Genomic DNA, 72,089 nt, shown 5'->3' with positions numbered 1-72,089 from the left:
CAGTCACTGACGGTGCAGTTGAGCTTCATTTCACTCCATTAACCAGTTTACATTGTTCTTAGGGGAAAAAGGTCAAGATGTAATCTTCTCTGTTCGGTCTAAATTGGCTTGGTTTAATCTTACGGTCTGCTCTCCACAGTTAGAAGTTGAGGAACCACTGATTTCGCGTTCGGCCGGCTCCTCTTCTTCCATTGTCGTTCTCCACCAAATTCTGAAGTAATGCTTGGAACCTGGCATTATCCCCGTAATCCTTCGAATTGGCTAGTTAGCATTCTGATTCAGGCACTTCGAGTCTTACTAAAGCTTAATAATCTCTACCTAATCGAGAATTCAGTGACGCCTGTGCTAAGCTCGCGTTGCTAAGTCTCAAACGGAGCCTGAGCACGTCACACTGCCTCTGTCTTGCATCGTCCTCGTCATATTCATCTCCGTTCTTGTTATCCGATTGCTTATGGTCATTGTTCTTTTCATTTTCTTCCTCATCGTCATCGTCTACATCCTTGTCCTCTTGACATGCTGCTTGCACAATCAATTGGCGATCCGGGCGACTGACGCCTAAGCTAATTGAGTGTTTTAAGCAACATGCGGAGTTGGTTTCCATAACTAGCGATGGGTGGACAAGAACTTTGTTGACCGTTGTAAGAGGTCAAGGAGCTGGAGTCAATATTAAAATTACTCAATTAGGTGATTTTTTTTTTATATAGTAGAGTAACTCAGTTATTAAACTTAAGTAACCAAGATGTTAATTTCCTAATTAATTCGTGCGATTTTCATTATACTTGATAATTGATAATTTAGTAAAAGAAATGTTAACAGTTAATCATTTTTATGATTACACTCATAATTAAATTTTTTTAATAGATTTGACAATAAAAGGCCATAATAATTCTCGACTAATTAACTTATAATCACAGGAAATTATAATATATTTCTAATAATTACAGATTTTGATTATAATTAGATGCGAGTAAATTGTAAGTTACACATCAAATTTATAATTCAAAGAAACAATTTCAAGATACTAGGATTTAATTATTATATAAATAAAATTGATTAAAAAGATTCTCAAGTTTGATGATGTCATTCTTAGATTGTCTTGTGAATCAGATAAATCTTTTTCATGTTATTTCGAGTTTAGTTTATTTTCATGAGATCATTGTTTATCCCTTTCTATTTCAAATTTTTTTTTAATTATTTTGCAAATCAGAGGGGAATAGCTGAGAGGAGCCAAAATTAGGAACTTTTAATCCTAAGCGTTTGAGGAGCGCTCCTTTATTAATGAAAAAAAAAATTATTGAGAGGGTTAGCATATCATTTAAGTCCATTATTAATATTTTTTTTTCTAAGCATAAATAAATGTAATCCTCCATCTCTTTTTCATAAAATCTTCTAATTTGATTTTGCAATCAAATTATTTGTTTAGTAATACTTGCATAACGAAATCAAAAGAAAAAAAATTTCTGATAAAAAAATTTGAAGGATGTTTAAAAGGGAATAGGAAATCGGGTAGAATAGAGAAAAAGATAGTTTCTAAATCGAATCTATGACTAATTGACCAAGTCAATTGATTTTTGAAGAAATTAGAAAAGATATCCTTGGAAAAATCAGGGGAACAGCCGCAGAAACCATAGGATTTGCGATGACCGGTGGAATCGCACCGAAGGGAACTGACCTCCTCCTCCTTTGAGCCATAGGGATCTCATCAGCGCCTTGCTAGATGCAGTGATCCGCCACTTCTTCTCGTTTTTGCCCATCCGAGACGTCATCAAGACCAGCGTCCTCTCCAAGCGCTGGTGGTCCACTTGGACCACCACCGCCCACCTCGTCTTCGATATCTATAAGAAGCAGTATTGTTGACATTAAATTGCTTTAGCTCATACTAGGAAATCCTCATGAGTCTCACCAATACCGCTTCTTGGACCGAACTAGCTTGGATCTCTTGTTAATGAATCGATTCGTGCAAAATCACGAAGATAACGAGAACCTTCTGTGACACCCTAGAAATTTGACTTCCATTTAGTAGTAGAATTCGGTTATGGAAAGACTGTGAATTCCAGCTCGTTGCTCAGAATTGAATTTCTAAGGATTTAGTGCCGGAAATTGGAAAATTCCCGATTTGTCGATCGAATTAGTTTAAGGTTTGATCGTTTGGTCGTCGCGTTGTAGAAATGAGAATTCTAGCGCCCGAGCCTCGTTTTGACCGAATTGACCCGAGATTGGAGTAAATTACCCTCCGTTAGATTTTCAGATACTCGAATTATCCTTGGTTGCAAAATGATCAAATTACACTATGCCAATTATTTTGAAATGACAAATTTTCCCCTAGGTTTTCTTATGAATGCCAAGACAAGAAAATAAATGAGATGGGGCCCACTCTTATCTCTTTCTCTCTTAGTCAAAGGCGGCAGCCACCACCACCCCTCTTCTTCTTCTTCTCTCTTTCCCCCCTCTCTTCCTCTTCACGCTACTTTTCCCCCACAACCGACTCTGCCCTTCTTCTTCTTTTTCTTCTGTTTTCGTGCAAAAACCATCACGTTACAGCAACCCTCATCACCACCACTGCTTTACCACCTCGTCACCACCACCTCAGACCACCACACATCCACCGCCGCCCACCGTCAAGCTCAGAACAGCCGCGAGAAGCAGGAAGTCGCGCAGCAGCCCCTGTTCTGTCTGCTGTGTCCGCCGATGTTCTGTCTTCATGCGGCCACCTCAGCCGCTACCACCACTTCCAGCGACCACTACTCACTCCCCGACACCCCCTTAGAGCTCTACAATTAGCCCCACGAAGCTCCACCAGTGTCGGAGACCCAAACAGCCCCGACCAAACCTCCCCTGTCTCTGCCCCTGCGTCGCACCCCTGTTTCTGCTTGCTGCAGCTTCTATTTGCTGCTGCTTCGGTCTACTCCGACAACCACGAGCGACCAGCGACGTCCCCCGACACCTCCTCAGACCTCCACCAACCACCTCACGAAGTCTCGACGCCGTTGGAATCCCGGACAGCCCAAACCGTCCCCTGCCATGCTGCTATACAGTGCAGTTTTTAAAGTCTGACTTGGAGAAACAGAGCCCGTTCGCATAGCAAACGGACCTGAAACCACCCCAACTTTGTACACACCTTCCTCTACCTCTCTACGACGCTGCCATCTAAAGAAAACCCCCAGATCAGTCCCCGAAATTGAAACTGTACACAACGCCGTCCGGACTGCTCAATCTGCTCTGTTTTTGGAGAAACCGGACTGTTCTGCCCTTGCCGTCGATGCTCCGACCACCACCAACCACCATAGCCTGCCTCCGACCACCTCACACCTCCACCCTTGACCCCAGAATCATCCGTCGGCCATAGCCCGCTTGAAGAGCCACCACAGCACCGGATTGCCCTACCGTGCCCTGTTTCCAGCCCGTGTCCCCTGTTTTTGGGCCTGATCCGCGGGCCAATTGGCTGGGCCATGACCTCATCTGAACTGGGCCGTGTCCTGTGAAGTGGGCCGAGAACCTGGGCCGTGAGCCTGGCCTGTGGGCCAAGTTGGCCGAGAATTTTGGCCCGTGGCCTAGGAATTGGGCCAGTTTGTCCGAGAATTGGAGCTCGTGAACCAATTGAGTTCAAGTTCGTGTTCGAAGGATTTTCAAGGATCGTCGTCGCACTCGTTTCGAGTAGTTGACTGTGAGTTGACTTCTAATCCCTGGCTAAGTTGTTAATTGCATTTGGAATTAGTAGAATTGAATTTCTTATATGTTTAAGTAGATCAATTATGACCCTATTAGGCTAGACTTGGTTAGGATTAAATAGCCTTGCTTGGGAAGATTAGTTGATTGCAATGATTTGTGATTGGAATGTTAGATTCCTAGACACCTTTGTGAGGATGAAGTTGGTCCTCAAAGTGTCTATGTTTGCTGTTAAGTTGACTTATCTTGTGAATTGTTTGATAACCTCATCTATGTAGTCATGTGTCTTGACCGATCGAAGGTCGATCGAGTGATCGTTTGAGGGGTCATTGACTCTATCTGCTTAGCCGGACCTTTTAATTGGTATTATGCATTCATATGACCTTGAATGCCTCAAAATGCATTTTTAGCATGAAAATGGCAAGAGCTAAGTCTTTAAGTATAATTGTGTGAGCATCCGGCTAAATTCAAAGTTAAAAATGAGATGGTTGCTGGATGAGTTGATTAGTCATATGATGGAGCGATGATGCGCGGCCTATCAAGTTTGTAGCATGCCTACGACATGAACCTCACAACTCGTCGGTTGCTCGACTCCCTATGTTGTGTCATGGGTTGTTGGATGCCGGTCGTAGCTTGTGACGGACCGATACTCCATAATGGAATGCCTACTTGAGGTATTGTGTTACCACTTGTAGTTGCCGTCGTCGAGAGGTTATGGGATGATGCCTGGGTTACCAAATGACGACCATAGCATTGTGTTGCATGGATCGTACTAATAGATTCCGACATTGTGTTGTACGAATCTATTTGCCTTGATCACGCAAAATCATCGTTAATAACTGGACTTGTGTGGTGTCCAAGGTTTAATTGATGTTGAGCTGCATTATGAGTATTTGAAAATTGACTATTGCGTTGAATCGACATGATCATACACTGCATCCACTTTACATTATGCATGAGCTCTTGTCGGGTAAGTTGCTTGTAGTTGACATACATGTATTCCTTGGTCTGCGATTGATCAATAGAATCTTCTGGACGAATCAACGCGTTAGTCGGGCTTAGGCGTTGGCTCACTGAGATTTATCTCATCCCGTCGTGGTTAACCTTTTTCGGGTTCGAAATGATGGAGTTTAGGGTCCATTTTTTTGGAGTAGAGGCTGAAGGCCATGGTGATGTAGCTTCTTTTGGGAATAGAAGTGATGTTAACCCTGCCTAACCCCTTACCCTTTTGTTGATCCTAGAGAGCCGCCCCGAAGAATGGGGTTGTATATGACAGTAGCTCAGTAGGATCAATTACGGTCTACTTTTAATATGGTACCGACAATTATATTTTGGTATTTGACTGTTATGGATGTTCTTACTTGCTATCCCTGTCATATTTGTTTGAATGGGAGTGTATACATTTCCGCTTGCGTATTATGGTATCATAGGTCGGTAGCGTACTTGGGACGTTAACCTTTATGACCTGAGGCGATTTAGTAGGAATGCCGCGTACCCGAGAGTCGTGGTATGACACCTTCAGATTTCTAAATTCGCACTCGATAAAGTTAGTACAGTCCGCAGTAGATCTAAGTGTACATGCCCCCATAAACTTAGACTTAACTTGGGATGAATTGTTCTACGTTATATTACTGCGTGTTGGTAGATTCGTTAGCAAAAGCTAAGGAAATCGTGGCAATTTGACGAATCGCGGTTTATTCGGCTTTGTTTCTTACGTGGAGAAACTTCGCGCCCTGCATTTGCTTTCCTTGCGCGTAATAGGAGGGAATCATGCTGGGTTCAGACTTGACGACGTGTCTTCTTTGGTGGAAGCCGAGTTAGATTTTTCCGTTGAAAGTTGGGATCCTAATTCCAAGGGCCGCGACTTGTTGAGGCATCTTCTTGAGAAGCTGCGTGGAGTTCCTACCATCACCACCGGCGGTTGGTGTTTGCAGGTACAACCTCAATTTTTCTTACTATTTATAAGACCAGCTCGTGTTGAGTGGGGTCTGTGATTGGCGGCATTCTTGATTTCATCGAGGGGATTCGTTGTGATCTCATGTGTAATTAATCATTGGCTAATAGGATGATTCATAAGTTTGTCGTTACGAACTGGTGAACCTTGGAGCTTTTTTTCCCTCCGTTTACATTTCAAGTAAATGGATCTGGGATCTCACTGTAGCAATATTCAATATGGCGATAATATAAATGTCGTGAACAGTATACAAATTGGTAAACGTATTAAAATTGAAATTAGAACAGTGCAATCACGGAACCGAACATAAATGGAATTGCAATAATAATATTGAAAAGAAACGGTGTCGATACAAATAATACCGAGGCCTGTGTTTGACACGGTTTCCTTAAAACAGATTCGTCCCCTCTATTACGTGCTCGAGGTTTCGCGAACGTCCGTCTCCCAGGATACAACGGCTGGCAGCGAAGAAGCAAGCACGCACCTCAAGGCTATCGGCGAACCTGAACAAAGCGGAACCGAACACTATCGAAAACAATGCAAATGCTGAGAGTAGAAAGAGAGAGGATTTTCGGAAGAGCAAAAAATTTTGGATGGGAAGCCACCTACTTCTAGGGTCGGCGGGGGACGTTTCGGAAATTGAACTATAACGGCCAATTAAATCTGCCGTTATTATGTAACGACAAAATCAATTCAGCAGCCGTTATTGATTCCGTAACGGCAATGCCATTAATCTGCCGTTATAATATCGATTTCGGCAATTTGAGTTGGAAAAATAAATCGGAAGGCAAAATTGGGCTTTTCGCGAGGCCCACCTCTCGGTCTTGCATTCGTGTACGCAGGTCGTGCGCTCGCGCCCAAGTTTCAGCTCGTTGGGCCTAGGATTTGCACCCCTGCGCCTGTGCGCGAGGCATAGTACTTGTGTTGTGACAGTTACCACTCAAAAGGAGGGTAACTATCTATAAAGCACTCTAAAGCCTTCTTTCTTTTCAATGTGGGACTAGTGTTTTTCCACTTCCCACTTCCAACTCAAGGGTGTTCTTTGAGCATCAATTTCTCATTCATCCACCCTTCAATTTGTCCCATATTTCCAACACTCACTCAATTACGGACAATGAAAGCCACTAGGTATTGGTAACTGTTTTGGATGCTGCTCAACGCCACATTGTCAAACTCTTTACTTTCACAAGAAAAATGCACAAAGAGATTATCTGAAAGAGTTACTTTTTTTCAATTCATTCCTCCAGTTTATAGAGGAAATACAATTATTTGGATATATGACCGAAGGGCCATGGACGTAGTCATCTTAGGTTGACAGAACTGGGTCATGCTCTCTTGTCGCCTTAGGCCGCCATTCCATAATAAATGCTACTTGGGTATCCCCTGAATATTTTACAATGGCAGTAGAATGATTCACTTAGAAACTTCAGTCGATAAATAGGCTCGCTGTCTCGGGTGACCCACTACTTGAATTTTCAGATCTTTCAAAGATCCCAAGTTTTACCTGAGAAGCATATGTAAACAGTCTCGATTCTTAAATACATTCCCTTGTTCATTTTACCCGTGGTGTCCTCATTGGTCTTTTCCCAGCTGCGAGACGGGGTCAGATTTCATTCTAGATTTCATCAAGGGGATTCGTTTTGATCTCATGTCTAATTTAATCATTGGCTGATAGGATGATTCATAAGTTTGCTGTTACGAACTAGTGAACCTTGGAGCTTTCTCCCCTCCATTTACATTTCAAGTAAATGGATATGGGATCTCACTCAATTAGGGACAATGAAAGCCACTAGGTACTGCTAACTATTTTGGATGCTGCTCCACGCCACATTGTCAAAATCTTTATTTTCACCAAAAAAAAAAAAAAATCACAAAGAGATTATCTGAAAGAGTTACATTTTTTTTTTTCAATTCATTCCTCCAGTTTATAGTGGAAACACAACTATTTGGATATATGACGAAGGGCCATGGACCTAGTCATCTTAGGTTGACAGAACTGGGTCATGCTCTCTTGTCACCTTAGGCCGCCATTCCATAGTAAATGCTACTTGGCTATTCGCTGAATGTTTTACAATGGCAGTAGAACGATTCACTTGGAGACTTCAGTAGATAAAAAGGTTCGCTGCCTCAGGTGACCAACTACTTGAATTTTCAGACCTTTCAAAGATCACAAGTTCTACCTAGGAAGCATATGTAAACAGTCTCGATTCTTAAATACATTCCCCTGTTCATTGTTACCTGTGGTGTCCTCATCGGTCTTTTCCCGGCTGCGAGACGGGGTCAGAGGATATCGAATCTGGATGGACTGTAAATTTTTGTTATTCCTTATTCATGTTGAACGGGAAAAAGAAATGTCAATTAACATTTTCTATTTTTCTTGCTTAATGGCCTTAGGTTCTGTCCCTCTTGGAGATGGATGGAGTGCCATCTCCATTGTCAAAATGTCAGAATCTGATACTACATGCACCAGTTAATCAATGGGACCTTCCCGGGATAGTATACATGTTACGAAGTTCACAGTGCTTGGAAATATTAGTCATATACCTTACTTGCTTCCCTATGGTATGTTCCTTTGCTATGGTATTTTCTATTCGCTTCTTGTGCTGACTTCTCTTTGGCATTGATGTTTAAACAATGAGTTAAAACTTTAGAAGCACATAAAGAAGATCAATCTCTAGCTCTTATTTGTTCCAGCAATTGAAAATTGCCCAACCCTGTGAGTCTACCAGCGTTTGCGCAGGGCAGCATTAAGCTGTTTGGCGCATGTCTTAAAGTAACTGCAGTGTTGGACTGGAGGTTCGTTTGCTGCCATGTAGTGTTCGAATCTTGAACTAAGAGTTTAGCGATGAGCACCTAGAAAGAGAACATGTTTATATGTGGAGACGAGTTTGGGAGCTTATATTAATGTAAAACTAACTAGCATATGCAGAGGACTAATGGAAGTTGTTTGTTTGAAATTCTAGTGAGCCAATGAAGTTTTTTTCCCTCCTCCTGTGGTTCAGCTTCTAATGTGAAGTTTGTTTCTTGAATGGGGAATCTATGTGCAGTTTCAGCTTCGTCGAGAATCTGAAGAACGTTTCAACTTTGACGAAGAAGATTTCTTGTGCTCACGGAAGGGGAACTTCGAATGTTTGGCGAAACATCTCAAAAGAGTTGAGATCGTCAGCATTGAAGCCTATATTCGTGAGTCGAAACATCTGCTCACCCTAGTTAAGTTCCTTCTTGGGGATGCACTTGTGCTGGAGAAGTTGATTATCAAGGCTAAATTGCCGCCCACACCAGACGGACAAAAACGCCTTCAAGTGATCCAAAACGTGATCAGCTATCAAAGAGCTTCCAAATATGCTGAAATTGTCTTGGATTATTATTTCGAATAGGCGTCCTAAAAAAGGTACATGAAAATCCGGGTATCGAGTTGATCTCATGGCAAGGCATGTTGCCCCAGGCACAACACTGCTTATTCTTATTCGAACTATGACAGTTTTTAGGTTTCTTAACATGTAACCTAATTTAAACTTTCTTTCGAGCTTAGTTCATATGTATTTATGAACCTCTTAAGGAAAGAGGTTAATGGTAGTGCTTAGGATTATCGACAAATGAAAGGGGCGGTTTGGTTGCGACATTGCTCAGCTTTCTCTCTGTCCGAAATTTATGAATAAGCGAATAACATTTTCAGGTGCGTTCGATTTCAAAGACACAAACTCGGAGTACTTGCTTTGCTGCTCAGAAGAAGATAGACCTCGAATTTTAACATCGACCTTTTTTCATGGTTTAATTTGGTTCAAGTTGATTTTTTCTCGGCAAAGTAGTTTGCAATTGGAACGAAACATTATTTCATGGTTCAACTTTTGGAAAAGAGAAATAAACCGTGAAATCATCAGTCTTCTTTGTATCTCTGTTACGTGGCATTTCTTTCGTTAACAATCACGGGATACTAAAGAATGAAAAGAGTTATGAGTTCACGGTGGCGGCGATGCTGTTGTAATGAGTCGTGACTCGTGAGCTCGCTGAGGCGCATGGGGGACCATGGAGTTGGTCAAGTTCTCGGAGACGTGCTCTGGTTCTGATGGCAGGGCGAGAAGTTGGGCGAAAGATGATGACAATAATTTGATTTTGATTTTTGAGTCGTTTGCTCGACAAACTTAAATTTAGAAGCGCCCATATGAATTTTCCAGATTATTGTCTGCTTTTAAAGGACGGTGAGAATAAAGAAGAAATCACCAAAATGACATGACAAACTTGATTATTTTCCAGATTATTTGAGACTGATGCACCAAGGATGGGTTTGATTCAAGATTTCAAATGGATTTTGAGAAAATGCAAATACATTTTGCTTAAGGGGCTTTGGGAAAATGCTAATGACATTTGGTAAAAACTCCTTTGAAAAACAACTTTGGGCCTATCTAGTGTTTGGCAAAACAAATTTGCAAAGTAGCTTTCTACCACATTTATTTAAATAAATAAAATAAAAAAATAAAAATTTGCAAAAGGCCATGCAAAGATCCCCGCCGCCATGAAATGTAAATGGTGTTACATTACTTTGCAATTGTCAGTCTTTCCATCACCGACTGCTCCGAAATCTTCAATATCAAAGACATGTTGCGCTCGTGATTGATTGCTAGCGAGTACCAACATGAGCATGAGCATCAGCAAGCTCCTGGTTGGAAAGGTGAATTTCCAATCCATTTCTGCCTGCCTTTTCACTTCTTTACCGTGTCTCAATTGTGACTGTGGGCTCGTGCGGCCTAGGCAACGCCTGCAAGGGGTCGTTCGACATTGGAATTTGAACTATATGAATTTATCAACTAGCCAAACTACTAAAAAACTTGATCACATCAGCTGTCATCGAAGTAGGTGGTCCAATCTCCAGTATAAACTTCAATTGGCATTCACCATCCAAATGAAAGGATGTCTCCCAAAGGAAAATATTTTGCAGCTCCAAGCAGTTGAGTTTGTTTTGGTAGGCTATATGCTTAGTGTACTACCTATGACGAATAAACCAATGGGACTGTAAACTGAATTATTACAAGAAAAACTTTTTCCGTCACGCACACATACCTTCAGATACGGCTTGAATCCCTCCCGAAAATGAAACGCCTCGTCCAATCTGGTATCATCGATATCCTCGTCCACTAGCTAACTTGCTTGCTAAATTTTGCAATTAGCAAGTTTACAGTTAGATGCCATTAAATGACCTCGAGCTTGAAAGAAACATTTAAGAGAGAGAGAGAGAGAGAGAGAGAGAGAGAGAGAGAGAGAGAGGAAATACCAGAGCCATTGACTACTGTGGCCAATTGAGACCTATTCCCCTGGAAGTTGTGTTGCTGTCTGTTTTGCTCCCAGAGGATGCTTGCACCTTCGGGAATCACAAAACGCAAATAGAGTCAAGCATATGAAGTTGTTCGACATATCAACACTTTTCTCAAAAGACAAAATGTAATGAGCTTTAGTGAATAGTCTTGTAGAAAGATTATAAACACACAGATACGCACCGTTTTTGCTGTGATAATGTAATCAGAATAAGCTTAATTCCTACATTTGTATGCAGAGCATCCAAATTGATCTCGATAAGTCTTCACGGCGAGGACAAATGAGGAGCGGCTTTCTTAGATTTCACAGATGGACGCTTCAGCAAATTTTTATGTACCTAATAGGACGTAACCGATGGCAGCCCTCTCCTCTGAACCGAAGAGGACCTTCTGGATTTTCCTCACACTCCTCCATCAGGTTAAAACAATCAGCCAGATAGGCACCTCGTTGCGCTGCAACTGTGTTCATGTGGTAGATACAAGGGAAAACATAAGTAAATAACCCAAGTGCATCATCCAAAAAAAGATTTTGATCATGACTTGAGCTATACCTATGCTGTTGCCGGAAGATTTTTCATCTGAGAATCCACTTGGGAAAGAGCCGTGGTAAATTCTGCAAAATCTAATTCGATTGATTCCTTCTCAACATCCCCCTTCCATTCCTTCAACATGTCAACAATGTCTCCCAATTTCTTATTCTTCAGGTATAGCTCCACCTTAGGGTATCTTTCACAGATGTAGGCAATGACCTCACGAGCTTCTTTTGCAGTCAGCGTCCTCGAATTGTCCTTACCTACGTTACTAAATATAGCCGCGATATCTTCCTGAGAACAAACAACCAAACAAATTGTCGCACCATCCTAGATGGAGTCGGTCTGCATTTCTTAGTGTACAGAGAAATATGCCATGACCAATAGTTAGCTGATTAGCATGTTTTGTGAAGGCCCTCTCTTGTGAGTGAACGTATTCAGGTTCTCTAAACTCCAATAAAATCTTCAATTTCTGACCCTGCAACAATACCAGGACATAACCTTTTTCAATAATTTCCTAGAGCAACCTTTTAGCAATTCAACTGAGAAAGCCAAAACAGATGAGTGCAAGTTGTTCGGCACTCAGATTGATTGAATTTTTACGGAGCACACCGAAGCAGATGCTGAATAGCAAGTGCTGAAATCTGAACACAAAACCGACAGAAAATGTGGTGGCTATCTTTTCATAATGAAATTTAAGGCATTGCAGACTGGCTTTAGCCACCATGTACTATCACAAGACAACTTGGACTCCCGTCAAGACATTTTTGCATTAGTGAAAGGCCGTCTGGAAAGTGGCTGTTTACACTCTAGAGAAGCATTAACTCTATCATTCAGAGCAATGTTTTTTCGATGGAGACAAAAATTGTGACATGTCAACCTTAGCTTTTAAGTTCCAAGGAGATTGACAAGTAAAAAGCTCTAAGAATGAAAGGAAAGAAGCCACAAGGACACAAGAGAAATGTATTATTAAAGAGCTATACGGGAACTTTACCATGACTTTTCGCTAATCGCTTGAGGCACAATCACCGCATAAAGGCTCTAACATTTCTCAACATGAAGCCATTCATCGGGCGCTAGAGCGCCCGTTATCCTGTTTCACTAAGATGTCAATCCAAAACAATTGATTCACACAAGAATACAAGTTTATGCTTATCTTAAATGTAATAGACTAGAAGTGAAGAAATAGTCAAATGAAATTTGTCACGTCCCGATTCTCGAGCTTGCGACATACCTACCAAAACACCATTAGGTCACGAAGGATATCGTCTATGACGCCCTGAAAATTTGATTTCCATTTAGTAGTAGAATTCAGTTATGGAAAAACAGTGAATCCCAGTTCGTTGCTCAGAATTGAATTTCTAAGGATTTAGTGCCGGGAATTGGAAAATTCCCGATTTGTCGATCGAATTAGTTTAAGGTTCGATCGTTTGGTCGTCGCGCCGTAGAAATGGGAATTCCAGCACCCGAGTCTCGTTTTGACCAAATTGACCCGAGATTAGAGTAAATTACCCTCCGTCGGATTTCGGATGCTTGAATTATCCTTGGTTGCAAAATGACCAAATTACCCTCTGCCAATTATTTTGAAATGACAAATTTTCCCCTATGTTTTCTTATGAATGCCAAGACAAGAAAATAAATGAGATGGGGCCCACTCTATCCTTCCTTCTTGGTCAAAGGCGGCAACTCTTCTCTTCCTCTCTCTCTTTTCCATGTGAACTCCCCTGCACAACCGACTCTCTCCTTTCCTCTTCTTTTTCTTTCTGTTTTGCTGTGATACCAGCCCACTACCGCACACCACCACGTCCTCCAACCACCTTAACATTCCTCCGACCTTCAGTCACCACCTTCGACCGCCGGAAGCCGCCACAGAACCGTCGGAGGAGTCGAAACAGCAGCTACTTCCAGTCTGCTCTGTTTTGGCCTCTGTTTTGCCCAATTCTGTCCTCAGCAGTTGTCCGCCGTTCCGCCGCCTTCCTCCACCCATCTCCGACCACCACTCACTCCCCGACACCCCCTTAGAGTTCTACCATCAGCCCCACGAAGCTCCACCACTATCAGAGACCCAAACAACACCGACCAAATCTCCCCTGTCTCTGCCCCTGCATCGCACCCCTGTTTCTGCTTGCTGCAGCTTCTGTTTGCTGCTGCTCCGGTCTACTCCGGCCACCACGAGCGACCAGCGACGTCCCCCGACACCCACTCAGATCTCCACCAACCACCTCACGAAGTCTCGACGCCGTTGGAATCCCGAACAGCCCAAACCGTCCCCTGCCATGCTGCTGTACAGTGCAGTTTTTAAAGTCTGACTTAGAGAAACAGAGCCCGTTCGCATAGCAAACGAACCCGAAACCATCCCAAACTTTGTACACACCTTCCTCTACCTCTCTACGACATTTCCATCTAAAGAAAATCCCCAGATCAGTCCTCAAAATTGAAACTGTACACGACACCGTCCCGACTGCTCAATTTGCCCTGTTTTTGGAGAAACCAGACTGTTCTGCCCTTGCTGTCGCTGCTCCGACCACCACCGACCACCATAGCCTCCTTCTGACCACCTAACACCTCCACCCTTGACCCCAAAACCATCTACCGCCCGTAGCCCGCTTGAAGAGCCACCACAGCCCCGGATTACCCTACCGTGCCCTGTTTCCAGCCCGTGTCCCCTGTTTTTGGGCCTAATCCGTGGGCCAATTGGCTGGGCCATGACCCAATCTGACTTGGGCCATATCCTGTGAAGCGGGCCGAGAACCTGGGCCGTGAGCCAAGTTGGCCAAGAATTTTGGCCCGTGACCTGGGAATTGGGCCAGTTTGTCCGAGAATTGGAGCCCGTGAACCAATTGAGTTCAAGTTTGTGTTCGAAGGATTTTTAACGATCACCGTTACACTCGTCTCGAGTAGTTGACTGTGAGTTGGCTTCTAATCCATGGCTAAGTTGTTAATTACGTTTGGAATTAGTGGAATTGAATTTCTTATATGTTTAAGTAGATCAGTTAGGATCCTATTAGGCTAGACTTGGTTAGGTTAAATAGCCTTGCTTGGGAAGATTAGTTGATTGCGATGATTTGTGATTGGAATGTTAGATTCCTTGACACCTTTGTGAGGATGAAGTTGGTCCTCAAAGTGTCTATGTTTGCTGTTAAGTTGATTTATCTTGAAAATTGTTTGATAACCTCATCTATGTAGTCATGTGTCTCAACCGATCGAAGGTCGATCGAGTGATCGTTTGAGGGTCATTGACTCTATCTGCTTAGCTGGACCTTTTAATTGGTATTATGCATTCATATGACCTTGAATGCCTCAAAATGCATTTTTAGCATGAAAATGGCAAGAGCCAAGTCTTTGAGCATAATTGTGTGAGCATCTGGTTAAATTCAAAGCTAAAAATGAGAAGGTTGCTGGATGAGTTGATTGGTCATATGATGGAGCGATGATGCGCGGCCTGTCGAGTTCGTAGCATGCCTACGACATGAACCTCATGACTCATCGGTTGCTCGACTTCCTATGTTGTGTCATGGGTCGTTGGATGCCGGTCGCAGCTTATGATGGACCGATGCTCCATAATGGAATGCCTACTTGAGGTATTGTGTTACCACTTGTAGTTGCCGTCGCCGAGAGGTTATGGGATGATGCCTGGGTTACCATATGATGACCGTAGCATTGTGTTGCATGGATCATACTAATAGATTCCGGCATTGTGTTGTACGGATCTATTTGCCTTGATCACGCAAAACCATCGTTAATAACTGGACTTGTGTGGTGTCCAAGGTTTAATTGGTGTTGAGCTGCATTATGAGTATTTGAAAATTTGACAATTCAGTTGAATCGGCATGATCATGCACTGCATCCACATTGCATTATGCATGACCTCCTGTCAGGTAAGTTGCTTGTTGTTGACATACATGTATTCCTTGGTCTACGATTGATCAATAGAATCTTCCGGACGAATCAACGCCTTAGCCGGGCTTAGGCGTTGACTTACTGAGATTTATCCCACCCCGTCGTGGTTAACCTTTTTCAAGTTCGAAATGATGGAGTTTATGGTTCATTTTTTTGGAGTACAGATCGAAAGCCATGGTGATGTAGCTTCTTTTGGGAATAGAAGTGATGTTAACCCCGCCCGACCCTACCCTTTTGTTGATCCTGGAGAGCCGCTCCGAAGAATGGGGTTGTTTATGACAGTAGCTCAGTAGGATTAATTACCATCTACTTTTGATATAGTACCGACAATTGTATTTTGGTATTTGACTGTTATGGATGTTCTTACTTGCTATCCCCGTCATATTTGTTTGAATGGGAGTGTATATGTTTCCGCTTGCGTATTATAGTATCATAGGTCGATAGCGTACCCGTGACGTTATCCTTTATGACCCGAGGCGATTTGGTAAGGATGCCGCGTACTCGAGAGTCGGGGCGTGACATCCCCGCCCAAGGTGGTATCAGAGCAAGGTCGGCCTGATCCGTCCGGTTATTGGCTTGGAGTGATAAGGAGCATTGGGAAAAAGGGATAGTTAGTAGGATTATATGCTTGTTCATGTTATTGTTGCTTGTGTTTTTAAGTCTTTGGGTTGCCTTCTTATCGTGCTTTGCTATGGGGTGAACAGGATTCCGTATAATACCTGTAAAATGAGCGAGCACGGTAAAAGAATACCCCGAGGTAGGCCTGCTAGACGGATTGAGGACATCATGAGAGGTGAACCGTCCGCACCTCGAGTCGGGCTTGCCGGGCAGAGCCCAAGGATCGAGGAAACCTTGGAAGGTGAAGGAGCGTCCCACGGACCTCTGGGACGGGACCCGAGGATGATCAATGAAATTGTTGAAGCACTTGGGGAATTGGTGGGACAACGAACAAGAAATCAGAATGCTACCGCCGCCGAGACATTCCAAGGAGGCCCTTTGGGCGTGAACATAAATGAGGTTGTCCAGACCTAGAGGTTAGTAGAATCATTCCTAAAGTTAAGACCGCCGAAGTTTGCGAGAGAAGGGGACCCCGAGGCTGCTACTCAATGGATTAAAGAACTCGAGAAGGTGTTCACCCTACTGCGATGCACCGATGAAGATAAGGTTACCTTGGCCCTCTACCGGATGCAAGGCAATGCTAATACTTGGTGGGATGCATCCAAGGGACAGATCTTTCTAGAGGGCACGGCCTTGAGTTGGGATGCATTTGTAAGAGTCTTCAATGCCAAGTATTTCTCGGATTGCGCCGGGGAGCAGAAGTTGATAGAGTTTATGAACCTACGACAAAATCAAATGACCGTAGACCAATATGAAGCAAGGTTTGCCGAATTGTCTCGATACGCCCAAAGAATGGTTGAGGACCCCGAGGACAAAGCCAGGAGGTTTAGAGATGGATTGAAGTCGGAAATTAAAGATGTGTTGGTGCCCTTCAATTTAAAGAACTATAACGAGTTATATGAGAGGGCCCAATTAGTGGAAAGGAATCTAAATGAAAGAGCCGCTGCATCTGGATTACGGTTTATGCGCTCAAATAGGAGAGACATTAGGCAAGGAAAAAGGCCAATGTCCAGTGGTAAGACCCACATCCCGCCAAATAGAGCAGGTGCAATCAACAAGCCAATGTATCGCCGGTATGAGGAATGTCGTATGTGCCGCCAAAGGCATAGGCCTGGTCCATGCCCAATGAGGATCGGAGCATGTTTTGGATGTGGCCAAATTGGTCATCAAGTGAGGGACTGCCCTCAACGACAAGAGAATAGGCCACGGGAAGAACAACTCGGAGGATACACGCCACGGAATGTTCAGAATCGACCTACTATGCAAGGAAGGGTGTTTGCGGTCACCCGGGATGAGGCGAAGGATTTGCCGACTGTTACAGGTACGATTCTCTTACATGACCAAGTTGCTCATGCTCTGTTTGATCCTAGTGCTACCCATTCATTCGTAGCTGAACAATTTGTTAAACTCATTGGTTTAAGTCCAAAACCATTGGGTACTATGTTTAGAATTTCTACGCCCTTAAAGGATAGTGTGGTAGCTGCCGTAGGCTGTCCCGGTTGTAAACTTGTTGTGGGTAGCTATGAGGATAAGATAGATTTGATCGTGTTGAAAATGTACGACTTTGACTTGATTGTTGGAATGGACTGGCTGACAAAGCAAAGGGCCACAATAGATTGCTATCATAAGGTGATTCAGTTCAGTCCATTGGATAAGGCTAGTTTTAAGTTTATGGATAATCGAGGTGAAACCTCAATCGGAGTGATTTCGTCACTTGAGGCGACTCGTTTGTTGGAAAGTGGTTGCCAAGGTTATTTGGCGTCTATTGTTGATGTGACTTTCGAGGAACCTAAGTTGGAGGATATCCCTGTTGTATAAGAATTCCTAGATGTCTTCCCTAAGGAATTGCCTGGTTTACCACCAAAAAGAGAAATAGAATTTGTGATAGAATTAGCTCCAGGGACGGAGCCAATCTCTAAGGCGCCATATAGAATGTCATTATCTAAACTAAAGGAATTGCAAGTTCAAATGCAAGAATTGTTAGATAAAGGATCTACCGTCCTAGTGTGTCACCTTGGGGAGCGCCCGTGCTATTTGTGAAAAAGAAGAACGGGTCGTTGCGTTTATGCATCGATTATAGATAGTTGAATCAAGTGACGATCAAGAACAAATACCCTTGCCAAGGATCGATGATCCGTTCGATTAGCTACAAGGAGCCTCGGTATACTCCAAAATCGATCTTAGGACGGGATATCACCAATTGAGGATTAGGAAGGAGGACATACCAAAAAAGGTGTTTAGGATGCGCTATGGACATTATGAGTTTATGGTAATGCCATTTGGGTTGACGAATGCTCGTGCTGCTTTTATGGACTTGATGAATAGGGTATTCAAGGAATTCTTGGATCGTTTCGTGATTGTGTTCATAGATGACATCTTGGTGTACTCGAGGAGTCATGAGAATCATGAACAACATTTAAGGATTGTTTTAGAGACTCTTAGGGTGCATCGGTTGTATGCCAAACTTAGTAAATGTGAGTTTTGGTTAGCTCGTGTGGCATTTTTAGGCCACGTGATTTCTGGCGAAGGCGTTGCCGTAGATCCATCTAAGATTGAGGCGGTGATGAATTGGCCGAGACCCACGACGGTAACTGAGTTTAGAAGTTTCTTGGGTTTGGCAGGCTACTACAGATGTTTCGTAGAAAGATTCTCAGCTATAGCTTTGCCTTTAACACGACTACCGAAAAAGGACGTGAAATTCGAATGGACTAACAAGTGTGAGCGTAGTTTTCAAGAGCTCAAACATAAACTAACTACGGCTCCTGTTTTGACTATTCCGTCCGGTCCTGGAGGATTTGAGATCTATAGCGATGCTTTGCTTAAATGTTTAGGCTACGTTCTGATGTAGCATGGAAGAGTAGTTGCCTATGCCTCTCGTCAGTTGAGACCTCACGAGCTGAATTATCCGACACATGACCTAGAATTAGCTGCGGTTGTGTTTGCTTTAAATATTTGGAGGCACTATTTAATTGGAGAAAAATTTTAGGTATATATTGACCATCAAAGTTTGAAGTACTTGTTTTCACAAAAAGAGTTGAACATGAGGCAACGTCGATGGATAGAGTTGCTTAAGGATTATGATTGCGAGATCCTATACCATCCGGTAAAGCGAATAAGGTCGCTGATGCCTTGAGTAGAAAATCAGCGATTGCTCAATTATAAGTCCATGAATGGTGTTTGTTAGAGGAAGTTAGGGACTCCGATTTCAAGTTGGAAATAAGTCATCTATCGAGTCTTGTAGCTACCCTAAGGATCGAACCCGAAGTACAGGCAAGGATTAAGACCCCGCAGTCGACAGGCCCCACCATTCAAAAGATCCTTCAGGAGTACTCAACTAAATGAAGGGTAGACTTTCGGGTAACCGAGGATGGAATACTTAAGTTTCGTGGACGTTTAGTTGTACTTGATGACGAAAGGCTAAAGGAGGATATCCTCTCGGAAGCGCACCGTAGCAACTATAGTATCCATCCCGGCAGTACAAAGATGTACCAGAACCCGAAACAACACTATTGGTGGAATGGTATGAAAGCAAATATAGCCAAACACGTCGTTAAGTGTTTGACCTGCCAACAAGTCAAAGCGTAACACTGTAAACTTGGAGGTTTGCTGCAGCCGTTAGAAATTCCGAAGTGGAAATGGGAGCACATTACGATGGATTTTGTGATGGGATTACCAAGAAGTCAGAGAGGTCATGATTCAATCCGGGTTATAGTTGACAGATTGACAAAGTCAGCTCATTTTATTCCTATTAGAAAAGATTTTGTCTTAGATAGATATGCAGACCTATATGTGAGGCATATCGTGAGACTGCATGGAGTTCCAGTGACGATCACTTCAGATCGTGATCCTAAATTCATTGCAACGTTTTGGAAAAGTCTACAGAATGCTTTGGGAACGAAACCGCAATTCAAGACGGCGTATCATCCGCAGACGGATGGTCGATCCGAAAGGACAATTCGGATGCTCGAGGATATGCTATGAACTTGTGTCCTGGACTTTCAAGCTAACTGGGAAGAGCAATTACATCTAGTTGAATTTGCCTACAACAATAGTTATCAGCAGAGTATTTGTATGGCACCATTCGAGGCTTTATATGGTAGAGTTTGTAGAACGCCAATGTGTTGGGACCAAGTGGGCGAAAGAAAAATTACGGGGCCTGAACTAGTGCAACGATCGGTGGAGGCTGTCAAGCTCATTAGAGATAGGCTGAAGACAGTTCAAAATCGTCAGAAAAACTACGCCGATAGAAGGCATAGACCTTTGGAGTTTTAGGTAGGCGACCATGTGTTCCCGAAGTATCGCTAATGAGAGGAACGTCTCGTTTCGGCAAGAAAGGCAAGTTAAGTCCAAGATATGTTGGACCATTTGAGATTTTGGAACGAATTGGGAATATGGCGTATCGTCTTGCGTTCACGCCGAGACTTGCTCAAGTTCATAACGTGTTTCACGTCTCGATGTTGAGGAAGTATGAACCCAACCCCGCTCATGTGCTGATTTACGAAGAGATTGAGTTGGACGAGCCAGCGTCATATGTGGAGCGCCCAATCAAGGTCGTGGATTGAAAAGAGCATGTCCTCCGGAACAAGACAATTCCCTTAGTCAAAGTGATTTGGTAGCACCACGGAACTAAAGGAGCTACGTAGGAAAATGAGGAAGTTATGAAGCGTAATTATCCCGATCTTTTTGAGGAAATGAAACCGTAGTTAAATTTCGGGGACGAAATTTCCTAAGGTGGGGAGAGTTGTGATGCCCTGAAAATATGACTTCCATTTAGTAGTAGAATTCAGTTATGGAAAGACTGTGAATTCCAGTTCATTGCTCAGAATTGAATTTCTAAGGATTTAGTGCCGGAAATTGGAAAATTTCCGATTTGTCGATCGAATTAGTTTAATGTTTGATCGTTTGGTCGTCGCGCCGTAGAAAAGGGAATTCTAGCGCCCAAGCCTCGTTTTGACCAAATTGACCCGAGATTGGAGTAAATTACCCTCCGTCGGATTTTCGGATGCTCGAATTATCCTTGGTTGCAAAATGACCAAATTACCCTCTGCCAATTATTTTGAAATGACAAAATTTCCCCTATGTTTTCTTATGAATGCCAAGACAAGAAAATAAATGAGATGGGGCCCACTCTATCCTTCCTTCTTGGTCAAAGGCGGCAACTCTTCTCTTCATCTCTCTCTTTTCCATGTGAACTCCCCTGCACAACCGACTCTCTCCTTTCCTCTTCTTTTTCTTTCTGTTTTGCTGTGATACCAGCCCACTACCGCTCACCACCACGTCCTCCAACCACCTTAACATTCCTCCGACCTTCAGCCACCACCTTCGACCGCCGGAAGCTGCCACAGAACCGTCGGAGGAGTCGAAACAGCAGCTACTTCCAGTCTGCTCTGTTTTAGCCTCTGTTTTGCCCGGTTCTGTCCTCAGCAGTTGTCCGCCATTCCGCGGCCTTCCTCCGCCCATCTCCAACCACCACTCACTCCCCGACACCCCCTTAGAGCTCTACCATCAGCCCCACGAAGCTCCACCACTATCAGAGACCCAAACAGCCCCGACCAAACCTCCCCTGTCTCTGCCCCTGCATCGCACCCCTGTTTCTACTTGCTGCAGCTTCTGTTTGCTGCTGCTCCGGTCTACTCCGGCCACCACATGCGACCAGTGACGTCCCCTGACACCCCCTCAGACCTCCATCAACCACCTCACGAAGTCTCGACGCCGTTGGAATCCCGGACAGCCCAAACCGTCCTCTGCCATGCTGCTGTACAGTGCAGTTTTTAAAGTCTGACTTGGAGAAACAGAGCCCGTTCGCATAGCAAACGGACCCGAAACCATCCCAAACTTTGTACACACCTTCCTCTACCTCTCTACGATGTTACCATCTAAAGAAAAACCCAAATCAGTCCTTTAAATTGAAACTGTACATGATGCCGTCCCGACTGCTCAATCAGCCATGTTTTTGGAGAAACCGGACTGTTCTGCCCTTGCCGTCGCTGCTCCGACCACCATAGTCTCCCTCCGACCACCTCACACCTCCACCCTTGACCCCAGAACCATCTGCCGCCCGTAGCCCGCTTGAAGAGCCACCACAGCCTCGGATTGCCCTACCATGCCCTGTTTCCAGCCTGTCCCCTATTTTTGGGCCTGATCCGTGGGCCAATTGGCTGGGCCATGACCCAATCTGACCTGAGTCGTGTCCTGTGAAGCGGGCCGAGAACCTGAGCCGTGAGCCTGGCTCGTGGGCCAAGTTGGCCTAGAATTTTGGCCCGTGGCCTAGGAATTGGGCCTAAGGTTCTATTGATTACAGTCCTCAAATAGTAAAAACTCGATCATGACATCGTTGGGTCGCTGGTCAACTAACTCGTATGGGTCCCAAATTATTCTAAGACTATCCTAGTTATATAGCAGAGGACTCTCTTTACAATTACATTGGGGTGCAAACCGACCTTCACTAATACCACAAGGCGCAGAAGTATCACTTAACTATGGCATCTCAATCCACTCACAATCCTTCGTCTAACGCTCAAGACGCAAGGCTATGCATTTCAAAATATATTTCTCACCCATCGAAATCTACTTTAATGCGGGAAACACTTGCAAAGCATAATCGCCCTCACCACTTTTCACACACCACTAGCTTTCACCTCCATTTTTATCGGTTCGAACTTTTCTAACTCCTCAAGCGACCATTACATCTCATAAATTAACTCCTAAGATCGATCTATAACATCATGTTCTATCGTGGTCCAGACACAACTCTTATGTATTCAAGCCCACTGACCTCTCGTTCTAATGTTCATCATTTACTTTCCCGCAACCACCAACACCCCCCCTCCCTTTTTTTTTTCATTAATCATTTCTCCCCAGGCTATGAAATTGTACTCGACCGATCTTTCTATCAGTCTACCGCACAGATAATTATAATCGTTATTTACTTCAACCACAGAGAGAGAGAGAGAGAGAGAGAGAGAGGAGGGGGGGGGGACCATAGGCTAAGCTTCTTACCATCAAGATCAAGCACCAATGTCACGGACTTCCTTTTCTGAATTTGCTTGCGGGATGCTGTGGGTTGAAAACTCGATATTTCATCGGAAAAGTCAGGTAATGTTCTGATGAACAAATGCGGATCGAAGCACTCCGCTTCGTCCAAATCGAAATGGCATACCATTTAGAGTTGTAGCATCTCATCCGATCAATTGACATATAAAAGCTGGATCCATCTAGATCAAATGTTCCTTCTTCATGTTACTTGGTATCTTCAATGGCACTGGTAATAAGTGTACTCCCTAGAAGTAGTACCATCATGTATTTGTCAGAAACATCAAACAACGTACTTGACTCATCACCCTAGTACCCGAGCGTTAAATCATTGGCATCCTCATCATCCATTGTAACACCGTCAGAACGTAAACACGCTATAAATATGTTAGACATAGAAATCTGATATACCGCAACTTTGGTAGTCACATGACACCTTGTTTTCAAAGTTTTCATTTGCCTCCGACAATGCCTCAACAAAATCACAATCGCTCCCTACCAAATCTACCAAGGCATTAAAATTAAACTCCTCAAAAACAAACTAATAACTCTATGAAGGCATGCGCACCAGGAAAAAAAATTGGCTCAACTCAACATGCGGAATAAGTAGTTCCTCGTTAAACAAGTAATGGTCGTACACGACAAGTATTGAATTGACGTATGATCGGACTAGTAAAGGATAACGAAGCCTGCTTCCATTTAAGAAGTAAAAATTCTAAGGATTGAGACATGGGGTAAACTTCGTGGAGTACGGATGCATTAATGAAAAGAAACACCATGTGGGAGATCAAATACACTATGTAAATTATGGCATCCTTGGCTACCAAGGATGCTTACCCCAATGCCGGATCCAACAAGAAAAATTGGTGCTTAAAAGAAAGGTAAGGGAAAAACAGGATATTAGTCACATGGTTTAGATAAACAACAGTTACATGATCTCTCCAACAAGAATTCGTTCGCTCCCTTGTTGCAGTTGCAGCAAAATAACAAAAGGACGTAAATAGATGACAAGACAAGAGAGCGCAAAAGGGACTATCTAGCAGCATGAACATCTTTAATGGATAAGAGTCAAAATAGTACCAATGGAGACACTTTCTATGCTGGGTAGTTCACCAGGCTCCAAAATAGGAGAAAAAATAGTCTCCAAATTTGTTGGATTGGAATGGGCATGCTCCCGCACTTAGCAAACTCCAACTGTTACAGTAGCATAGGACACATGACAGTAATGACTATTTCGGAGCATAGTGAAGAAGTAAACCAGATTCTACGGATTCGATATACATTTAGAAATTACTGACAAGTTTGCCCCCCACTAAAGACAAAATTTATGGAATTCTCTTAAAAAAAACGAAAGAATGCTTTTAAAAAAAAATTAACTTTCTTTATTGCTAAGCCGGTTTCCTTGGTTAAATATCTGGATGTTTCGACTTTTGATGATACAATCCAATTCTAATCCTTTTCAATTTCACTTAACACTCGATAATATGACATGTTGTTTGTGCCCACCTAGCTACTGATTCCACTCATTTTCCTATTAAAGGTTTTCTTTATATCTCCATTTCCATTCCTTTTTCCTTTTTCCTTTTTCTTTGTTAAGGGCCAATAGAGGGCCGTCGGACCTAACCATTGGGCGATCACGAGCCCTCACCCTCCCCGGTGGGAGGGCTCGAGATCCTCGCTCAATGCTGGGCGAGGGCCGCAATTGGCGAAAGCATGCGGCTGCGTGTGAATGCAACGACCCCTCGCTGGCCCATTTGTGGGAGGGCTCGCGGCCCTCACTAGGCGCCGACGAGGCCTCGCAAGTTTTAATCTAGTGGCCGCCGGCAAGCTCTTAACAATAAATAAGAGAAAGGAAAAGAATTCATAAAAATTATACATAAAAAAAATCCCATAAGCATCGATCATGCCACATAGTCTAAAAAATTAAGGGAGCCGAGAGAAGGATAACATGGAGAACATCGACAAGTTTTAGAATTTGAATGTGCAAATCGAAAATTTCCAACTCGAGGATCGAGTCTACACAAATTCTAGGACTTCCCCCATGATGCAGAATTAAAGCAAAAATGGAAAGAACTCGCCAAAGAAAGCAAAAATTGAAGAAAGATTGTTGTTTGGGGGGTATGGGTCCAAGTGATGAATAGAAGCCTCAAGAATTGTACGTCTTTATTGGCGAAATTACATCTTTGCCATCGGAGACGTATCATTCACATTTTCTACACGTGGATAGATAGGAAGGCAAGGCACAAAAGAGCTAATTAGACAAACGATGTATTACTGAGACGTGTCAATTTTATTATACAAGTTTGACTCGCGTGTACATCTTTGGACTTCCAACATTTGTTGGACGAAACCCCATCTTTATACTGGAGCACAAAACCCCATTTTTATTTCCACTGCAAAGGAAATTAAAACATTGGCTTTAAAAAACTGAGAGCTCTACAGGTGAATCTTTTGACCGTCGTCAGTTCAACCAGCATCTCCGGGTACTAGTCCAGGCATGCAAGGAACTCTTGGAGCTTGAGGAAAGAGGCGAGTAGTGCAATCTTCAATTGCCAAAGAGTTACCAGAAGCGTTCTATAAAACAAATGAATAATTACTTTCCAGTTGGAAAATAAAAAGACGAAAAACTACGGGATTAAAGCTAAGGAGCCAAACGAATCAACAAATTAAAAAGATCTTCCATAAACCCATACTGAAGCTGTTGGACTTTGAAATAACTACTTGACTGCAAACGAAGCATTATGAAAGGTGTGAGCCATAGAATATCCGCTGTTTTGGTCGTAAATATCACGAAGTCGTATCAACTTTTAAGTCGAAAGATGTATGCTGTATTCACTTGGGCATCCTCCTCCCAGTTGAGACGCATCGCAGCTGCCATATGGGACTCCAAGCTTCTTAACATTTTTCCATTCTGCTTAATATTTATAACATGTTAGGACGATGACATTCATCATGTACAGACAAAATCTCTTCTCAGCAAAACGTAATCCATGGAGTGGACCATTAGTAAAAAACTGGCAGAAATTTCAAAGATAAAATAATCGCAGCAGCCTCAACCAAGTTCTCAGGCTTCTTCTCATGACCATGCAGCTATAGCTTAGTGAAAACATAACCAGTTATTTACAGACTTTTCCACCCACGAGCATAATTTAAAAGTCACCTGAATAATTACCTTCCTAATTCGACTGAACTGAACTTCTTTTACAAATAATTGAAAGAAGCTATTCATTTTGATGAAAATGAGCATGTTGCAGATGAATGCTTCTATATGACACCATCCGCTACAATGAGATGGACCCCAGTAAACGATATGCTGTCATTTGTCGTTGACAATTGAAATAGTCTCAATCATTGATAACAACATTAGCAGCGAGGTGAGATGTTTTTTGTCCTACATGAGAACGCAATTGAGCACATCAATTGAAATAGTCTCAATCATTGATAATACTCAAATCCTCGTTGATAATTTTAGTGATTAAACTTCATGTAGAGTCCTGATCCTTGTTCGAGTTTCAAAGTCAATCTTCACCAAAAACTCGGTAGTCATCTTGCATGATTTTGTTGGCTGCACCAGGCTTAGTGGATGCTTTAATTGTCTTGTACTAAATTCTATGAATGGGAATCCAATTACATTACTATGTACCCGGTCCTTGTGTCCTTGCAGTCAAATGGGTACGTATTTGACAAAAGAAAAAATAACTTGTAGGAATATCTCATATCTGAAAACAATGACATTAGTCGAAGCAGAAGTATCTTTATCATTAGCTATTGCCTAACAATAAATAACACCATATTGTGCAATTAATTTACATCTGTTATGCAATACCAATCTCTTATATCACATAGTATGATTCCATTGGACGAAATTCACAATCACGATCCACGATCCACAGACTTAATTTTTAGATTCATAACTCATTTTCCAAGTGATAACTAAGGGTGACCCTAAGTGGTAATCATATCATATCAAAATTTTGGCTACCTACTTAACAGTTGCCACAATTGATAGACAAACATTGTTCTGGGTTCAAAGTTCAAACCGCCAAACACAAAATCATGCATCTAGTCTATCCAACTATACAATAGTGCCAACTTGATTAAAAACCTGAACTATCATGACCTGCTTATATTTAGTTCAGTAAGTTCTCCAATAACAAATAATACATGAATTTTGTTTCCATGGTTTTTACAAATTACAATATGATCACACCACATAAATATAACATCTCATGTAAACCAGGGATTTTGTAAGCTTGTGGCTGGTTTCTCTTCAAACTTATTTGACATTGATGAAGAAATGCATATTGTACATAAGCTGTGTCGGTCATAAGCTATGATGTTTCACTGAACTCACACAGCATGATAAGGCTACTGAGAGTTAAAAGAGTGCCTTGTTTGTCTCAACAGATTATCCACTTCCGTGAATTCCGAATTCAAACAAGACAAAGGAAAGCCCACGTAATTTTTAACTCTAGAATAGACAGGTAGCTTTGGATTTTTTATGTTCCAGTGGATTTTCAGGTTAACAAAAAGTACTAGAATGAATGAATCGTGGGATGAGTTTTGGCAGATGCATACCATGGCCCAAGTGTAGTCAAAGGAATCAAAATTTATTGATAGCTCCTCCAAATTAGGAGAACTTGCTAGCAGCTTTGCTATACCAGGAAAATCCCATTTCTCCACTCATGCATGCAGAATCAGACACTTGCAATTAGGCAAGAAAATGGCACCACCTTCAACCTCTGCCGCAAGTGAGAGAACCAAGCACATTGAAGAGGCAACATATAAGAATAAGATTATTTATTCTTCTTTTCAAGTACAGTTACAAAAACTCAGCAAGTTTATGCTTGAGAACTATTTTGTTTCCCGCCTGAATGGTAAATTGAGTGATGCCAAAGCTTTCGAGTGTTGAAGTAACAGAGTTTGCATATTCATTCTATTTTAATTAAGAATTTACAATTACCTTTTGGAATCACGATTATGCGCTTCTGAGCGGGATACGGACTGACCCAACACCAGCTGCTTTTTCTTTGGTCTTTTGGTAGTTATTCTGAAGGCACGATGTACAATTGCCCCACTAGACATTAGGCAGAGTAGCAAACGATGGGAACCAGAATCCAGTGTGATAAAATTTCGTATGAACTTCCTCAACTCCAGGAAGAGGGACCATGAACTATCCATAAGTATGCCCCCAAGTTGGTTGAATGTAACAATTTGCTAACCCGAAGGCACCAATTACCAATCAAAAGCTGAGTTGCGTTCTGCAGCTTCTGAAGCAATCCCTCAACGAGGCTGGAGTACCCTCTGTAAGACTCAAACGAATATGGAACAGAACAATCAATTCGGCTTCGGAAATCCTCACGTCTCGTAAAACAGTTCAACTCAGCCTCAATCAAGGAAGAGGCTTTAATTACCAGCTGCCTCATCATACCAAAAGACCCTCTCAAACGCAGCGACAGCAAAAGAGGACTCAAAATCTCCCATGGGAAACCCTCATCAAGTGCATACCAAAAGCAGCGATCGACCACAATTTCCCCCAGACCTCTCGGACAAGGCTTAATGTTTTGCTTCAAACCGCGGCATTCCTCCAACCTAAGCTACTCAAGAGGCTGTCCACGGACGGGGCGCCCTTCCAGGGAAAGGAGACGACGAAGGTCCGAGATGGCGACCCACCACCGCTTCGACAAGACGTAGGATCGGACGACGAGGGAGGAGAAGATGCGGTGGGCCACCGCGTCGGGCAAGGTGTTGTTGCGATCGGCACCGTCGCCCAGGTTTCGCACCGGAGGGAGGAGGAGGACAATGATGAGGTCTGTGATCGTTTCTTCGCCCTGCGGAGCTTGACAATCGTGCCTCCGATTTAGGGTTTCTTATTGCTCGACTGAGCTGGGGCTTCCGGTCGCCGGAGAATTTCCGCGCCTTTCAAATGCGAGCGGCTACTATACGTTGGATATACGGTGCGGATTCTACAATGGACGATTCGGGCCGGATGTCGAGCTTGAAAATTCTTTATCCCAGCTCCGCCAAAACTTTAGAAGTCTTCATTATAGATCATCATTTTTAGAGAAAGCCACATTCATGACGAAATATGGCCTAGAAATTTACCAAAACAATCCTAAACGTATTTAATTATACTAATTCAGTCCTAAATTGTTTTTTATATCAATTCAGTTCTAAACTTTTTATATTTATGTCAATTCAATCTATTTGGCCAATCGGAGCTGACGTGACGTCGCCGGTCTTGACGTGGCAAAATTTTATTTTTTATTTTAATATATTTCAAACTTTTTAGTTATTTTTTAATAATTTTTTTATATCTTGCATGTCTATCCAAACCTAAAAAAGAAAAAAAAAAAGATAGGAAAATATTATTAAAAAATGAGTCAAAATTCATTTTATTTCTCCATTGATTTCTGTAGCTTCCTATTCAATTCCAAAGTTACGATCCGCTTCCACTTTATCGCCGATACCACAATATGTGCGACGTTCGGATCGATTCAAAATGTCTAAGAGAGTCTGTGATTGAAGCCTTTTATAGTATGTCGTTCGATTTTTTGGCTCCGAATATGCTTTTATTGCGTTTGACCGGCGGATTTGCCCTCACAAGCTTTAGATTAAATGGAACATCCTCAGGGAGATGGTGTGATATTATATTGTATGCTACAGTTTGTAAAAGCGTTCTTCAAAGTATGACATACTTGGCTAAGTAGCATCGACACCAACACGACACGACACGCTAATAGTCATTTCTAAAAAAATAGAAAATTTCGATACTTTGATATACGTTGTGTGTGTGTGTGTGTGTGTGTATATATATATATATATATATATATATATATATATATATATAAGTTTCTTCTTTCTCTGTTAGGGATTTACAATTTTTTTTTTTGTTGTTGGCTTTGTATATTAAATTTTATGGTGAATGGGTATATGACTTACTTATATATATTTTTGATAAATTTACATTTTGACCCATAATTTATTGAAAATGCTTAAAATTGACATCTTATATGTCAAAATGGTACGTCAAAATATTAGACTCGCCTCTTCTTGGCGTGTGTGGAGCGCCGACCACTTATCGGTCTCATATCGAAGAGTGCCCAGAGTGTCAAGAGAGTGTCAGAGAGTGTTGGACATAGCATGGAGGCTCTGGAGAGTGTCGGTGTTTCGTAGGTACTTGGTACATAATTCTCCACTCCTGAAAAGGCTAGCCATATGCAATGTAAAATCCAAGAATACTGTGATATTTGATCTGTTTCCGGATCTGCGTACTGTTCCATATATGCTTTGGCATTCAGCCTCCCGTCATCTACATTCGGGCTTCCACCATGAAGCTGCCGAAGTATAATCAAGTCTCCCGATCCCATTGATGTTTCACACACGTTTGCGTTTAACAACATGAATGGGTTGGCATGTAAAAGAGTTAGAGATGCTCAGGAGCTGCATGAAAATAAGGATCTGATCCTCGATTCTTTCGACAAGCTTGTTTGTTTTATGTTTTTTTTTTTCTACTGAATGTTGCAACTATGGTCTTGCAACTGTTAATTAGCTCTGACAAAGCTCCTGTCAACGCGTGATTTTGGTGCAAATCTTACCAGGATTTTCAAGACCTATGCTATCTTAATGAAAAGCAATTTTGGTGCAGAGGAAAAGAGCTTTATTGTGGGGGCAAATCATCTCAGAAGGTTGAAATTGTTGGTTTCCAATTTGACTTGGTGAAATCAAAACCGTTGCTTGCATTAGCTAAATTTCTTTTTCGAGAAGGTAGTTGGATTCGAGAAGATGATAATTGATGTCGAATTAAGGACGTTGCGTCGAGGAATACCTGTTGACCCTCATGATCTTTGGGATTATATCGAGGTGATTCAGCTGCAAGAAGGCCATCGAAAAACCTCGCGAAATGCTGAAGCTACAGATTATAGTTTCAATGGACTCCCTTGTGTGTTCCGAAAGCATAAGCAAATCTCCGGTGCACAATACACCCCTAAATTGCATGGCACAGGTAGTCTCAAGTCGGGAATAAAATTGCTTGTCTCTTTCTGTGCCACTTTTGACGGTGTTGGATAACCAGGTATGTTGACACCATAAGTTGGAATCAAGAAATGCTTCGACGTGGCTTCATTTCGAGTTTTCGCACTTGGATTTCATTTGGATCGAGCTTCTCTGAGTTTCATGGGCAATTGTTCCTTTTGAACAGGTTTACAAGCACTTGGTAAAATCCTTAGTTTCCATTCCCTTTTGAGTTTTGTCTAGTTTAATGATGCAGACTGTTTAACGGAACTGCACAGCAAGACCAATGTGTTTGTTCAATGGTTTGATTGTCCTAAGAAAGTCGTGGGATGGCTATGAATTGCGACAGATCACATGCTTCTTATTGCTCCAACGTCTATGGCTTTTGAAAAAGCTAAGACTATCTATAACCATTGTCAAAAGAGAGGCATTGTGAGAAGCGGCAAAAAGAGAAACTCCGTAAAGTCACCAATGAACTTCACTGCGTTTTATTTTCAAGCTGTTTTGATAATGAGGATGACATGGTTTTGCCTAATGCAGTGTATTCCAACACATTTTTAGACACACAAGACATCAATCGAGTATCTAGCAGTCTGTTTCCATCATTTGGATCTTCATGCCAGCAATTGAAAATCCTTCACTGCAGCCAAGTAAGACATTTTGCAGCAGCATAACGAATCGCACTTCTAAAGCACTTTTTTCTTTGTCGAACATGTAAATCACCATGTCACCAGAACAGCGCAAGCAACTTGTAGACTCATAGTCAAAGAGTACGTTTCAAAAAGAATCCTATCAGTATCATTGACGTGTGGCTTCTATGGTCTTATTCACTGAGCATCTTTGAAAGACAGAATACCTTTCAAAACGAGGACTGCAGAACCATCATCAAACGCTTCAGATTCTGCCTCGCTGCTGCTTCCAATAACTCCTCCTTTTTTCTACTTGCCTTTCTGCTCGTCATGCTGAACGCCTTGTAAAATCAGTTCAGCATTCGTTGAAGCTCTTGGGAGGCATAGGAGTTGCTGGTAGAACTCAAGCAATTTGCCAGGATTAACAAGCTTTTCTCTCGATTCATGCCGTCGTTTAGCTTTCAGGACCCACTTCTCCAATGCGAGTGCATCACCTAGCAAATACTTCACCAAGTAAAGCACCCATTTCAGCTCTAGACAGTCAGTGTCTAACCCAACAATCTCAACCCTCTTTAGCTGTTGAGCCAAACCGACACACAACTTCTGACAGCAATATTCCTCTTCATCACACTTGACCTGCAAATGGATAGCAAAACTAAGTTCTTAGTATGAAACTTGATGAGCTTAGACATTTTAAACATGTAACAACAGGACATCAACCACCCTGTGGTGATAAATTGTATGTACCTAATTCACCAGCTAAGATATCAGCTGAAAATAAATACAACAGAGATCAACTTTCCCTCTTAACTCTCCCCTCAATTAAAGTCTTTAAACTGTTCCCAAAGCTAGCCGTTAAAGCCCATTTATGTATAGAGGTAACATTTGTTAATCAACCATTCATCATGGACATGGAAAGCATAATGTGCGATGTTTCACTAGATGCATATGGCATAATAAAGCTACTCAGAGTTAAAAAGCGCCTCATTTGTCTCAAGAAATTATCCACTTTCGCAATATTTTAAGATAAAGAAGACAAGGAAAGGGCCACGTTTTTTTTTTAATCTAGAACAGACAAGTTTCTAATTGATAGTAGTCCCACATCGGTCAGCAAATAGAGAAAGAGATGGGCACATCCTTATAAAATGGGCCTCAAATCGAAGTACTGCGCCGAGCGGGCTGGTGTGCTGTATGGCCTGTGGTGTTGGGGCCAAACTTTGATTTTAAAGTACGGGTCCCACGAGTGTTTGCGGGTTGGAGTGTATTCTACCGTGTCCCAGCAAATTTTCGCGTGTCCGAGTAACATTGGTAGACATCTGACGACGTGCTAGCAATTCCAGCGACCTCTCACACAAACAAAATGAGCAAATTCCAGCGACCTCTCACACAAACAAAATGAGCAAACAACCAGCAAATGCTTCCTGATTTTTTTTTATGGGACATCAGATTTTAGTCTTACCAAAATTTCAATGGATTGCTGAACCTCTAACGGCCAAAAATTCTACTAAAGCTCTATAAGATGACAACGTATCTTTGAAACTAACAACCAACAAACAACAGGGCATGTATGTCGCATGCAAATCGCACCTATCTTTGAAACTAACAACCAACAAACAACAGGGCATATATGTCGCATGCAAATCGCACCTGGAGACACCAGCTCCCTATCACCAATTTCATGACGTAACACAGGCCGTGGAGAAGCACCTTCACTAAATTGCCATAAGTCTCATTGCTTGTAGTACTAGTCATGTAGAAAATCCAGCTTGGCCTAAACTAAAAGACTTTTTCATCCGCTGCGAACTTCTCCGTAGAGGAATTGCCCAATAGGCGTAAGTTTAGAATGTAGGGAGCCGAAATACTCAGGATTGGACGTTTATCGCATTCAAACATGTGAGAATCTATAAGCATCTCTCTGAAACCTCTGGTTGGAACCACGACGCACGATAAGTCTCGACAGATTTTCAATTCCAGAAATTGAAGAATAGGGCGGCCCCTCGGAAGACTCGCCAACGCATCGTTCTTGAGCTCCCCAAATTGAATGGACAATCTTTTCAGAGAAGGCAAATCAACAAAATCCAATGTAGAAAAATCTGCTTGCGCGATAGACACTCGCAAATCCACCATCGTGTTGGAGCGGAACAAAGAACCGGGTAAACGATACATGCTACAACGCCAGAACAAAAGGGATACGGACACCTCTTCCACGCCGTGGCTCACTAAATATTCGAGCCATCTATCGAGAACTGAGTCAATCAATGGGGACCCAAGGTGCGTGGAGGATGAATTTCCTCACCTAAGGTGCGGTGCAGAGCACCCTATCGACGAAATCCACGAAATTGGAGTACCACTAGCTGCTGCCCCGACATAGAAAGAAATCCATGCACGGGTTGAAGGTCCAAGTGGAATGCCACCGCTTGGACAAAACGCTGGTCTTGACAGCATCAACTGTGCTCATGAAAGACAGGATATGACCGATTAAGTGGTCGGGTAATCCACTGATGTAGTCAAGGTTCAAGATTTCATTTTGATGGAGATGAAGTTCCCTGGCCATGTTCTTGAAACAGTTGGGAGACGAAGGGAGAGGAGAGAATTTGCAGAGCAAGAGAGTGGGGAGACGATGGAATGGCAGAGTGAGAATCGGAGACAACATAATCGTCCCATTGAAGTAAAGATTAATTGCTGATTTGAATTTTCAAATCCTAATTTCTTCAAACAATTTCAATTTTTTGCATATAATCAATGAAGTATAAGCGTTAGCTGTATAGAGCTTCAACGGCCAAACTCTTCAAGACCCACGTGCACGGGCACGGGTCCGCGAGTGTATCCGAACAACGAGTTTTGTAAGTAATGCTATTTTTAGGATAACTAAATGAGTTTATTGGGAAATTAATTTAAATAAAGTCTGCCGCGTGCATAGTTTTAATGAGATAAAAGGATTACTTATTAGGGGTTTTCTAGTTGGGGCATGTTTTTCCTTGGTTGTCAAAGCAAAATAGCTTTTCCACGAACAATTGTAATTGAAGTTCCGGTTTTGGAGACAAATAAATTAGCATAAAAATAAGCGCTTATAGAATGTGACATTTTGTGGGATCAAGGCGTGGTTTATTATTTTAATAGTAGGGGATTGAAAAGATTTAAATTCAGGACTTCCTAATCGGATACCATGTAAGATTTTATGAGATCATTGCTAATTTTTTTCATTTGGTAATTTTCTTGTTTTAGTTCGAGCTATTGATAGCACCACGTAGCGGGCAGGTTAATGCATTTTCGAAATTTATTATTCTTAAATTAGAATTACTCTAAAAGGAATTATCATAACAATTTCTCAACTATAAAGGGTTCGCTCTTTCCCTTCGCCGAAATCAAACAAGGGCAGATTTAAAGGCATCAAATGGTGCGTAATCTTTTGTTTTCCCATGAGAATATTAGGTTATTTTCTTTTTCTTTCTCAGTAGTGATTTGGCTTTTGGAGCGATGATAGCATTGTTCTTGCGCTTTCGTTAGGTCGCTTGATGGAACTTGGTTTCTCAATAGTCACGGGACAATGCACCAATGTTCTATTTAGTAATGTTTCTATTTCTCCGATTCCGCTTTTTGGAACAAAAAAGAATCAAAAACATGTTTGGTAATACAAATAATTTTGAATTTGAATCTTTTGGACAAAAAATAAAAACAAAAAGAAAGATGATTTTGAAAAAAAAATAACACTTTTCAAAATCACGAAAAAGGACAAAATCTCCGTTCTTTTTTTAAAAAAAAATTAAGTCCACGTGGACTTTTGAACTTTTAAAAAAATTAAAATTATATTTGAAAATTTACTAACAACTAATTTTTTATATTTAAAAATGAAAATTAAAATTTAACATAAAATTAAAAACTTAAAAGGGGAAATTAAAAATTTTAAAAAATCAAAAGAATGAAAAAAAAAATTCAAAAGATAAAAAATGGGGGAATTTTTAAAAAAAATTAAAAAAGTTTAAAAAAGTTTGAAAAAACATTTTAATTTTTTTAAAAAAAGAAGAAATGTATTTCTATTCGGAAACAGAAATTTTATGTAGTTATCAAACACGTACTAATTTTCTAAAAGTCATATGTAGAATGGAATAAAAAAATATGATTCTAATTAGAATCACTTATTTGGAATGCCAAATAGGCCCTTAAGTGCGTTCATATTGTAAGTTTGTTTTGGGACAATGGCGGTGCATGCAGATTTTTACTGCCATAAAAACCACAAGTCAAACATAATGCCTCGTTTCGGATCGGAGGGCTAACGGGGGTGGATTTGACACTAGCTAGCGTTTTTTTAGATAAAAAAAAATGCTAGTAGCAGATTTGAGATTGACTATAAATGTTGGAATTAACTCGGGATGCGGATACTGAACATCATGGCAAAAGATGAGCGATAGAATTGGAACCGGATGAGACAAATATCAAGGTTTGACAGAGATAAAATAGCAGTTGCACATTAAAAGAAATGTAAATAGATAGAGAATCCGAAATTAGTTAAAATGTCAGAGTGCAAAAACGATTTTCAATCACGAGACCAAAAGAAATGACAAGTTTATATCCGGCCTAAGGATGAAATTCACAAACTATGTATGTTCATGCAATCTGCTGTTAAAAGTGAATTGGGAGAGTTCTAGTAGTTGTTTACCGCAAATTTAGAACCGGGTGTGCAAGTTGTACCAATAACTTCTCCAAGGGCGGGGAACTTTCGAGTATCTTCACTATACTACGAACTCCCTCATGGTCCGCTGCAACGTGGAACATCGGATGCCGCCATTCTAAGGATGGAAGAAACGGTTCGCTCGCCTCCCTTAACGACAGCACCTAAGCATGTCAATTGTGGAAACTAATCACTTTTAACTTCTTCAAGCACTAAAGAAGTTCATTCATAAGACATGGGTATAGTTCCAACCATTCCTCACTATAGGCGACAGACCAAACAAATGAGCAAACAACCAGCAGATGCTTCTCAAGAAAATCTTTTTGTGGCACAACAGATTTTAGTATTGTTAGATCCATAATGGCGATAAGATGTGTATTGGTACAATTACAAAAAGGAAAAAACAATCTCATTCCGCAAAAGTTCCACTGAATCTCTATAAGATGACTATGTTTCATTGAATAAACGATTATGAGCATGGCATATCAAGCCAACAAAAAATAATACAATCAGTCCTAAGCAAATGGCACAGTTGGTAATTCTGTCCGCAACTTGAATTAGAACCGACAGGGCTCAAAATTAATTAAATTGGCTTGCAGGCACCAGCTCCCTATCACCAATGTCATTACATGATGCTGCAATCTCTCGAGAAGCCCCTTGACAACATCCACACAGACCTTAACCTTATCATCTCCGTAAGCATTTGGAAATTTACCTCGGCTTCAACCTCGGAAGATACTTCATCTAGTTTGAATTCTACTAACTCTCTCTCAAAAGCAGAATACTTATCCAATAAACGTAATTTGAGAAGATGAGGAGCCGAAATTTTCAAGTTCGGAACTTCACCAATTCAAGGCATCAATCATCGAAAAACAGCAACGTCACACGTGAAGACTCACTAGCGTAGTGCATTGGAAGAAGAACTGTGGCAACCCATAAATGTTGTCCTTGCGCAGGGTCAAATCTTCGAGGCCATGCCTGAAAGCAAAGAGTAGCCACCTATCAATGGTTAACCCAACAGCAGAGTCGCTTCACGAGTGGAAGGTGAGACAAAGGAACTTCAAAGAGGAAGCTTTTCACCTTCATTGCGGTGCAGCGCAACAGCACGGCGTCCATGAAAGCAATGAAACTCTCCAACGTCATGCCATCAACATAGTCATCATCGGAGGGCATAGAGAAAGACATATGGGGATTAGCGGTCCAAGTGGATCGCCATCGCTTGGGCAAGACACTAGTTCTGATGGCGTCTTTTATCGTCAAGAAGGAGAAGATATGGAGGATGATGGCGTCGGGCAATTGGCTAATGTAATCCACTGAGTTTCGGGTTTCATCTCGACCCAAAGGAGGTCGTGATCATGGACGTTTCCGTAGGCAAGGTGGATCGGCGGAGAATTCTATTATGGCCATGTATGGAGGATTCGTCAAGCTTTTGCCTTAAGCTGCCAACTACGATGAAGCGCTTAGGTTGGCAAACCAATAGAAGAGAAGAGAACTATGTATACATAGGGCAGCACCCCGTATCATTTAATTTTCCCTTTTTTGTACTATATTGATTTTTTTAAAAATGCCCAGCCATTGTCGCGCAATATGAGCTCCACGTGGTGTCCACATTAAACTTTTTCCCATATGAATATTTCAAAAGGGATTAGTAGAATGATTTTTCGCTTAACATGAGCTCCATAGCCATCGCTAGGGGTGTCAAAAATATCCAAACTAGATCGAACTGAGCCTATTAACACCAAAAGTCGGCTTGGGCTTCGGGTAGTCGGAGAGCCCATAAGAGTGATGCGTTATCTAAAGGTCCATAGGGAAACACGTATTGGTAGCCAAAAGCATGGCAAATCGATGCTCGGTTAAGCAGAAAGTCAAGATCGGTATGTCACACCGACACACAAGTGGAGCGGATGATTCGGTACTTCAAACTATCTAAAAGATAACAAGATCGATTACCGAAGCCAATCCGAGAATTTAGGGATAGGACGTAGAGATCGTTTCGCTATGCAATTTATCTTACTGGCAATTTATTTTATATGCATTTACCTTTATGGCACAATTTATCTTTTAGACATTTACTTTTCTTTTTGTCCGGAATCACCACAAGAACCTGTTTAATCATCAAATTCGAAGGCTCTATGCATTCAGTGAAAGATATCCATTTTAAGCATTTTCAATAAATTAGGGGTCATAATGTAAATTTATTGAAAATATAAATACTTAAGTCATATATCCAGCTACCTTAAAATTAATACACCCAGTCAGCTAAAAAAAAACCTAATTGTGAATCTCTAATAGAACAAAAAGAAGAAACTTACTGCTGATATTTTTATTTATACATTATAATTTATTATGTATATGTAAAAAATATATATTTAATATACAACGTATCCCAATCTGTCGAAATTATCTATTTTTTTTAGAAATGATATGTCGGCATGTCATGTCTCGGTGCTACTTACTTTATAAGATCACGATTATTTATTAAAGAAAGATTCTTTAACACCGCTCTAGTTTATGAAAAATCACTACAGTAGTTAGTTTGGTAGGTTTTCAATTTGGAAAAATATTGACATGATGAAAAAGTGAATGCCGCCTCCACAGGTGTTCAAGTTGCGGCGTAATAGCTTGAAAATAAAATGAATTTATTGACAAGTACTGAAATGGGAAAACTGAAAAAAAAAAAAATAATAGGCTAATTGCGTTTGATAGGAAACAATTGCAAAGGTTGTAGCCTACTGCGAAGAGGGTTGAATGAAATTTTCTCGGTAAAATTTTGCAAAAATCAAAATTTCAAGTGATTTAAATTTTTTTCATTATTGTTTAAATTGTATTATACTCTACTTTATACCTATATATGTTTGTAAAATGGTCATAATAAAATACTCTACATTTCATCCAAAATGTAATACAAATTGTTCAACTCTAGGGACTACATAAACCGATTCTATAGACTATATAAACTTGTCAATAATGTTAAAATACTTTAATTTTTTTTTATATATAGAGGACGATCAATTCTCTATAAAATTACGTCAATCATGCAATCAGACACTAAAAAAATTGGTGTGGCCACCACATGACACTCATGCCACACGATAATATGTCAACATTGAAAAAAAAAAAAAAAAGGTTAGTACCACGGAAAATTTTAAATTGATACATCTGTGACAAAATAAGTTTGAGGTAAATTTATTACATGTGTGACAGTTTAGGGTTTTTCGTGGTATCAAGAAAAAAAATCAGTGGATAGTATTAAACAGGGAATATTAAATGTAATGGACTCTTGCCATGTACAAGCAATAGTTGCAGGGAGGGAAATCTTCTATAATCACAGAGAGTTCAGAACAATAATATTTCATAATATGCCCGAAGTTATTTTTTACAATGAAAAGTAGAATGAGATATTTTTTTTCCTTAACTCTAAAGAAAAGACAGAAGTGGGTTTAGTTTCTTTCCTTTTGTGCTGATCATAAAATTCTAAATGCATGCAATCAGAACGCCTGTAAATGCAGGCTTTCAGAAGGACATCCTCGGGAGGGATAACTAAGAATGACCTTCAAATTGGGAGAGCGATTTGGGTCCGACAAAATCATCCGAGCCACTTCAAGCAGCCCCCAGGGTTCAAGTCTCTCGGACAATCTGGAATTGTTACTATTGATCTCTATTTTGTCCAGCAAACGAGCATTCTGGAGGAGAAACTTGAGCAGGGAAAGAACAGGTTCCCTCGCCAGCCAAGTGGCACCGTGATCGACAATCTCGACATTCTTGAGATGCATTGGACACCGATAGATCCTTCTCTGTTCGGCAGAATTCTGCAATTCTTTTGCATCAAAGTTGCGATGGCAGACATTCTCCGCAGCGAACTTAGTTTGCAGAAATGGAACATCATGACAAACGATCAGCAACAATTGGAACTGGATGGGACAAATATCAGGGTTTGACAATATAAAACAGCAGTTGCTACATTCAGGAGAAATATAAATTGATGGAGAATCCAAAATGTCAGTTAAAATGACAGAGGTACTAAGACGATTGTCAATCATGAAAAGAAAAGAAAATGACAGGTTTATATCCGGCCCAAGGCTGAAATTCACAAGCTATGTATGTTCATGCAATCTGCTGTTAAAAGTGAATTGGGAGAGTTCTAGTAGTTGTGTGACACCCTGAAAAATTCGAACCATTTTGGCGATAGAATATAGGTTGCGGGATGTCTGTGGACTCCAATCTATTGTTTGAAATTGAATTCATGGAAATTTGGCTACGGAAATTCCTAATTTTTTGAATCGTCGATCGTATTAGTTTAGGGATCGATCGATCGATCGACTTGTTTTAGAATTGGAAATTTCTATACCCAAGTCTTATTCTAGCCCAACTAAGATGGGATTGGATGAAATCGCCCTTTTTAGAATGGCCAGATGACAAGAGTGCCCTTAGGAAGACAATTGACTAAAAGGTCCTTGAAATTTTAGGAAATGACAATTTTACCCCTAGGTCTTCATGAATGCCAAGACAAGAAAATAAATAAAGTGGGGCCTACTCTTATCTCTTTCTCTCTTAGTCAAAGGCAGCAGCCACCACCAACCCTCTTCTTCTTCTCTCTCTTTTCCCCCTCTCTTCCTCTTCACGCTACTTTTCCCCACAACCGACTCTGCCCTTCTTCTTCCTTTTCTTCTGTTTTCATGCAAAAACCACCACACTACAGCCACCCTCATCATCGCCACTGCTTTACCTACTCGTCACCACCACCTCAGACCACCACACATCCACCGCCGGCCACCGCCGAGCTTAGAACAGCTGCGAGAGGCCGGAAGTCCCGCAACAGCACCTGCTCTGTCCTGCTGCGTCCGTCGTTGTTCCAACGGCTTTCACGCATCATCAGCCGCCACCACCATGTCCTCCAACCACCTCAGCATTCCTCTGACCTCCAGCCACCACCTCTGACCGTCGGAAGCAGCCATAGAACCGCCGGAGGAGTTGAAACAGCCGCTGCCCCAGTCTACCCTGCTTCGATCCTCTGTTTCGCCCGGTTCAGTCCTCACCAGTTGTCCGCCACTCCGCCGCCTTTCTCCGCCCATCTCCGACCACCACACACTCCCCGACACTCCCTTAAACCCTCACAGACCACCCCACGAAGCCCCGACGTCGTTGGAACCCCGAACAGCTCTCAAACCTAAGCTGTGTCGCCTCCCCTGTTCTGCCCGACGCCCTGCTCTACTTCTACAGCTGCTGCAGCTTATGTTTCTGTCTCTGTCGCAGCATCTGCTTGCTGTCCCGACCACCTCCGACCACCTCAGCATCCTCCAGACTATCCTCGACCACCCTGTACCGTTGTATAGCCGCCTGAAGTCTCGAAATTTTGCAGAACAGCCCAAAACCGCCCCTGCCCTGCTACTGTACAGTGCAGTTTTCAAAGTCTGACTTGGAGAAACAAGGCTTGCTCGCAAAGCAAACGGACCCGAAATCACCCCAAATTTTGTATACACCTTCCTCTACCTCTCTACGACATTACCAGCTAAAGAAAATCCCCAGATCAGTTCTGAAATTTGAAACTGTATACGTTGCCGTCCAGACTGCTCAATCTGCCTGGTTTTGGGAAAACTGGACTGCTTCGCCCTTTACCGACCTCCACGGACCACCGCACACCCCTTGACACCTCTCTTGACTTCTTAAGACGTCCTTGGATCATTTCCAAGCTTCGTTGTGGGCTGTAGAGGCCCGAACAGCCCCGGTTCGGTAAGAACAGTTTCTATTCTTAGTCCGTTTTGATTCTGCTTAGACTAATTATTGCTGATCACGACTCAAATGAGTTCTGACATGATCTCGTCGACCTGTGTGATTCTCTATATTAGGTCTCGACTTCGAGGAATAGCCATTGTTTGGTCGCATTGACGCTCGTTGTTCATCGAATCTCGGTTTGGAACCCGAGAACCACAGAGGATCATAAATTGTTGTTCTGACACCAACCGACGGTGAGTTGACTTCTAATCCCTAGTTAAGTCGCTAATTACGTTTGGAATTAGTGTGATTAGATTATCTAGGTATTTAGGTAGATCAACTTGGGTCGGTTTAGGTTAGAATTGACTTTAGGCTAAATGGCCCTAATCGAGGAGGTTAGTCAATTATAATTACTTGGAATGTGACTGCTTGATTTTTGGGCACCTTGATAAGAATGAAGTTGGTCCTCAAAGTGATTCATTTGACAATGAATTGGCTATTCGCGTTATTTGATTAATTGGCTTAGTTACGCAATTATGTGCTATGAACGATTGAGAATCGATTGGATGCTCGTTTGAGTTGTATTGACTCTATTTGGTTAGCTGGACCTTTTAATTGGCACTATGCATTCATATGACCTTGAATGTCCCAAAATGCATTGAGCATGAAAATGGCAAGAGCCAAATCTTTGAGCATAATTGTGTGAGCATTTGGCTAAATTCAAAGCTAAGAATGAGATGGTTGCTAGATGAGTTGATTGGTCATATGATGGGATGATGATGCGTGGCATGTCGAGTTCGTATCGTGCCTATAGCATGAACCTCACGACTTGTCAATTGCCCAACTTTCTGTGTTGCATCATGGATCGTCGGATGCCGATCGCAGCTTGTGACGGACCGATGCTCCATAATGGAATGCCTACTTGAGGTATTGCGTTACCACTTGTAGTTGCCATCGCCAAGAAGTTATGGGACGACGCTTGGGTTACCAGATGATGACCATAGCATTGTGTTGCATGAATCGTACTAATAGATTCTCGTATTGTGTTGTATGGATCTATTTTCCTTGATCACGCAAAATCATCGTTAATAACTGAACTTGTGTGGTGTCCAATATCTAACTGATGTTGAGCTGCATTATGAATATTTGAGAATTTGACTATTGAGTCGAATTGGCACGATCATACACTACGTCAATGTTGCATTATGCATGACCTCCTATCGTGTAAGTTGCTTGTGGTTGTCATACATGTATTCCATGGTCTGTGATTGATCAATAAGATGTTCCGGACGAATCAATGCCTTAGCGGGGCTTAGGCATTGACTTACCGAGATCTATAGATTCGAAATGATGGACTTTAGGGTCTTTTTTTCTTTTTTTTTGGAGTTAAGGCTGAAGGCCATGGTGATGTAGCTTCTTTTGGGAATAGAAGTGATGTTAACCCTGCCTGACCCCTTATCCTTTTGTTGATCATAGATAGCCGCCCCGAAAAATGGGGTTGTATATGACAGTAGCTCAGTAGGATTAATTACCATCTACTTTTGATATGGTATCGACAGTTGTATTTTGGTATTTAACTGTTATGGATGTTCCTACTTGCTATCCTTGTTATATTTGTTAGAATGGGATTGTATACGTTTCCACTTGCGTATTATGGTATCATAGGTCGATAGCGTACCTAGGACGTTATCCTTTATGACCCGAGGCGATTTGGTAGGGATGCCACGTACTCGAGAGTCGGGGCGTGACAAGTTGTTTACCGGATATTCAGAGCTAGGTGTGCAAGTCATTTGTAAGAATAACTTCTCCAAGCGTGGGGAACTTTCGAGTATCTTCACTATACTATGAACTCCAAAATGGTCCGCTGCGAAGTGGAACATCAAATGCCGACATTCTAAGGATGGAAGAAACACTTCTCTCGCCTCCATTATCGACAGCACCTAAGCATGTCAATTGTGGTGGAAGAAGCAGAAACTAATCATTTTCACTTCTTCAAGCACTAAAGAAGTTCATTCATAAGACATGCACATTAGCGATCTCTCACAATAGCTGACAGACCAAAGAAATGAGCAAACAACCAGCAGATCTTCTCATGAAAAATCTTTTTATAGCACATCAGATTTTAGTCTTATCAAAGTTTGACTGTATATTTGGATTCATAATGAGTCTTATCAAAGTTTGAATGTATTGTTGGATCCATAATGGCGATATTAGGTTAAGATGTGTATTAGTCTATTAGAAAAAAAAAAAAACTCATATGGCAAAAGTTTCACTGAATTTCTATAAGATAATTAAACTAACAATTTATGAGCATGGTATCATCAAGCCAACTAAAATTAACACAATCAGACCTAAGGAAATGGCACAAGAATGTCTGTCTGCAACTTGAACTAGAACCGACGGGATTCAAGATTAATTAAATAGGCTCGCACCTGAAGGCACCAACTCCCTATCTACAATGTCGTTACATGATGCAGTCTCTCGAGAAGCCCCTTGACAATATCCACACAAACCTTAGCCGTATCGTTTTCAAAAATTTGTATTTCGAAATTTAACTCGGCTCCCACCAAAGAAGATACTTCATCTAGTTTGAACTCTCCTAACTCTCCCTCAAAATCTGTCTCACAATAATCGCCCAATAGACGCAATTTGAGAAGATGAGGAGCTGAAATTTTCAAAATCGGAACTTGAGCATGATGAAATCTGTGACAATCGATCACCAGCTCTCTCAAACATCTTGATTCGACTATAATGCGATTGAAGCCCACGCAATAATCCAAGTGAAGGAACTCTAGAGCAGGGCTGCCCCTCAAAACTTGCATCATGGTGTCATCCTCCAACTCCGCATCTTCAATGTGCAATCTCTTCAGCGACGACCAATTCACAGTAGCAATCTTCGAAAAACAGCAACAGGACAATGAGAACTCACCAGCGTAGTGCAGCGAAAAAAGAACTGCGGCAACGCATAAATGTTGTCCTTACGCAAGGTCACCTCTTCGAGGTCGTGCTCGACAGCAAAGTCGAGCCACCCATCAATGGTTGGCCCAACAACAGAGTCGAGCCCCCCATCAACAGCAAAGATGAAGCTTTTCATCTTAATTGCAGTGCAGCGCAACAGCACGGCGTCCATGAAAGCCATGAAACGCTCCAACATCATGCTACTATGGCGATGATGGCGGCTGGGCATAGAGAAAGATATATGTGGATTAGCGGTCCAAGTGGAACGCCATTGCTTGGACAAGACACTAGTTCTGACGGCGTCTTCTGACGTCAAGAAGGAGAAGATATGGAGGATGATGGCGTCGGGCAATTGGCTGATGTAATCCACTGAGTTTCGGGTTTCATCTCGACCCAAAGGAGGAGATGATCGTGGACGTTTCGGTAGGCAAGATGTGTGACGCCCTAGGATTTTTATGAGCTCAAGACAAGGAAATTCATTAAAGTGGAACCCACCTTATCTCTTTAGTCCAAAAATCAGCCGGCCAACCCTATCTCGTTCTTCTCTTTCTTTTTATTTCTTTCTTTCCCTCTCTCCCTCACGCCCACCGCCTCTCCCACTCCTCTGTGCTGCGGCTGCTTTCTTCCCCCTCTTCTTCCTTCTTTTCGTGCGAGCCAACCCTCAACTCGAGCCACCATAACCATCGCCACCTCACAGCCCGACCTTGACACCAGTAGCCACCGTACGTCCTCTGCAGACCGCCGTCAACAGCCTAAAACTCGGCGTGCCCTGCTTCTGCACCTGCTGCGTGCTGCAGCTTCTGGGTGGCTTTGGCTGCTGTTGCAGCCTTGGTCTTGCATCGTCGCTGCCCCAGTGACCTCCCTACGCCTCAAGTCGCCATCCCTGACCGCCTCAAGCCGGCTGAGCAACCTCGGAGCAATGAAACAGCTCTGCAAGCCCAACGCCCCTGTTTCGGCGTCCCTGGGCTGCAGCTTCTGTTCCGACCTTTCCAAGCCAACTCCGCCATTCGCCAACCACCTGCAGCAACCCTCTCGAACCCCCGTCGTCCGCCAAGCTCGCGGGTGACCGGCCGCTGCACGTTGAGCCCCGAAACAGGCCCGAACCAGCTTCCCCTGCCTCCGATTCCCCTGTTTTTCGCCTACTGCAGTTTCTGTTGCTGCTGCCCGAGCTCCCTCTGGCCACCACAGACCACCTCCGACCATCCTCGGACTTCCCTTGATGTTATCCAGCCATCACCAAGTCAAGCCGCCACCGTACCATGCCGGAACAGCCACGAACAGCCCTGCACAGTCCCGGTTCCCCTGTTTTCCTGCTCTGTTCCAGTTTCTGTTCGCCTACTGTTCAGCCGCCTTCCGGCCAGCTCAGCCGACGTCCAACCACCACAGCCATTCTCGGACGTTGCCCAACCATTGACCTCCACCGCTCAGCCTTGCACCGCCTCCATCCAGCTACCACAGCAGCGAAACAGCCCCGGATTAGCCCTATTCTGCCCTGTTCCCGTCGGGTGTGCCCTGTTTTGTGGGCCACCGACCTGGGCCGTGGCCAAGATTCTGGGCCAAGTGGGCCGGCCAAGTTGGCCGAGGGCCTGGGCCATGTGCCGGCTCCGTGGGCCAAGTTGGCCGAGTGTCCAGGTCCGTGTGGCCAAAAATTGGAGCCCAAGTGGCCTAGTCCGTGGGCAAAGTTTCTAGGCCAAGTCCAAAATTCGTGCGAAGGAATTTTCAAGGATTGCCAACATACTCGCCTCGCGTAATTGACGGTGAGTCAATCTCTAATCCTTGGTTAGGTCGTTAATTACGTTTGGATTAGTTTAATTAGATTATGAGGGAGTTTAAGTAGATTAATTTGGGCCGGTTTAGGTTAAATGGCCCTAATTAGTTAGGTTAATCCGATTGTGGCTAGTTGAGACCGAATAATTGATTGATTGATTGGCCTTGTTTGATCGCGAGTGAACAATAGGTCAAGGATGAGCATATGATTGATTGACAATTTGGATTTAATTACGTGCGATTGAATTTTTGTTATTGAATTGTTTATCTACGCTCGATTATAATCTATATATATATTAATTGATGAAATGACTTGGTGAATAGCTAGTCAAATTGATTGATTGGTTGGAGTTTGATCACTCGGTTTATGGATGCGAGGTCGCATGGATAACATGTGCATTTGTGTGATTACTCAAGAGTTTTGCTATGTGAACATATCGCGTGAGCATTTGACTAAATGCTGATTATAAACCGGCTATTTGTTGAGTATGCTTGAGTGGTCACACGATGAATTATTCTTGGCAAGTTCGTACCGTGCCAGCCGTACGGAATCATATGATTTGTCGGATGCCCATCGGTCCGTGCCGTGCCAATCGTACGGATCACATGGATTGTCGGATGCCCGTCCCAGCTTGTGATGGATCGAAGCCCTTACGGGGATTCCCGATAGTGCCGTGTCGTGTCGGTCGTACGAATCGCACGGGCTACCGGATGCCATCGCCGAAAGTAAGGGACGAAGCTTGGTCCCGTCAGCAGACACCGCCAGTCGTAGTGTAAAGTCATACCGGTCGTGTGCAATTGGGCCGGATGACCATTAATAATCGGACCACGTGTGGTGTGTGCGTATGCGATTGACATGATATCTATGGGTTGTTATGCGTGGCATATTATGTTGAGTATTGCATACCGTGTGATTTTTAGCGGGTGAGCCGCATGTGATTAAGATATTTATATATTAATATGTGATTGATCGACAAGACCCTTCGGACGAATCAACGCCTTAGTCGGGCTTAGGCGTTGACTCACCGAGATTTATATCTCACCCCATCATTGTTAAACCATTTTCGGGTCCTAAGTGACGGAGCTAGTAATCCTTTGAAAAGCTAATAAGGATGAGAGTGACGTAGCCCTATTTGGAGTAGGTACGAAATTGATTCTACCTCGTCTCGAAGTATGGGACCAATTAGTGTGTCATTTCGGTTGACTCACGATGTGATTGTAAATAAGATCATGTTTTTGAATTAATGCGTTTTTCCTACCGATCTATCTCTATCTTATATTTTTGTCCTGGAATATTGTACGTTTCCGCATGCGTAGTTAATCTCATGGGTTGGTAGCGTGCCCGGGACGCTATCATTTTAACTCGAGGGACGAGATGGCGGGGATGCCGCGTGCTCGAGGATCGGGGCGTGACAAGATGGATTGGCGGAGAATTCTATTATCACCATGCATGGAGGATTCTTCGAGCTTTTGCCTTTAGCTGCCGCTACGATGAAGCGTTTAGGTTGGCAAAACAAAAGGAGAGAACTATATATAGATATCGCTTAGGTTAAAGGATTTGCATCACGGTTGTTGCTGCTAGAGCGATGCATTGTCTAAAGGCCCACAGGGAAACACATATTGGTGGCCAATAGCATGGCAAATCGATGCTCGGTTTAGCAGAAAGTCGGGATCGGTACGTCACACCGACACACGAGTGGAGCGGATGAGTCGATTTTTCAGACCGTCTAAAAGATAAGAAGAGCGATTACCGAAGCCAATCCGAGAATTTAGGGATGGGACGTACAGAAGTAGCCGCAATCGATGGTTATAGTTTGCGCTATGGTATACATAGTCAAAGACAACTCTTTGTAGGAGACCTTCAATCATCCAATAATCAATAACACGTATCGTTTTGCTCCGCATTTTATCTTACTTGAAATTTATTTTATATGCATTTATCTTTATTGCACAATTTATCTTTCAGTTATTTACATTACTTTTTGTTCGAAATCGCCAGAAGAACCCCTTTAATCTTCAAATTCGAAGGCTCTACGCATTCGGTGAAAGATCTTTCGTCACAGATATTTCCGGCGAAATAGGACTCTTCTTCAGTGGGCAATGCTTTATATAACAAATTATCGTGGGCTATTTAGCGACTAACAATGGATGATTTTTAAATCAACGGCTGATATTGCCTATGTATTGAACGATTGATATTTAATCATATTGTCCATTGATTCATGATTCGCACGATAACTTTTTCTCGAAAGTGGACACGCATTGTATGTTGGGAGCACGTAGCAGAAGCTCGACACCTTTGCTTTGGGATATCACCGAAAGGAAGCCCAAGTCAATGCCGATCAACATATCCAGTTAAATCTTAAGGTCTTCTCGATCGAATATGCAGAGTTGAGTGATGATTTCCTTGGGCGAATCTTCAGGGGAAGTCTGGTTTTAGAGCCCCTTGAGTTGCGCAGGTGTTGGGGCCTGAAGAACATTATAATAGATTCATTAAGTACGAAGAAGTGGGTACTCATCGGCCTCAGCATAAATTTCTCTTAAGTGCAGAAAATTGTCCGAAACTCCGTCAGTCTACTTAACATTTGTGCAAGGACAACACTAAGCTGCTTGAGTTCGTGTCTTAAAGTGAGTGCAATATTGTACTGGAGATTCTTTTGCTGCCATGTAGCGTTCGGATCTTGAACTAAGAGTTTGGCAATGAGCACCAAGAAAGAGAACATGTTTTATATGTGTAGAAGAGTTTGAGAGCTTAAATTAAAACAAAACTAGGGTTTGCTCCTGCCAGTGAAAGTGTTTTCCGAGAATTTATTTACCGAACTTCGCTCCTTTGGTTCTCTAAAAGTGACTTAGTCAATGGAAAACGCTTTTCGAAATTATTCATCTCGAATTTTTTTAATATTATATATTCTATTTTATTTATATATTTTCCTACTTTTTATTTTTTAAATATTTTTATTTTTTTTTGTCTTTGTCTTTTTCTTTTTCTTCTTCCTCTGCCGGTTGACTTGCCTCGGCAACAACCGACGACCGATTACAGACATGGGCCGGCAAGCTTGAGGCTCGCCGGATCCCACAAGTTTGAGCTCGCCCGTGGTTGCTATTGGCCGGTCGTGATGGAGGGAGAAAGAAAACGAAAGGAAAATATAAAAGTACTTTCAAATTTTGATTTTTTTTAACATGAAATTGAAATAATTTTTCAAATGAGATTCAAATACAAGAAACCATTTTTGGTCACGTATCACCAAATATATGAAAAATAACCAATTTCTAGGAAAATGATTTCACTAAAACTTATTTTGTTTTTCATGGAGTTTTTCCCCAATCAAACACATCCTTACTAGCATCCGCAATGGACAAATGGAAGTTGCTCATTTGAAATTTTAGTGAGCCGATACTGTATTTTTTCTATGGATCCGCATCTAATGTGAAGTAAGGTTCTTAAGTAAGCTATCTATGTGCAGATTGAGCTTGATGAAATCTAAAGAACGTTTTAACTTTGACGAAGAAGATTTTTTATGATCATGAAACGGGAACTTTGAAGGTTTGGCAAAACATCTCAAGAGAGATGACATCATCGGATTTGTAGCTAATAGCTGTAGGCAAAACATCTGTTCGCCCTGATTAAGAGGATGCACTTGTGCTGGAGAAGTTGATTATGCAGGCCGAATTGCCCACACGACATGAATTGCAAATAAATCGAGTTTTGCTAGTTCTTTTCAAGCCTATTATAACTCTGTTGTTAGACTTAAATGATCAAGATGTTAATTATCCCAATTCATTAATGCGATTCTTATTATACTTGGCAAACGACAATTTACTGCAAAAACTGTTAATAGTTCCTCATTTGTGTGGTTGTGCTCGTTAAAAAGAAGTGTTGGCATATTTGGAGTACGATGATTTCATTTTCTTTTTTTTTTTAGTTACCTCTACTGGTTACTACATTCGAGATATTTCGGTTACTTGTATTTAGTCGAAATCCTTATAGAAGTGTTGTTGGATTTGATTTTGCCGACCCAACTTTGTAAGTTGTCAATGTTACGTTCGCATTTAGTTGAAATAAATCATAGAAATGACATCGTGTATAAAATAAATTGTTAATTCCAAGCATGGCATTCTTCAATCTTGACCTTGCCTATGGGAGATGAAATATTTGACTTTCCTATCTATCGGCTTGTTTGATCTGTTATACACTACTATAATATTAGGATTTAATCATCATGGAAACAAAACTGAGTAAAGAGAGTTTCGAGCTTGCCAATGTTATTCTTAGACCATCTTGTGAAACAACTAGAAGTAATCTTTCCCGTGTTTGTTCTTAGCTTAGTTTATCTTCATAAGATTATTATTTACACCCCTGCTCATTCATTTCGCATATCAAAGGCTCGGGGGCTCTCGCTCTCTCCCTAACTCAAAAGGAGGGTTGAGCTGACCGAGCCAAAATTAGAATTTTTCTATTCTAAATTTTTTATGAACATGCATTTTAGGAAAAAAAAAAAAATAGCGAGCAGGTTAGTGTACAGCGTAAGTTGATCACTTAATACTTGTTTCTCTAAGCAGAAATTTTAGTTGTGGTGCTCCAGCTCTTTTTCGACGTCGAGATCTTCGAATTTATTTTTGCAATTAATGAGATTCTTTATTTAGTTACGCTTGCATGAATTACTAGAAAGAGAAAATTCTAACAAAAAAATTTGCAGCCACAAAATTAGGAAAAGTCTAAACGAAAAAAATTGAAGGATAAGGCAGGGTGTTTAAAAAAGGATAGGAAATAGGATCGAATAGAAAAAAAAGATAGATACCAAATCAAGAATCGAGAATCGATAACTAATTGATGAAATCAACTTGAATTTTGAAGAAACTAGAATAAATGGTGATTAGGTAGAAAGAAAGAGAAAAAGAAAGGTCTATATTTGAGGAAGAAACGTGTAGATGACGTCATTTATGGGCATGTATGTTGACTAGGCATTGCCGGCAAGCCATGTATTAATAAAATATGGCCCCGTCATATTTTCAGCAATCCAAATTAGAGTTGGCATTTAACTGATTATTTTTTTAAGTGGCACTCGAGTGATCCGAAAAATACTTTTGATATCAACATGAGCATCTTACGAAACTTTTGACACTTTTATGTTCTTATGTCGAAAATAACCCAAAAAATGTTCTTTCACGAAGAAAATTCGGTTAGCAGAGGAACACAAAAATAGCATAACATAAAAGGCGAATGGACTATGGATTGTGAAACTTGAGAATCTTGCGTGTTGGCACGTGAATTGTTGCATGAAGATAAAAATTTGTTGGGCTTTTTGGTTTTTGAAGTAAAAACTCATCTCCGCGGCCACCGTGCTTTGTTCTTGTGGGATTCTTTAACATCACAATTTTCTTGTAAAAGATAACTCGAATTCTTCAACATCACAAGTGTTTATCAATTTTTGCATGTCATTAGAGGGCAACGTGTCTTAGGATTAACATGCAATAAGCATTCCGTATAGATAGCATTTTCAAATTGCGTCTCATGTGTCATGAAAGAATGGACGAAAAAATTTAATTGGTGTTGCATCATTAAATTATTACTCATTTAATGGCAAGTTCACTAGGTGACGTGTGGAGTCCAAGGATCTAATTTGCTGTTTTCATAGAGAAGAAAAATACAAAAAATAAAAAATAAATAAACATCTCATATAACTTGAATCACAAGATTAATCCCTTATTAATTCTATCTCATGTCATAGCATTCATGACATATCATTTCATTAGCTTTAGGGGTTAATTTCATGCCATTGCACATACTTAATTCATTATAGCATAGCACACATGGCATTTAGGGCTTTATGGCAGTTCATTAGTGAATGTTAAGATTAGGTGCATCTAATACAAAGATAGAATATATTTGATTTATATGTTCATCGATCGTTTAGTTACTGTCTTGAGATAATTTTATCACGACTTCTCAATGGTGATTAGTGCACGAATGGAATACCAAAGCTATGTGAGTGTCCCTTCGCTTTCTATCTTTTCCCATCTTTTCTGTTCTTCACGTAAATGTTAACTTGTTTAATTAAAGGTATCTAAGAATATGATAACAACATAGAGAGGCTCAGTCCTTGAACAACATTTTCATTATTAGTAACTAAACCGGTTGTCCCATTCATGACATGAAATTTATTAAACTTCAACAGAACATGCTTACTTTTGTATCGTGTAGACATGTCATGTCGAAAATTGCCAGCCTTAATTTGAAGGTGACGCGACTCGGGGTATGGTCGGATGCGGAGGTGGGCGAGTGGCAAGTGTAGCAACGGCTATAGTGGAAGGGATGGACGGAAGAGAGTGAAGAACATATAACCTCTAGTTAGTCATCTACGCATCATGAAGTAGACCGATTGCATGCTTGCATAAAGAACTCAAAGCATAAAGACAAGAGAGTGCTTGTAAACCTGTGTCATTCACTGAGATAAACAGCCAAACTAGCCGTTTCTTGAGACGGACACACACTTGATGAAACGATAGTAAGCTGAGCCACAAGTCCAGTTGGACAAGCACAAAGGGATGATATTTCAAATGCACGTAACCGGAACTCCAGTAAATGTTAGGCTAAAATTCCGGAGTAACTAAACGAGGAAAAGCCATCATAGGTGGTGATGAACAAATCAGGACTTACGCGCGCGTTTAGAAGGACATCCTTGGGAAGGATACTTAAGAATGACCTTCGCGCTCGGAGAACACCTTGCGTGCGACAGAATTATCCGGGCAACTTTGAGCAACACCCATGGATGAATCGCCTTGGACGGGTTGGAATTGGCACTGTTGATCGCTATTTCGTCCAAACTGGGTGTATTCTGGAGGAGAAACTTGAGCATGGAAAGAGCAGGTTCCCATGCCAACAAATTGGCACCAGGATCGACAACCTTGACATGCGTTAGACGCCGGTAGATCCTTCGCTTTGGAGAATTCCAGAATTCTTCTGCATCAAAGTTGGGACGGCCAAGATTCTGCAAGGACTAAGTGCAAATATAAGACATTAGGGCAAACGATGGGCGCTACAATTGGAACTGAGACAAAAAAGTATCAAGGTTTAACATGATGTTAATGGAGAACCTGGAATGTCAATTAAAATGAAAGAGGTACAAAAGACGATTTTCACTCACAAGAAGAAAAGAAATAACTGGTTTATATGTGCCCTAAGGCTGAAATTCACAACCTATATATGTGCATGCAAATCTAGTGTTAGAACTGAATTGAGAGGGTTCTAGCAGTTTCGTACCCAAGAACTACTATGTTTGCAAGTCAGTTGTAAGAATAACTTCTCCAAGCATGGCGAACTTTCGAGTATTTTTGCTAGACCGGGAACTCCCTTATGGTCCGCTGCAATGAGGAATGTCGGATGCCGACATTCTAAGGATGGAAGACGCAATTCTCTCGTGTCCATTAGCGACAGCACCTAAGCATGCCAGTCGTAGTTCAAGCATTAAAGAAGATCATACATAAGACATGCTCTCTCACAACAGCAGACAGACCCCAAAAATGAGCATGCGACCAGCAGATGCTTCTTAAGAAATTTTTCTTATGGGACATCAGATTTTTGGTCCTATTGAAGTTTTAATGTTTTGCTGAACCGGATAAGATGACAATATTTCATTGAGCAGTTTAAGAGCATGGTATCATCAAGCCAACAAACAATGCCCCAGTCAATCCGAATCTAGGCTTAAAATTAAACAAATTGGCACCTGAAGGCACCAGCTCCCCATCACCAACTTCGTGACATGATGCAGCCTCTGGAGAAGCCCTTTGACAAGATCACCATGAGCGCGAACCCGACCAAATGCATCGAGTGCATAAGTCAAGTCGAAATTTAAATCGGCCTCAACCAAGGAAGATGCCTCGTGTACTTTGAACCCTGCCCCTACAGAATTGCCCACTAGGCGTAATTTGAGTAGATAAGGAGCCCAAATTTCCAGGATTAAGCTTCGCGTCCCGTGAGAATCGATCACCAACTCTTTCAAAGCTCTTGATTCCACTCTAATGTGCTTGAACCCCTGGCAGAATTTCAACTCAAGTGACTCTAGAACAGGACTGCCACTCAACAGTCTTATCATCGCATCATCATCGAAGTCCGCAAATTCAATGCGCAATATCTTCAGCGAAGACCAGTTCACAGCGCCAATCATGAGAAAACAGCAACAGATCACGCGAAAACTTACTAGCGTGGTGCAGCGGAACAAGAAATGCGGCAACACATAGACGGTGAGTGGCCAACTAGATGACCGCCCACTAGACAGGGTCATCGACAACTCTTCGAAGTTGTGCCGGACAGCAAATTGGAGCAACCTATCAATGCTCGACTGCATCGAGGCATGGAAAGGAACGTCAAAGAGCAACCTTTTTACCTTAATTGTGGTCCAGAATGACAGTACCGTGTCTATGAAAGCTTCTGTGAAATGTATGAAGTTCTTGGAGTTCCGTTTCGGCCTTTTGTCGACCGGTAAAGAGAAAGTAATATATGGATTAGAGGTCCAAGTGGAACGCCATCGCTTGGACAAGACACTGGTTTTGATGGATTCTGTTGTGGTCAAGAAGGAGAAGATATGAAGGATTATGGCGTCAGGCAATTGGTCAAGAAGGACAAGACACTGGTTTTGATGGTCTCGGGTTTCATCTTGATCATCAGAAGGACGTGGTAGTTCGATCCTGTCCATGCGTGGAGGATTCTTCAAGCTTTTGCTGTTGGCTGCGCCACGACAATGAAGCGTTTAGGGTTTGGCAAAACGACAAGATACGACTACATAAGTTCTAGTTCTACTTTTGATCAGTACAGAGACAAAAATCCCCATAAAATCTTCGGGATTTTCTTCACAATTTAAAAAAGGAAAACACGTGTTCTGAACTTTGGATGAAGATGAAGACATATCTAAATAGTACGAACTAATAATTCCCAAAAGGCTATGAAATATTATTGTTACGGCCAATCTACAACCGCTGATAAAAAATTTGCGTCTATATGGTTGTTGCTGGCTAGAAAGCACCGACAACCGCCCGAGACACCTCCGTGTGCGTCCGACACTCTCCGACATGCGACCAATACCTGATCAGCGCTCCGGACACGTCGGCGACACGTCTACATCGACACACACGGGGTCAATTTTATGCATTTTTAAGGATCAAAATATAAATTTATCAAAAATATATATACTTAAGTTATATATCAATGTACAAAAAAAAAAAAATCTTGAATCAAGAAGAAAAAACTCATTGCTGATATTTTTATAATACATAATAATTGACCTTATATATATACAAACACATATTTAACACAGAACGTGTCTCAACATGTCGGAATTCTCTACTTTTTTGAGAAATTAAGTGTCGCATTTCGTATCATGTCGTGTTGAAATGAAAATGCCAAATGAAACCATGGAAGCGTATATTCCAATAATTAACAGACGCAACTTACAAATTTAATAAAAACAAAAATCAAAACATCTGTTGCTAAGATTTGAGATTGCTTAAGACTTTTTATTCTAGTCGATCGGTGTCTGCGTCCATGAGGTTCATTTTCCTCTGCGAGAGTAGTCTTATTGCAAAGGTCTCTTCATCAAATGAAACAATCTTATCGTCTAAATAGATCCGGTCTTTTAGTTGCTTGCTCGCCATCCGAGTACAAAACCTCCAACTTCAAAGCTCTTTTGGCAGCAAAATTCACGAAAAACCCCGGAAGTGGATGATATCCATGGCCTAGAGCTTTCCCCACGCACGGAGTGATCCAAAGCAAATTCTGCGGCGGACGACCAAAATGCACAGAGTGAAACCGATTTCCTCCTCCCGACTTCGAGACAAAGCGAAGAACCTCTGACGATTTCATCAATGCCTTTACACGAAGACGCCGTCGAGACCTATACGTCTTTTTCAAGTAGCGGCTATTCACCCGGACCGCCGCCACCGACCTACTTTTTTCCACCGGCTTCGTCCGCCAAGCAAAACCATGGTGGATGTTACTTCAAGAGTCAATTCCATCGTAAATTGCAAATTGATATGTTGTGGAACATTTATCTCGAATTATTTTTTTTATTTAATAAAGAGATACCAAGTCGGCACCCCATTTCACATTTACCTCAATTTAGGAGAATCAAAAGTCTGCTTTCTCCCCTTTGTCTTTTCCTTTTTTTTTTATTTTTCTTTTCTTCTTCTTCCTTACGACAATTATTTTTTTTTCTCTGAGTTTAAGTTTAATTTTGGTTCTCCGACTCTTTTTCCACTGTCGGCAAAACATATATATATACACACACATTGCCACAAAAATAGGATAAGTATAAAAGGAGCATTAAAGGATAAAGGAAACTCGTGGAACGACTGCAGAAGCCCTAGAATTCCTAATCCATGGCGGAGAGCTCCGTGCACGGCGCCATCCTCCGCGAATCCTCCGGCGACCGACCGAATCGCACCACACAAAACCCACATCCTCCTCCTTCTTTGAAACGGAGCAGCAGCCCTAGGGATTTCCTCAGCTCCTTGCCAGACGCCGCGATCCACCGCATCTTCTCGTTTCTGCCCCTCCGAGACGCCGTCAAGACCGGCGTCCTCTCCAAGCGCTGGCGGTCCACTTGGACCACCACCACCGACCTTGTCTTCGATGGACAGATCGGTACCTTGGGCTTCCCGTCCCTCGTCGACAGCGTCCTGAGCCAGTGCACCTCGCCCACGGTGAAGAAATTCCACCTCACCGACTTCAGGTACGATGAGCCCGACCGCCCCAAGGTCGACCTATGGCTTCGCTTCGTGGCGGGACGCCCTGTGGAGGAGCTCCACCTGAGGCCGTCTTTCTTCTCGCCGGTAAAGTATGAACTGCCGCAGTTCTTGTATAGCTTGAGTTGGTTGGGGCGTCTGGAAGTCAGTTTGTGTTGTTTCTCATTGGGTGGGATTATTAGGTGGCCATGTCTTAAGACTTTGGTGATAGAATATTCAGAGTTCAGTGATGATATACTTGAGGGAATTTTCAGTGGAAGTCCTGTTTTAGAGTCCGTTCAGTTCCGCGGGTGCAAAGGAGTGAAGAACATTATAATAGATTCAACAAGCGTGAAAGAGTTGGTACTCAACGATCACTGGTTCTCTAATCCGGACAGAATTTGGGCCCCGCATTTGCAGTCACTGCGTGTATTAGGCAGATGGTATCATGATTCCATGTTCAGACTTGACGATGTATCTTCTTTGGTTGAAGCTGAGTTAGTTTTTTCCATTCGAATTCGAACTGGAACTCTTGTCTCCGATAAAAAGAGGATGTGCTGCGACTTGGTGAAGGGATTTTTTGAGAAGCTGCACGGAGTACCTACAATCACCGTTGGCGGTTGGTGCTTGCAGGTACGAGCTCATTATTTTTACGTTTTATAAGTGTCTGTGATTAGCACCGTCTAGTCGTGTTTGCTGCCCAGGTCGAGTGACCTCAGGTCTCTGTGGCATTCTCGGCATTATTGTGAATGCCTGCATAAATAGTTACTGGTAGTGTTTCAAATTATAATTTAAGAACATATAGCGAACCATGTGAACCACGGAGCTTCTTCCCTCTGTTTAATTTCCAATAAATGGATCTGGGATCACTCTGTTGAAGACAATGAATGCCATTAGATTATTTAGATATTGTTAATTATTATGGATGCTACTCAACACAACATTATTAGACGCTTGATTTTCGCAAAAAAAAAAAAAAAAGATGCATAAATAGATCGTTTGAAGGTGTGCCTTTTCAATTCATTAGATATTGTTAATTATTATGGATGCTACTCAACACAACATTATTAGATGCTTGATTTTCGCAAAAAGAAAAGAAAAAGAAAGATGTATGAATAGATCATTTGAAGGTGTGCCTTTTCAATTCATTCTTTCAGTTTATATAGAAAAGTCATTTATCTGGAAATATGACAGAATAATGGATCTAGTCATCTTAGGCTGGCAGAACCAAATCATGGTCTCTTGTCACATTTTGCTGTTGTTCGATAATATATCTTACAGAGATTTCTCATATTATTTTAAAATAGCAATGGACAGATTCACTTGGAAACTTCCGTCAGTAACGAGGTTTGATGTCTCATGGGACTAACTAATAGAATTTTCAGATCATTCAAAGATCACAAGTTTACATGAGAAGCATATGTAAATACTGTCGATTCGTAAAGAGATTCACTTTTATTTCCGCTTGTGGTTTCCTATCGCTCTTTTCCCGGCTGGGAGACAGGATCAAAGGATAGATTGTCCGGATGGACCGTAATTTTGTTATTCTTTATTCATGTAAGACAGGAAAAGAAATATTAATTATATTTTCTTTGTTGCTTGCTCGCTGCTTAGATTCTGTCCCTTTTGGAGTTGGAAGGACTGCCTTCTCCATTCTTCAAATGTCAGAACCTGATACTACATGGGCCAGTTAGCCAATGGGACTTTCCTGGGATAGCATACTTGCTAAAAAATTCACAGTGCCTGGAAAAATTAGACATAGTCCTGACTGACCTCCCCCTTCAGGTTTGCTCCTTTGCTATGATATTTCAGTTGACTTCTTCTGCTGTCTTCTTTCTTGCACAAATGTTTAAACAGTGATTTAAAACTTTGGAAGCACAAAAAGATGATCAGTCTCAAACTCTGTATTTATTTTAGCAATTGAAAATTGCCCATAACTCTGTCAGTCAACTCAACATTTGTACAGGGCAATATTAAGCTGTTGTTGTTCATGTCTTAAAGTAACCTGCATTGATGTACAGAAGGTTCTTTTGCTGCCATGTACATTAGGATCTTGAACTAATATGAGCACCTCGAGAGAGATGATGTTATATGGTATGGACGAGTTTAAGGGCTCAAATTGATCTGTACTGCATATAAAGTAAAACTAAGTAGCATGTGCGGTGGACAAATGATGGTTGTTTGTTTGAAATTTTAGTTAGCAGATGAATTTTTTCCCTGTGGATCATCTTCTAATGTGAAGTAAGTTTTTTAAATGGGGTATCTTTGTGCAGCTTGACCTCTTTGAAGAATCTGCAGAACGTTTTAACTTTGACGAAGGAGATTTTTTACCATCACGGAAGGAGAACTTCGACTTTTTGGTAAAACATCTCAAGAGAGTTGAGATCATCGGTTTTGGAGCTAATAGTTTTGGGTCAAAACATCTGTTCGCCCTGATTAAGTTTCTTCTTGGGGAAGCACTTGTGCTGGAGAAGTTGATTATCAAGACTGAATTGCCCACATGCAAGGGACAAAAATGCCATGACGCTGCTGTTCTGTCGAAACTACTTGGCACGAGCCGAAACGTACTCAGATATCAAAGAGCTTCCAAAAATGCTGAGGTTATCTTTGATTATCCTTTTGAATAGGTGTCTCATAAAAGCACGCAAAAGTCCCGGTTTTGGTTGATCTCATGGCAAGGGTATGTTGCCCTGCACCCTACGCTGCTCATTCTTATTCACTCTCTTTTGACAGTAAAGTTACGTGAACTATGACAGTATCAGGTTTTTAACATGTTCCTGATTTAAACTCGATCATTTGTAAATATGAACCTACTCAAGGAAGGAGGTTAATAGCAGTGAATTATTGACATATCAAAGGGATGTTTTGGTTGAGATATTGCTCAGCTTTCTCTGTTTGAAAATTTGTTCATAATTCGGTCGCGTTTGATTTCAAAGACTCGAACTTGGAGTACTTCTGTGCTACCCAAAAGAAGATAAAGTGGAATTTTAACATAACCCTTTTTGTGGTTTAGTTTGGTTTTTTCCCGGCAAGAAAGTTGTAATCGGAACTAATCAGTATTTCGGGGTTCGATTTTTAATCATTAGTCTTTCCATTAGCTCCGGCAAGTTTTGCCGGATGTTCGGGTGAGATTTTTTAAATTAATAGTCGTGGGATATTAAAAGAATAGAAAAGGTTAAAAATTGTGCATCCAAGTTGAATGTTTGAGGGCTTAAATGCACGAAATGTGAGTTTTCGCGCTCAAGCGCGTCAATGGAACAGTTTTAGGACTTACTCAGTAATTTTAAGGAAAAAAATCTCATAAAAAATTATGAGATTTGCTAAATTTTTTTAGGCCTATTATTGATGAACTCAACATGTAATTTGTCAAAACAAGGGAGTCTTTAGAGACCTAAAAGCGAGCATGCATGATCTAATGGGTGCCGGGTAGATTCAAGAATAAGAATCTAACATACACGATTGGTTATAGGGTAACTATTATAACATTTTAATTTAGATTCTGCTTGTTTCGCAAAAAATAAATAGTTTAAAAATATTTCTCTCAAAATAATCATTTTTCTTGTTTGCAAAATGATAAATGCAAAATATTTCCATACGAAACTATTTTTTATTGATTAATTATTTCGAGAGATAAAAGTTATTATTTTTCAAGAAAATATTTTACAAATCATTCTTTTTTAACTAAACATACAGAGCCTTCGTTTTAATTTAATGTTACGGTTAGCTAGTGCATGATGCTCAGTAGATGAGCAACCAGACTAGGATTTTAGAATACTCAATTAAGTGAAAATTAAATTATAAGATGACTTGATTATTAAACACAAATAATGAAGATGTTAAGTGCCATAATTAAATAATGGGAATTTTATTATACTGGGTAAATAATAATTTATTGCAAAAACTACTAATAGTTCATGATTTGTATTATGACACTCATTAAAAGTAATTTGATAGAATTTATATTAAAAGGTCGTAATAATTCTTGACCGACTTATAATCATCGGATATTGCATTATAGTTCTAATCTTACTTTTATGATTATAATTAGATGCGAGTAACTTGTAAGTTACATATCAAATTTATAATTCGAAGAAACAGCATTATAATATTAGGATTTAATCTTCACGTAGTTAAACTAATTAAAAGAGTTTCAAGCTTGCTAATTTTATTCTTAGATTATCCTGCACATCAAATAAAAAATATCTCTCCCGTATTCATTCTGAGTTTAGTTTTATATTCACAAAATCGTTACTGTTAATTCGATGTTATTTCATATCGCAAATCAAAGGGTGAGAGGTGTGCATTTAACCTTTGTCTAACTCAAAAATAGCGAGGAGCATACCAAGCCAAAATTAAGAATCTTTTTATCCTAGATGTTTGAGAAACACACATTTATAAGGGGATGAAAAAATAAAGAAAATATCGAATGAGTTAGTGTATCACGTAAGTCGATTTCTTAATACATTTTTTTTCTCTAAGCATAAGTTTAATTTTACTCCTCCTTCCATTGAAATCTTCTAATTTTTTTTTGCAATCAGATTCATTATTCAGTCATGCTTGCATAAATAACTAGAAAGAGAAAATTTCCGATAAAGAAAATTTTCAGCCTAAAAATGGAATGAGTATAAAAAAATTGAAGGATAAGACAGCGTTTTTAAAAAAGGATAGGAAATCGGATCGAAGAGGAAAAAATATATATTCCAAATCGAATCAATAACTAATTGATCTAATCAAATTGAGTTTTGCAGAAATTAGAATAAAGAGGGAAAGGGTAGAAAGAAAAAAGAAAAAGCAAAAACCTTGGAAAGCTCGGGGGAACATCCGCGGAAACCCCAGAATTTCAAATCCATGGCGGGGGCCAACGTCCACGGCGCCATCCACCGCAAATCCTCCAGCGACCGGCCGAGTCGCACCGAAGGAAACCAAGCTCCTCCTTTGAGGCCTAGGGATCTCATTGGCGCCTTGCCAGACGACGTGATCTGTTGCATCTTCTCATTCCTTCTGCTCGAAGACGTCGTCAAGACCAGCGTCCTCTCCAAGCGGTGGCGGTCCACTTGGACCACCACCAACCACCTCGTTTTCCATGGTTTCCATGGACTCCGGCGTCGCAATCACGGCACCTACACCTTTGACTTCCTGTCCCTTGTCGACAGCGTCCTGATCCGGTGCACCTCGCCCTCGGTGAAGAGTTTCCACATCACCCACTTCAAGTACGACGAGGCCTGCCGCCCCAAGCTCGACCTCTGGCTCCGCTTCGCGGAGGCGTGCCGCGTGGAGGATCTTCGCCTGCTTCTGATTACTGGGCTGCAGTTCTTGTATAAACTGCCGCCGTTCTTGTATTGCTTGAGCTGGTTGGTGCGCCTGGAAGTTGGTTTGTGCTGTTTTTCGTTGAGTACTACCATTAGGTGGCCTTGTCTTAAGGTCCTGTTGATCGAATATTCAGAGTTGAGTGATGATGTCCTAGAGAGAATTGTCAGGGGAAGTCCTGTTTTAGAGTCTCTTGAGTTACATTGGTGCAGGGGCGTGAAGAACATTATCATAGATTCGACGAGTGTGAAAGAGTTGGTGCTCATCGGCGACAGGTTCTCTAACACGGAGAAAATTTGGGCTCCACATTTGCTGTCGTTGCGTGTATCAGGTCGTCTTTCTTCCGTGTTCAGACTTGACGATATATCTTCTTTGGTCGAAGCCAAGATAGATTTTGATGTGCCTGGTCACATGAGGATGTGCTGTGATTTGCTAACGAAACTTCTTGAGAAGCTACGCAAAGTTCCTAAGATCACCATTGGCGGTTGGTGTTTGCAGGTACCAGCTCAGTACTTTTTACCTTTATAAGATGTGCTCGTGTTGAATGATGTCCGTGATTAGTCTTACTCTCTCATCACACTAGGCTGCTGTTCCATAATAATCTTACAGAATAGTATTCTCAGAATATTTTACAGAGGCAATGGATGGATTTTCTTGGAAACTTCAGTCAATAACGTGGTTTGCTGTCTCAAGTGAAACTACTAGAATTAACAGATCCTTCAAGTGTCACAAGTTTTATGTAAATAGTCTCGATTCCTAAAGAGATTCATATGTTCATTTCTCCTTTAGTATCCTTACAGGTCCTTTTCCGATTGGGAGACAGGGTCAAAGGATGTTTTGTTATTCTTTATTCAAGTTAAACAGGAAAATAAATACTAATTAATTTTTCTATTTTGCTTGTTTAATGTGCGTAGATTCTGTCCGTGTTGGAGATGAAAGGAGTGCTATCTCCATTGTCAAATTGTCAGAATCTGATACTACGCGCACGAGTTTGTCAATGGGACCTTCCTAGCATAGCGTACATGCTACAAAGCTCCCTGTGCCTAGAAAAATTAGTCATACATCTGACTGGCCTCTCCCTATTGAAAGTATGTTCCCTCAGTATGATATTTTCAATTCGCTTCTTGTTCTAACTTCCTCTATACATGAATGTTTAAACAGTGAGTTAAAACTTTAGAAGCACATAAAGATGACCGATCTCGAACCCTTACTTATTCCAACAACTGAAATTTGAAAGTAACTTAGTCAGCATAATCTACATTTGTGCAGGGCCACCTTAGGCTGTTTTAGGTCATGTCCTGAAGTTACTACAGTGTCTTGACCCAAAAAAATAGAAGTAACTGCAGTTTCACACTGGAGGTTCTTTTATTTTGCTGCCATGCAGCGTTAAGATCTTGAACTAATAGGTTAGCGATAAGTACCTAGAAAGAGAAGATGTTTCATTGTGTAGACATATTTAAGAGTTCAAATTCATTAGTACTCGATATGAACTAGAACTATCATCTTAGATGGACTAATGAAAGTTGTTTTTTTTTTTTCACATTTTAGTGAGGCTTTTTTTTTCGTGGATCCGCATCAAATTTGAAGTAAGTTTCTTAAATGGTTAACTATGTGCAGTTTGGGGTTGACAAAGAATCTGAAGCACGTTTTAACTTTGACGAAGAAGATCTTTTGCGTTCATGGAAGGGAAACTTTCAATGTTTGGCAAAACATCTCAAGAGAGTGGAGATCATCGGTTTTGCTAATAGTTTTGGGTCGAAACATCTGCTGGCCCTGATTAAGTTTCTCCTTGGTGGTACACTTGAGCTGGAGAAGATGTTTATCAAGGCTGATTTGCATGCGCAACATGGACAAAAACGTCTAGAGACCGCTGATCTTTTCAAAGTACTTAGTGTGAGCTGAAATGTGCTCAGCTATCGCAGAGCTTCCCAAAATGCTGAAGTTATCTTTAAATTTCCTTGTAAATAGGGGTCCCTTTAAAAGCATATGAAGATTCGGATTTCTAAACTTTCTTTTTTGTTTTTTGGTCGGGGGGTTTCTAAACTTGAAGGAGCCTTACACTGCTCATTCTTATTCACTCTCTTTTGACAGTAAACATGTACCTAAGTTACACTTCTTTCAAGTTTAGCTTAGTTTAGTTGTAAATATGAAGCTCTTGAGGAAAGATTTTAATAGTAGTGTTTTAGATAATGGACATATGAAAGGGTGTTTTGGATAAGATATTTCTCATTTTTCTCTTCTTTTTCAAGCAAAATAGAAAAATGAGGGGTGTATCATTTATGTGCACTCTTGGAAGATTAAGGTTATACATTTTGGAAATATTAATGTGGCAAAGACATCTTTGCAATTTGATTTCGAAGATAACTTTGAAGTACTTTGCTGCCCAAAAGAAGATAAACTCAAAATTTGAATATAAACATTTTTGTGGTTAGTTTCAGTTGAGCTTTTTGAAAATCAAAGCAAACTGCGAGATCAAACCATGGTACATGTTTTATAATTTGATTTTGAAGAAAACTTTGAAGTACTTTGTTGCCCAAAATAAGATGACCTTGAATTTTTTTTTTTTTTTGGGTTGAAAAACTCGAATATTTAACAAAACCATTTTTGTGGCTAATTTCGGTTCAGCTTTTTGAAAATCAAAACAATGCGCGAGATCAATCCCTGGAACATTTTTCAATTTTTATTATCCATCATCAAATTTTGAAATAGCTTAGATTTTATAATCTAGTTCAGCTGGAATTTTTACTATGTATAATTATGTACCTATGAGGTACATTTTCTCTATGAGAATACTAATATATTGTTTGAGATGTGCTGTGTTTGTGTGAATTTGGAAGTTCAAAGAATCAGCAACAAAGAGCACATTAAAAGAATCAAAGGTTTTACCAATTAGTTTCGGTTCGATTCGAAACATAAATTGCTTCCACTTGCATACAATTGGGGTCAAATAATGGTAATACAAATTTGTTCTATTCGACATTCATTAAGCCGAATCGAGCTGCATAATGTTTGCCCCTACTCTCTTGCTCAAATAGAGGGACCCTTGAACCATTATACGTTTCTACAAGGTATAAAAACTACTACTACTACTTCTGCTCCTCCTCCTGCTCCTCCTCCTGCTCCTCCTCCTCTTCTTCTTCTTCTTCTTCTTCTCCTTCTTCTTCTTCTTCTTCTTCTGCTCCTTCTTCTTCTTCTCCTCCTCCTCCTCCTCCTCCTCCTCCTCCTTCTCCTTCTTCTTTTGCTTTTTATTGCAAAGGTCTTCATCAAATGAAACAAACTTATCGTACAATGGTCCTTTAGTTGCTTGCTCACCATCTGAAAAAAAAAGCCTTCAACTTTAAAGGCCCTTCGTGTGGCGGAATTCAAAGAAGCCCTGGAATGATATCTGTGGCCGAGAGCTTTGTCCACAATCGGATCCACGACAAATTCTTTGGCAGACAATCAATTTGCACAGAACGAAGCCAATTTTCTCCTTCTACTCCTTTCAAATAAAGTGAGGAACCTCGACAGTTTCATTAGTGTCTTTACCAAACAACCTGATCCACGACATCTTCTCCCTCTTGTGCATCGAATACATTGGCAAGAGTTAATGCCATGATAAATTTCAAATTGATATGCCATGATACATTTACCTCATTAATTTTTTATTTCGCGAAAAATTCCAAACCGGCACCCCATTTCACATTTACCTCAAATTAATTTTCTTTGTTTTTTAGTAGGCTTTATTTATTTACAAATTGATAAGAGATAATCATCCGAGGATGACTGTTTATGTTATTTGGATGTACACATATAAATTCACATGCAGTGTATATTTGATTGGTATCTTGCGGGCAATGAATGTATGAAATCGGTAGTCTTTTTATACGGTATAGGAAAGAGAAAAATTATAAAGAATGCCCAAAGGCGCCGTGAAATCCCAAAAGAACATTTGTCTAAAAGTGGGCATCCCAAAATAACATTTACTTAAAGTTGCGAACATCAATTGAAATTAGGAATCATTGTTTTGTACCGTTACGATTTACAACGCAAATTATTGCGGGCTACCCACCGGATGACTATGGATAGTTTTTAAAAGGGTTGAGGATAATGGACCGATCGGAATCACCCGGATCGGACTGAATTGGCCAGTTAGGTACGGCTCTCGCGGGTTCTCGTCCAGTTTTTGGTTCCATATAATTGGAACCGGTTAAGGTCGGTGCAATTTCCAGTTCCATGGAGAAACCGGACGGTGCAGATCAGACCGAACAACCTTTTTTTAAAAGAAAAAATCTAAATGTAAACCTAAACCGAAATCTAAGATGTTTGTGATGCTTAGTGCGATTTTCAGGTTTAGCGACAATACGACACAATTAAGGAAATGTGGTCCAATGATTGGACCACCTAAGAACCCGTCCTCCCAGTCCGGTTCTCGGTTCCAAGGTGGGACCGGACCGGATCGGGAAATGTTCACCCCTAATTTTTAATTGAAAAAAAACCACCAAAAATCCTAAATTATGCCCACTGTGACACATTTACCATAAACATTTTTTTACAATACCGAAAACCCCAAACTTGTATCCGTGTGACATATTTTTTTTATGACACAAAAAATTTCAACCTTATACCAATGTGACACATTTATCCCAAATTATTTTTTTGTGATACAAAAACCCCAAACTTGTAGGCGGGTGACTCATTACCCTAAATTTTAAGATAAATATGTCACGCGGATACAAGTTTAGGGTTTTTAATGTCACAAAAAAAGTTTAGGGTAAATACGACACACTGATATAAGTTTGGGGTAAATGTATCATATGAATAAAAATTCAAGAGTTTTTTATGTGACATAAAATTTTTAGAGTTAATGTGTCACAATGGATATAGTTTAGGATTTTATATACACTGCATTTACACTCATAGCTTAGAAGATACCAATAAAAAATACACTGCATTTGAGTTTGCATGTCCCCAATGAAATAATATACACAATCGTCCCCAGGCGATTATCTCTTATCAATTTGTAAATTAGGGTGCTGGTTCGGAATTTTTTGGAAAATAAATATAATTAATTTAAGACAAATATACCAAATCATACCAATTTGAAAATTATCATGAAGTAACATCTACATAGCCATTGGAGAAAAAGGAGGTCAATGGCGGTAGTCCAAGTGAACCGCCACTGTTTGTAGAGGACCTGGGTCTTGATAATGTCTTCGATGCGCAAGAGGAGGAGATGTTACAGACTAGGCCTTTCGGTAAAGGCGCTAATGAAAATGCCAGGATTCCTCACTTCATTTCAGAGGAAGGGGAGAAGAAGGAGAAAGTGGCCTTCCTGCCGCGCAATTCGATCGTTCGCCGCAGAGTTTGCTTTGGATCACACCGTGGGAAGCCCCTTTGGCCATGGATACATTCCCAAGGTTCTTGGGAATTATGCTGCCGAAAGGGCTTGAAAGGTTGGAGGTTTTGCATTCGGATGGTGACCAAGCAGCTAAAGAAACGGATCGATTTTAGAATATATGTTGTCCAGTGAATTTCGGACCATTGAACGATAAGTTTGCTTCATTTGACGAAGACCTTTGAAATAAGAAACAACAAAAGAAGGTTCTACGCCGGCCAAATATAATGCGGCTTGATTCGGCTTAACGAATATTTAATGGAACAAATCTTAGACCCAAATTGGGCTAAAGTGAAAGCAAGTTATGTTCCAAATTGCGTTGAATCTAATTGGTAAAATCTTCGATTATTGTAATGAAGTACCAGCTACTTTAGATTGAAGAATCTAAAGTTATTTCAAATCTTAATGCAAGATAATAAATTGTGTTTTGGTTTTCAAGAAGTCGAACTTATGATCCAGTTCTGCTAGCAAATACTATCCTGGTTCATGTAACTTTACTAATGAGCAGTGTAGTGCCCATAGCAATACACCCTCTTGCCATAAGATTAATGGGAATCCCCCGTTTTCATATGCTTTTAGAGGGACACCTTTTTAAAAGGTACGTTGAAGATAACTTCAGCAGTTTTGGAAGCTCTTCGATAGCTGAGCACATTTTGGCTGACAGCAAGAAGTTCCATAGCAACAGCAGCTTGAAGATGTTCTTGTCCATGCTGTGCGCACAAAGCAGCCTTGATGATCAACTTCTCCAGCACAAGTGCATCCCCAAGAAGAAGCTTGATCAGGGCGAGTAGATGTTTCAACCGAAAATGATGAACTCTAAATCTGATGATCCCAACTCTCTTGAGATATTTCGCCAAACATTCAAAGTCACCATTCCTTGAGCACAGAAAAATGTCTTCGTCAAAGTTAAAAAACTCATTTCAATTCTTCATCAAGCTCAAACTGCACATGAGTGCCGCATTTAAGAAACTTACTTCACGTTAGATGTGGGTCCACGAGGAAAAGAAAAATTCATCGGTTCACAAAAATTTCAAACAAATAATCTCCATTTGTCCTCCACAGATGCTAGTTAGTTTTGCTTTATATGGAGTCTTAATCAATTTGAGCACTTAAACTCGTCCACACAACATAAAATCTTCTTTTTATAGGTGCTCGTTGCTAACCTATTAGTTGATCCAAACCTACATGGCAGCAAAAGAGCCTCTAGTACAGCACTGCCGTTACTTTAAGTCATGAACTAAAATAGCTTAAAGTTGCCTTCCACAGATGTTGAGTAGACTGACCGAAGTTACCGGCGATTTTCAATTGCTAAAGCAAGTAAGAGTTTGAATTTGATCATCTTTATGTGCTTATAATGTTTTAACTCACTGTTTAAACATGTGTGCGAAATAAAAGTCAGCACAATAAGCGAAATGAAAATATCATAAGAAGGAACAAACCTGCAAGTTGGTTCAACCAGCCAAGTGTATGACTAATTTTTCCAGACACTCTGAACTTTGTAGTGGGTGTGCTATCTCAGGAAGGGCCCATTGACTAACTTTTGAGACTAGTGTCAGATTCTGAAATTTTGACAATGGAGATGTCACTCCTTCCATCTCCCATAGGAACAGAATCTAAGCACATTGAGCAAGTAACACAAGAAAAGACTAGGGAAAAGCTATGAAAAATCCTAAATTACACCAATTGTGACACATTTACCCTAAATTTTTTTTGGGACAAAAAACCCTCAAACTTTTATCCATGTGATACATTTAACCCGAGCTTATACTAGTGCGACACATTACTCCAAACTTCTTTTGTGATACTAAAAATATCAAATCGGTATTCCTTTGACACATTTACCTCAAAATTTATGGTAAATGAGTCACATGCCTATAAGTTTGGGATTTTTTTGTGTGACAAAAAGATAATTTTGGGATAAATATGTCACATTAGTATAAGTTTGGGATTTTTTGTGTCATAAAAAAAAATATTTGGGATAAATGTATCATATGGGTATAAGTTTAGGATTTTTGGTATCACAAGAAAATGTTTAAGATAAATGTGTCACAGTGGTATAGTTTAGGGTTTTTTATGGTGTTTTCCCTAGTCTTTTTTATACCATATGGGAAAGAGCAAAATAACAAAGAAAGCCCGAAGGCCCCATGCAATCCCAATATACCATTTACATGAAATTGAGAATTCAAGATGTTTTTAGGATCATTAACAAGGAGCGATTATGGGGATAAGAATAGCGGGAATGCTATAACTTTTGTATGACACTCGCTTGAATATCATAACTTTTTTTCTCCGTTCACTTAAGTACCATATCGAGGTAAAATTGATCATTTAGATGTCCTTTCCAACAAAATCGTCATACATGGATTTTTTATTTAATTTTCCATTCAGATTTTTGTATTTTTTATTTTTTATTTTCAATTTTTTTTTCCGACCACCCTAGACCGTCGAGAAGGGCTCACTCAGGCCGGGGGAGAGGGCCATGTCACCCTCAGCCAACAGGGCCACGAAGGCTCGGGGCGAGGCCATCTCCTTGGCTTGAGGGGCTGTGATAGACCTAGGGCGAGGCCTCCACGGCCCTTCCTTCTTGCCTTCGCTCTTACGGCTCTAGCCGCTGCCGACGCTAGAATCGAAAACCATCAAGCCGTTGGTCTTTAGTACGTCGCTCGATGGCGAATTGATGCACTGAAGCAATGGGACCACCGTCGCTCTACTTGCCAGAACGCCTTGAAATCAAGTTCAGTCGAAATGAAATCCGAGAACAAAACGTGAAATGTTCAATAATCACAAACCGAAATCGCAGAGGATCGCTGGAGAGAGAGAGAGAGAGAGAGAGAGAGAGAGAGAGAGAGAGAGAGAGAGAGAGAGAGAGAGAGAGAGAGAGAGAGAGAGAGAGAGAGAGAGAGAGAGAGAGAGAGAGAGAGAGAGAGAGAAGCATTGCCCTTCGCTGCCTTTTTTTCTCCCTCCTCATTTTTCCTGTTTTTTACGATCTACTCTCGAGAGTAATGGTGCAAATGTAAAGCATTGATCTCGTGAGCAACCAGCACCAACCGTGGAAGTAGGAAACAAAAGAAAAGGAAAAAATAATTAAAAATTCAAAATTTGCGGCTATTTTCTCTTAGGAAATCAACCGTACCAAACCTGGAAAACATTTTAACGGGCGGAATTATAAAAGAAGTCTTAAATCTATAACGATTGTGTCTATTTAATCCTAAAATTTTTTTCCGTCAATTGAGTACTAATCCTCTTGGATTTGTTTCGATTTATTGGGCCATCCTACACTTATGTGGATAATTTTTAATAATATTTTAATTTTTTAATTTTTAATTTTTTCTCTTCTTTCTCTTTCTATTTTTTCTTTCTCCTCACCGACCATTGGGTGAGGCCATCGCGGGTGTGGGCACGGTTGCCTTGCTCGCGAGCACGCCTCTCTAACCCAAGCTATCGGGACGCATGGTTGCGGACAAGGCCGCCTAGCCCGGATATGGGCGAGGCCAACCTTGCTAGGGCCTCATCAACCGAGGTCGAAGGCGGCCATGGCCTCGCTAGTGGCTGTGATGGGCTTGCCCGGTGGCCGGCGTGCTAGGACAACCCTCGCCGACCGGTGGCAAGAAAAAAACAAACTGAAAGAGAAAAAAAAGAAAAGATAAAGATAAAATAAAAAAATTGAAAAGAAAAATTATTATTAAAAAGTGTATATGTCAGCATTGACAGGCTAAATGGTTGAATTGGCACGATTACAATAGGTTTCTGACTTTTTTGATTATTTTTCTATAGTAACATTTATTTTCGGGTTTTAGCCAAACATCGAAAAATATTGTTATTTTCCTAAAAAAGGATTTGCTGAAAAATATTTTTCAAAAATGTCTCATTCTCCACTAAAAGACAGCAACTAAAAGATTGAAGATATTCACCCCTTTTTTATATAGCTATTT

The 72,089-nt window shown here is 41.1% G+C and overlaps 3 protein-coding genes and 3 pseudogenes across 3 annotated transcripts; 3 read left to right on the top strand and 3 right to left on the bottom strand.

Moving 5' to 3' along the window:
- The first annotated feature begins 16,544 nt into the window (after nucleotides 1–16,544).
- Nucleotides 16,545–17,795, top strand: LOC115726558. The gene has a single exon (XM_030656480.2). The coding sequence runs from the start codon at nucleotides 16,545–16,547 to the stop codon at nucleotides 17,793–17,795; it is 1,251 nt and encodes a 416-aa protein (XP_030512340.2).
- A 19,367-nt stretch (nucleotides 17,796–37,162) lies between these two features.
- LOC125314079 lies at nucleotides 37,163–38,436 on the bottom strand (annotated as a pseudogene).
- A 1,372-nt stretch (nucleotides 38,437–39,808) lies between these two features.
- Nucleotides 39,809–46,193, bottom strand: LOC125314078 (annotated as a pseudogene).
- Nucleotides 46,194–53,394: 7,201 nt separating this feature from the next.
- On the bottom strand, nucleotides 53,395–55,450 carry LOC125314077 (F-box/LRR-repeat protein At5g02910-like). The gene is made up of 3 exons (XM_048275530.1): nucleotides 54,482–55,450; nucleotides 54,019–54,195; nucleotides 53,395–53,755 (listed from the first exon to the last, which is right to left on the bottom strand). The coding sequence occupies exons 1-3, from the start codon at nucleotides 55,448–55,450 to the stop codon at nucleotides 53,405–53,407; spliced, it is 1,497 nt and encodes a 498-aa protein (XP_048131487.1). The 3' UTR covers nucleotides 53,395–53,404.
- Nucleotides 55,451–57,128: 1,678 nt separating this feature from the next.
- Nucleotides 57,129–60,100, top strand: LOC115730836 (F-box protein At5g03100-like). Its single transcript, XM_048276484.1, has 3 exons — nucleotides 57,129–58,106; nucleotides 59,088–59,258; nucleotides 59,747–60,100. Exons 1-3 carry the CDS (start codon nucleotides 57,129–57,131, stop codon nucleotides 60,098–60,100), a joined length of 1,503 nt encoding a protein of 500 aa, XP_048132441.1.
- Nucleotides 60,101–62,321: 2,221 nt separating this feature from the next.
- LOC125314076 lies at nucleotides 62,322–64,748 on the top strand (annotated as a pseudogene).
- Nucleotides 64,749–72,089: the final 7,341 nt, after the last annotated feature.

This window comes from Rhodamnia argentea, chromosome 3, assembly GCF_020921035.1.
Source record: "Rhodamnia argentea isolate NSW1041297 chromosome 3, ASM2092103v1, whole genome shotgun sequence".
NCBI classification, from domain to species: domain Eukaryota; kingdom Viridiplantae; phylum Streptophyta; class Magnoliopsida; order Myrtales; family Myrtaceae; genus Rhodamnia; species Rhodamnia argentea.
The sequence above is the reverse complement of the archived record's forward strand: the minus strand, read 5'-3'. Positions and strand labels throughout refer to the sequence as shown.

What these genes read in the sequence shown, in the direction of transcription:
- LOC115730836 (XM_048276484.1), top strand. Translation starts at nt 57,129, where the DNA reads ATGGCGGAGAGCTCCGTGCACGGCGCCATCCTCCGCGAATCCTCCGGC. An exon ending in TTGGCGGTTGGTGCTTGCAG is followed by an intron (nt 58,107 to 59,087) that starts GTACGAGCTCAT and finishes CTCGCTGCTTAG; the next exon opens with ATTCTGTCCCTTTTGGAGTT. An exon ending in TGACTGACCTCCCCCTTCAG is followed by an intron (nt 59,259 to 59,746) that starts GTTTGCTCCTTT and finishes ATCTTTGTGCAG; the next exon opens with CTTGACCTCTTTGAAGAATC.
- LOC115726558 (XM_030656480.2), top strand. Translation starts at nt 16,545, where the DNA reads ATGCAAGGCAATGCTAATACTTGGTGGGATGCATCCAAGGGACAGATC.
- LOC125314077 (XM_048275530.1), bottom strand. Translation starts at nt 55,450, where the DNA reads ATGGACAGGATCGAACTACCACGTCCTTCTGATGATCAAGATGAAACC. An exon ending in TGGGGAGCTGGTGCCTTCAG is followed by an intron (nt 54,196 to 54,481) that starts GTGCCAATTTGT and finishes TGGCATGCTTAG; the next exon opens with GTGCTGTCGCTAATGGACAC. An exon ending in GCAAACATAGTAGTTCTTGG is followed by an intron (nt 53,756 to 54,018) that starts GTACGAAACTGC and finishes ATTTGCACTTAG; the next exon opens with TCCTTGCAGAATCTTGGCCG.